Here is a 72,089-nt window from a genome sequence, read left to right as displayed (position 1 = left end):
AGGAAAAACTGTCGTGTATACGGGGTTCACTACTTTCCATGGTGTCAGGCATCTGTTGGGAGTTTTGGGACATATCCTCCAGGGACAAGGGGGGCTACCATAAATCGGAAACTTCCCTGCTCTAAATTTTCAGTAGCTCTCACTGCCTGACTTAAGAACCAGTTTCTCAATCTTTCAAAGCCCTCCTGTCTTTGCAACTCTAGCCAACCTGCGTATTTTGTGCTTCCAATCAGGCTCCTTGCAGCCCTCTGAAAGCCCGTCAGTCTCTCTGCCCTTGGCACAAGTGTCCTCCAAAGCATCCTCTCCCCACTGCAGTGGGGACCCTTCTCATCTTCCCCGGTTCAGGGCCAGTGATAACTCATTCTTCAATGAAAATTTCTTAATCCCCTTAACCAAAAGTAATCTCTTTTTTCAAAACCCGGAATGCCCCAGGGCTCTCTCTAGAGCTTCTTGCACCAATCTATCCATATCATAGATGTTCTTATGCTTGTCTATAAAGGGATAAGAATACTTCACTTTATGGTAAGGGACTTAGCTCCGTGGAAGATCCAGTGCTGAGCATTCTATATGCTCAGCAAATGTTTATTAGCCTGAAAGCACTCGTGGGACATAGGCATCAGCAAAGTCCATGACTTAAGTGCTTACTTAGGAAACCATGAATTCATTTGTCATTTATCAAGCATTTTCTCAGTGCTTTTAAGCCCTATGGGTATAGAAAGAATTTTAGACAGAGATCCAACTCCTCATGATCTCATAGCCTAATCAGGCCACCAAAATATAATGCGATAAATACATAATAGGAAATCAGAAGATAAATACACATGAGTATAGAGACTTTATTATTGCTGACTCTAATGAAACTCCTTAAAAGATTCTATTTTAGTCTTTGTTAAATCCCAACATTTAGATATATACACCCAGCCATGGCAGCTTAGCAAAGGGAGCAAAGAAATTTTGCTTCCAAATGTCTACTAAGCACTACGCAATGCGTAGACGTTATCTCATTGTCGGAGATCTTGGGGGATATTATTAGTACCTTCATTTTAGAGATGAGGAAACTTAGTTTAAGATTTGTCGTGCGGCTTGGGTAAGGTCGTACAGTTAGAAGTTCTCAGCCAGCTTTTAAGCCTGGGACTCCAGGGCTTAAAAGGGACCTAAAGGCCCGTGAGTGGCCTAGACTCCGCGTAGGCTCCTGTTGTAGGGACCGGATCTACTGAACGGGAGCTGTGACAATTTGCCTCTTGCCCAGGAGAACTAGACATCAAAACAACCCGGGATGCTTGGCCTGGAGACCATAAGACCTAGAGGAACTGTTCTCCCGGGAAAGGTAAGACATGCCAGGTGACAACTCAGGAAAGAGCGGTCCCTTTGGGACCCAAGCACAGGGTGCCTCTCGGAAGTCCAGCCTCTGAAAGCAGTGCTCAGGGCCTTCAGGAAGGAGTCAAAGCCTGTTCCCGGTCTCCATTTTGACCCACAGACCTCAGCTTGCCCCTGACTACTGGAGCCAGAGAATTAAGGGCTACTGAAAGCACAGGGTGAGGCTGTGCAGAGTCACCTTGAGAGGAGCACAGGGCCGTGATTTTGCAGGATTTAGGACGAGACTGAGAAGCTAAACATTATCAAGACTTTGTGGACAGATGATGAAGATCGCTTTCATGGACATCTAATGTAACAACTCCTGAAACAGATTTTTTTTTTTTAAACCATAAGATAGAAATAAATTATACGGTGTGAAAATGCTTCCACATTTGTGTCCAGAAAGCGAGGAGATATAGAGCAGACTTTACATTTTTCCTGTCTTTACCGAAAGTCCTCTAAATTCCATGAAAGAGGGGACCCAGTTGGTGCCGTCAGTTAAGCGTCCAACTCTCTTGATTTCAGCTCAGGTCATGGTCTGAGGGTCGTGGTGGAGCCCCACAGCAGGCTCCGTGCTCCACGCGGAATCTGTTTGAGATTCTTTCTCTCTCCCTCTGCCCCACTTCTCTCTCAAATAAATAAATTAACAAATTCAAATAAGTTCCAGTAAAAGTATGCTTGCCATACTTTTTGTCTCCTCTTGGCACCTGCAGACAAAAAGGCAATCAGAGAAACCAGGATGTTTCCAGAATGTTCTCCATTCTTTTTTTTTTTTCTCCTTTTTTTTTTTTAAGATTTTATTTATTTTTTATTTGACAGAGATCACAAGTAGGCAGAGAGGCAGGCAGAGAGAGAGGAAGGGAAGCAGGCTCCCCACTGAGCAGAGAGCCCAATGCGGGGCTCCATCCCAGGACCCCAGGATCATGACCTGAGCCGAAGGCAGAGGCTTTAACCCACTAAGCCACCCAAGCACCCCAAGGTTCTCCATTCTTTTGGCCAGAGTCTTCTCATCTCTCTTCCCTCTTCCCCATCATAATTCCTTTTCTAAGCACTCCTTGCCCAGTGTCTCCATACTGTAGACATGCCATGGATATTTGACTTCTATGTACCAACACCTCTGGAAGATCCTGAGAAAGAAAGATCGCAAGTGAGAAATATCATGCCTTCCTGTCACTGAGGACTCATGTACAGCATGATGGGTTTTTGCAACCAACCTTCAACTCTGCGAATGGAAAGTTGGTAGAACATGTCAGTTCTTCCTTCCTTCTTGGTAAATTCCAGTTACAAGCTGGGATTATAATTTCTGTAGCTTTTACGAAGTCTTTCAGAAATACGGGTGCTGAAACACAGCACTGGAGATATTTTCTACTGTTACTGGAAAGCAGTATCTCTCTTGCTCCACTTTCAAGATGCATTTGCCCCTGGTCCTTCAGAACTGATTCGCTGTACTGTGCTGGGCAACGGTCTGCAGAAGCTCAGGGCTCCAGCAATGACACGGAAGGCAGAAAATTTTCATTCTCCTGGCAAGTTCTCCATTTACCACGGAGGTAACCTGGAGAAAATGGCTTGAGACTTTCTGCTCAGTTTCTTTCTCTGGATTCAAGTTGGAGAAAACAATGCTAATTACATTTCTAACAGCCGTGATTGCATTTGAAAGTCAAGCTCTTTTGGTATGTCAAGGAAGTTTTTGTCTTAATTAAGGAATGTGCCACACACTAGTCGTACATAAGATTTGGATCCATAATAATTTGGGTGGGAGTGGCCCAGAGATGTTAATATATTTTAAAATGCTTCCCAGGTGACTCTGGTCTGCAGCCGGGGCTGAGAACTGCTCACAGAGGAGAAAGGACATGGACTGTGGAGTTGGACAGATTTTGGTTCAAACCCTAGGTCTGCAATTGCTGGTTGTGTGACTTAAGGTGGATTTCTTAATGATTTTAAGCCTTGGTTTTCTCCTTTGTCAAGGAAAATGAAGTAAAGCTTAATGGGTTTGTATTAAAGATTAAATAAGATAACTAACATATATCAAATATGAAATTGCCTGGCACAGAATGAAATCTTATAAATATCTGTGCTCTTTCTCCTTTTAATATGTAATCATTTGTAACAGATGCAAGTGATAATCCTTTACAGAAAAGGGGACAAACCCCCTTGACCTGTCGAGAATGGAAATAAGTGCACATTGGTGTTGATCTGGGTAGATAAAGGGAGGATGGGGTCAAATCTCATTTTACACTGTGATGGATGATCATATAACATTTGCAGATCACAGCTCTCAGAATATTCTGTTGTTGTTGCTGCTGCTTTCAATTAAATCTTGCAGTACCATACTACAGAATTTTTTTTTCCAGAATTTATATTTTAAACATTTAACAAACTTTTTCCGAGGTATTTTTAGATGTCAAGAATTACTTGGATTTTCTGTTCCATTTACTTTTTTTATTTGCTTGTTCACCATGGTGGCTATCAGTAGGACATTCTCAACATTAAAGAACAAAACAGTTCTTGAAAATACCTAGTCGAACAAGATAAATTTATTCAGTTATAAATCGGGTAACACGGAACACAGCCCAGCCGACTGTTTTGAATGACCTTATCCTTGGAAGTCAGCTGAGCTGAGGGGGGAAACAGATCTTTTACCTCTTGGTGCCCAAGACTGAGCCTGCTAGCTCAGGGAATGACTCATGTTGCATGGTTCTCCCGCCCCCTTCTTATAGGATATGGATATTAGGTACTATGATGAAAACAAAAACAAACAAACAAAAAAAATGTAGCTGCAAGGGAACCTGGATGGTTCTGTCCAATCAGCAGAGCAATGTTCAGCTCATAAGAAATAAATCCCCAATTCATATTTTTCTTGAAAGAAAAGAAGTTAACATTTTCTTATAAAAGCTATGCACATATATAGTTTACATACGATATATGTATAGTATATATTTTATGTCCCACAGGGTGGTCTAAGTGCTTGGGCTCGGGAGGACTGACGTCTCTCCGGTCTCAGCTCCCCAGTTATTAGCTGTGCAGCTGGGTGCTAAGGCTCAGGTCCCGAATCCTTGGAAGGAGAATGATAATAGGGCAAGTCTACATCAGAGATCGGCCGTGAGGGCGAGGTGCTGGTGCTAGACAAAAGCACTCCACGTGAGCTACCAAGATTAAAAGTGGTTGTGGTTGGCGGGGCGGGGCGGGGGGGGTTGCGGATTACTTAGTTGGAACTCACGGTCTGCGAAGCGCTTAGAACAGCGTCCGGGGTGATGTTGGTCAATTTCCACCATTATCCTCGGCGGCCCCGCCCTCCTCTGCTTCATCACTGTCGTAGCTGGATTTCATTACCTGTAATGAAACTTGGGTCCGAGTTACTTTTGGGATGTTTTCTTCTTTTCCCTCTAATTGCCAATGCATTTTTCCTAATATGTAAGATGCTGTTCAGCGGAAACAAATGTTTTTGTGATTTGTCCCTCATAACGGACCCCCTGGGCCTGCGTGCACACAGGCAGGCTAAAGCATGTTGTTTGGGAGACTCCTGCCCTGTGAATAACCCTGGGAACCTAATTGTTTAAAATATATCATCTGGCCTCCAGGTCAGAACTTGCCCTTCTGTTCTGGACGCCAAGAGCTACAAATCTTGTCCCACATCCCCCTCCTGCTGCAGGCTCCCTGGAATGGAATCCGGGATAGGAGGCAGACATAGCCCAGGCTCCTTGAAAATCGAGAAACAGGATCGCATGAAAATGCAGCTCGCCCTAAATTGCACGAAGGCAAACGAATGTTTAATTTCAAACCCTGTTATTTGCCCTATGAATATGCCCCTTATCCAGATGGTGAGTTGGAAGTCTCACCTGAGGGAAGGGCGCTTTGGCCACGCCTCTCAGTTGGGATTCCCGCCCGCCTGTCTCCCTGGGGCTGCCCCAGCTGATGAAGGGGATGTTGTAAGTACCCAATTTGAGGTAACTTTGCCTTGTTCTCACTTATTGCCTACTATTCCCTTCATCTATATGTAGATTCCTTTCCTCTTCGGTTTCTATCAGGTTTCCAAAAAAAAAGACTAATTATGAGATCAGAAAAATAAGCTGTGAAGTAACTCTGAAAAATTTTCTGTTCCTTGGGCCAAATACATGTTTAATTAATGCATTTCATGTCATGAATGAGGAAACTAAGGCTCAGTGAGTTTGGGTAACTTTTCAAAGTCCTGCAACTGGTAGGTGCTAGAGACGTGTTTGGCACCCAGATCCACCCAAGACCAATGCTCACGGTACCAGCCACAGAAGTCGCTGCGCTGCCCTCTCATTGTCGCGTTTCCATTAGGTGATCGTGGCTCATCCTTTCCAAACTACGTGTCACAGAATTCAGGCATTATTCCTAGACGAGCTTCAGAAGAAAAGCGTTTCTGGTAAAATAAGAAACACTTCATCCTATGGTCCTGTTTTTGTTTTTTGTTTTTGAGAACCTCAATGTACCATATATCAAAGTTTCTGGAAAATTCTGCAACCAAGAAACCTGCCAGACTGGTTAACCCAGAGGTTCCCAAACTTACTTGCCTCTGGAACACACTTTTTTTTTAAAGTGACAATCCTATGAGTTTCCTTTGGAACATTGTTCCCCGGAACCCCGATTTGGGAGGCTGTTCACTGAATTTTAATTGAAGAATTACTTCCTTAGCTTTGGTGTAAAGTAAAAGAAACTGAGTCACAAACAACTGGTTACTTTGTGAATGAATATTCCTGGGGAATTTGTCCCCTACACAACTCAGGGCAACCTATGTAATCGCAAACAATTTCTGTGAGAATTTTGTGCCACGACAAAATCAGCGCCTCCTGAGGAAATTGTCTGCTTCCTTTCTTCTAATAATGAGAATTATGTGACTTACTGTGTCTTCTCTTTTGCTTTGGCTTTCCGGAAGCTCGGAGACAAATGGGAAACAATAGCTGGTTCAGGTTCCTGCGTTTTACATATTTATGTTTTCTTTGATCTGATCTTGATTTTCCTCTTTATTTTCCTTGGTCCCGATTCTGCATTTGAATTTTATTGGTATTACTGTGTGTGTTCTTGTGACATGAAATGCTTTGAGGAACGGGGTGGAGTATAAGCAAACACAAACTGAGACTGTCTTGAAAAAATATGTCACATGGCCTCCTTCTCAACATGGTCATTTCTGTAACACCTGATCAAGGAATCAAGTTAATTCATTTAAATTGATACTATAAAATTAACATTTTACTACATACTTGAAATCCTGTCTTATGAATAGCCAATAAAAGGAGGGAAGTAAATCTTCATGGGGGCATATATTCCTAGAGATGAAACATGAATACCTTTCCTTTTATTTGACTATATTCTAATATAAATTGAACTTTTATTAGAACTAATTCTACTTCTCTAGATGGCTGAGCTAACTCAACATCCATACCCCCAAATTAGGTAATGAGATTAATCACAACTATAGGGGAGGGAAGCTTTTTCCTTCTTCCCTTCTAGGCCCTTTGGCTGGTCTAATAATTAAGCTGATGTGGGAAATTAACAGGAGAAAAACATTTAATTTCCTGTGTATGGGGGCCTCAAAGATATGAGGCTCAAAAAAGTGAACAAAGCAGGCAACTTTTATACCTTTTAGACAAAGAAACCACACATTCATGAAGAATTGACAAAACAATGGGGTTTGGTCTTGGGTGGCAAATTAATGAAGCAACAAGGTTTATTTATACAACCTTCTTGGCTTTGAATTCCCTATCTCTGGCCCTACAGATGCCTTCTATCCTCCTGGTGTAGGGAGGATACCTTAACATGCAGGGTTTATTTCCTGCTTTCGGGGAAACGGAGGATGGTCAGATTGTCCTTCTTGTTCCAGCTGTTTCTCAAGTGACTTTAGTTTAAAACCATGACATATTTCTGGGGGTGGGGGGAAGGTTGTGCTTCCATTCACAACCTTGCAGAAAAATAACATCAAGAAAGGCAGGGATGCCTGGGTGGCTCAGTCAGTTAAGAGGCTGCCTTCAGCTCTGTCCTGGGATTGAGTCCCACATCAGGCTCCTTGCTCCATGGGGCGCCTGCTTCTCCCTCTCCCTCTGCCTGCTACTCTGCCTACCTGTACTCTCTCTATCTCTCTGACAAATAAATAAATAAAATATTAAAAAAAAAAAAGAAAGGCAGATGTGCCCTATGATATTTATCTATTTGAGGAAACTTAATTTATTAACCATGGTTGACTAACCATTATTTCCTGAACAAGGAATAGAATTTGCTATAATTATCAACACAGAGGAGCAGTAAGTCATTCATGAAGTTGATTACTTGTACCACTCATTTAAAAGGGCAACTGGGCAAGCCCTAGACCTAAGCAAATGTTAACTAAGGGCACATAGGGAAATTCAGTAGGCGATACAAAGAAATATGATACAGATGTTGCCTCCTAAACTGTCAAGGTGAGAATGCTCAGTCGTTGAGTAGGGGCCCAGAGAGAGAGTTTGGAGTGTATTGTTTGCGGCCACTGTTTTCAAACAAACTCCTGTAAAGCTCCTTTCAGACATCATTAAATGTACTGACAACTTTTCATTTCTCTGTATACCTTCTCTTCAATTTTTAAGGCACTAAATTTCAAGCTTTAATCCAAGGCATGGTGAGATACTTGGGTAAATTTCATGTGTGAAGATACATTTTAAAATATTAATATTTGCTTCTTTCTTTCTGTTCTTTCGGGTAGCAAGAAGATGTCCTCCCCATGGTTCTCAGAAAAGGATTGCTGCAATATGAACTCAAAGAAACAGAGTTCAATTTTAGCTTTTGAGTTTCAACATAGATCTTGTAAACTCATGGCAGAGAAAATGGCTTGAGAAAAAAGGGTTTTCAGGAATGCCCTTTTTAACCTTATTAGAGTTAGACAGCATAAGACAGAAAGTGCAAAGGCTTAAATATAGAAATTTATTTCTCTTTCTTGTTTAAAAAAAAAAAAAAAAAAGCCTGGTCATGTAGATCTGACATTGTCACCCGACACTCAGATTCCATCTGTATTTTAGTTCCCTCCTAGTACTGGTTTACAGGTTTATCATTACCTCCTGGTACAAAATGGGTGCTAGAGCTCCAACCATTATATTCACATCCAAGGCAATATGAACTAGGGAAAGGAAAAAGAATTCCTTCCTACAGAGTCAGATCACTTAAACAGGTACCACAGAAATCCCACAGAACACTCATGTTGCGTTTCATTTGCCAGAACTTAGTCACATGGCTATGCTTAGCTGCAAAGGACCCCCCAAAATGTAATTTTTTTTGTAGGACATATGCACTACAAATAAAATCAGCACTCTGTTACTAAAGGAGAAAGAGAGAGTGGATATAGGTCACAAATAACAGTTTCTGCTACAACCCTGAAGAAGTCAAAGTATAAAGTTGATACCATAAATACCAATTGAGAGTAGTCCTTGATCATGCAATAGCAAATTTTCTCACTCAGGTTGAGATAACCATCCTTTGGAATGGGTGATGAGGGGAGGAACAGAAAGGAAGTGAGGAGAAAAATGATGTTGTGGGTCCCAAGCTGGTTCTATGCCCGAAGATTCATGACTGAATCCTCTAGAGAAAACTCAGATAGATTGGGGGATGGAAGAGCAGAAGTTTTGTGCCTTGCGGCCAGGTGAAAATTCAGGGGGTGACAAAGCCTCATAGAATTGTCCCAGGCTTATGTGGTGAGTCGTTGGTAACAGAAATGGCGGCCTGATATGTGTAGGCAGGGAGAGCCTGAGACAACCGTAATAGATCGCCTATGACCTAGGCTAGTCTGGGAGAACATCCAAAATCAATGTCCGCAAGCCCTTCCCACTCCACCATGAGGAGCTCAAACGTAGCTGACAAAGGTCAGCAGGACTGAAGACACTTTGAGATGGAGATAAGTGGGAGGCAGGGTGACCTTCTTGGACCTGCTACCAGAGATCAGATGGAAAACCCAGAAGTCCTAGAAATTTCTGGGGGGAGGTGATACACATCTCCACAGATGCCAGCAGGGACATACACCTCCCGGTCCTCCAGCTCTGTGGCTCTGTGAGAGCTCCTGGAATTTAGCCATAATCCAGGGAATGGGGTGGGGAGGGTGGTGAAAATCCTGAATTGAGAGAAAAAAAAAAAAATCTGAATGAAAAAGCCCTGATTTGACTGGATTTTCTCTAAAATGGAGCTATGCTACCAGACAGGGTGGGGGCTTGAGATTAAAATTCAATTCAGTTCTAGAAAAAAAATTCTGTGCCACTGAGTGTATGGCCTGTGGACATTCCTTGGCCACACATGCTTTCTCGGTTTGTCATATCTCGCTCTCGAGTCATTCAGCTCGGAATTTTGGCACCTTCTTTCTTCAGTGGTATGTGAAAAGTAGTGAGAAATGAACATTTTGCTCTTTTGACTAAAGTTATTTTGAGTGAGCAGAATTTCACTGTCGCTTTGCCGTGATAATATTATACCTCATGTCTCTGAATCACAAACCCCTTTTCCACTCCCCACTGACAAGCGTCTACACCGAACATGTATTTCCCAAACTTTTGCTGCATCTGAGGTGACCACTTGGTCCTGTTCCCCCCCAGGGCTTTTCCAGTTTTAGCAATGGCATATGCCCCCAGGGAGCAACTGTTCTCAGCAAACCAGGACCCTTGGTCACCTTTACTGAGTCAGGCTCACCTGGAGGTCTTGGTTAGCTTGGATTCCCAAGCTCGGCTGTCAGAGAGTCAAGTTCAGCTGGGATGGGAATGGAAGCCCGAGATTTTGCATTTGTTAAGAAGCTCTTGGGAGATTTGATGCTGCAGGTCTGAGGACCCTGTTGTATGGGCCCAAGAAACAGGTCAGATTTTTCCCAGTCTTTCTTTTTTTATATATAGATTTTATTCATTTATTTGTCAGAGAGAGAGAGAGAACAAGCAAGGCGAGCAGCAGGCAGAGGGAGAAGCAGGCTCCCCGCTGGGCAAGTAGCTGGAAGTAGGGATCCACCCCACGACCCCAGGATAGCGACCTGAGCTCAACCGGCTGAACCACCCAGGCGTCCAGTCTTTCATCAGTCTTAACATAATAAAGCAATGATGTTGATCTATGTATTTAGTCAATGACACACTTGTGGCAAAAACTTTGACGAAGATCTTAAGTCTCTCCCCTTTTCTAGGAATTCCCTTGCCAGGCCAGCCCTGTGGGGCTGAACTAGAGCCCATCCCCCTAGGGGTTTAGCCTAGAACCTGTCCCTCCAGCCCCTCTCAAAGTTCTATAAGCACCTAACTTTTTATATTGAATCCCTCCTGCTAAAACCAGCAAAAGAGTGTTCTGTTACCTGCAACTGAATCCTGACTGATAAATCATGGGACCGTGGAACACAGTTTGAGAAGTGGTAAGGAAAAGGGGAGAGGAGTTTGTGCACATTTCAGGGAGCGGGGGAGAAGGAAGAGCAGAGATTTCCCATGGGCGCCAAAGCCTGTCTGGACAGAGATGTCCACACACACCTCGGCCATTTACGAGCAAAACACAAACACAGCTATAGAAAACCGTATCACTCACTATGCTCCTGAACAATTACTACAGTCAGCAAAGAAATGACATCATCCCTCCTATCATTCAGAACAATATGCTTGCTCTAACTCTGTGTACAAGAAAAGCAAACTCTGTTTGTCTAACAGATGGAAATGAACAGACCTGAAGGTCACGGTGACCGTTCTTCTAACCAGCCTCGCCCAGCACACGGTCTTACCATAGAAGATCACAAGTCTGAACACAACTAGACACAGTAAAATCACCAGAGCCCAGGGAAGATTTCCAGAGACCCAGACCCAGCCATGCTAAGAGCAAGCTCAGTCTAGAAGAAAGGAGTCCCCAAATTCTCAAATATCTCCCAGGAGATCAAGCCAGTCCTTCTGTTTTTTATTTAAGCCTTAAAAAAATTCATTCATTATGTAAGGCAAAAGGAAAAGAGATGACAAGCATACTCTCAACTACAAGGCCACTAATTTGCTGAGTCAAGCATGGTGGGGGGCAAAGTAAATTATGAAATTTCAATGTGGAAAGTCCTTTTTATTTTTTCAAAATCTTTATTTAAATTTTAGTTAACATACAGTACAAAATTGGTTTCAGGTGTAGAATTCAGTGGTTTATCAGGTACATACAACGCCCAGTGCTCATCACAAGCGCCTTCCTTAATACCCATCACCCCTCCAGCCCATTCCCCCCACCTCCCTCAATCGACCCTCAGTTTATTTTCTATCATTAAGAGTCTCTTAGGGTTTGTTTCTCCCTTTCCACCCCTCCCATATGCTCATCTGTTTTGTTTCCTAAATTCCTCATACGAGTGAAATCATATGATACTTCTCTCTCTCTGACTTATTTCGCTTAGCATAATATTCTCTAGTTCCTTCCATGTCATTGCAAATGGCAAGATTTCATCCTTTTGATGGCTGAGTAATATTCCATTGTATATATATACCACATCTTCTTTATCCATTCATCAGTCGATGGACATTTAGGCTCTTTCCATCGTCTGGCTATTGCTGATAATGTTGCTATAAACATTGGGGAGCATGTACTCCTTCCAATCTATATTTTTGTATCCTTTGGGTAAATACCTTGGAGCGTGATTCCTGGATCATAGGATAGTTCTCTTTTTAACTTTTTGAGGACCCTCCATACTGTTTTCCAGAGTGGCTGCACCAGTTTGCATTCCCACCAGCAGTGCAAGAGGGTCCCCCTTTCTTCCATGCTCTCCATCTCAATGTAGACAGTCCTTAATGTTAACTCAAACATACCAATTAAATCCTTGAAATTGGGTGATGCATGTGTAAGGACTCAGTGCTAGAGATTGAAGTTAATGCTTCCTTCTTCTGATAAAACAGCAATCCTGCCAAGACTTGGCGAGCGGGTCTGCGTGCACTGATAGCCCATCACTGCACGCACTCACAGCAGTGGCATTGACAAACACAGTGGCATTGAAAGTACCGCACTCTTTTCTCTGTTTTATATTCCAGCTTTATTGAGATATAATTGATGCACAATGTTGTGTAAATTTAAGGTGTGCAGTATGGTGATCTGATACACGTGTGTATTGCAAAGTGATTACCTTAATAAGGTTTGTTAACACCTTCATCCATTTGTGTGTGTGTGTAGTGAGAACATTTAAGATCTACTCTTTGAGCAAATTTCAAGTATATAATACAATATTGGTAACTCCAGTCCACGTGCTGTGTGTTAGATCCTGGAGGTAGAGCACATTGCATTAGCCTGATTCTCATATGCTTTTGTAGATGCCTTACACTGCCATCTTTGACTCATTTTAAAGGTACTTCTCTGACTTGCGGAAGACACTTCGCAAGACACTTTGTGTAAACGTGATAACTATTCTGTAAGGTCCCATTCTAACAAGACAAAGAATCAACATAATTTTTTTTTTTTTTTGCCTCTCTCAAAATTTGGCTTCTTATCCCAATGGAAACTCTTTACCCACTGGGTTATTTAAAAGGTATAAAATCCGGGGCACCTGGGTGGCTCAGTGGGTTAAAGCCTCTGCCTTCAGCTCAGGTCATGATCCCAGGATCCTGGGATCGAGCCTTGCGTCAGGCTCTCTGCTCGGCAGGGAGCTTGCTTCCTCCTCTCTCTCTGCCTGCCTCTCTGCCTACTTGTGATCTCTGTCTGTCAGTTAAATAAGTAAAATCTTTAAAAAAAAAGGTATAAAATCATTATATGTTGCAGTTTTTACACCTTTTTTTTTCCTCTCCTGTTACATATGTAATGTTATTTCATCCATTTTTGGGAAGGCACTTTATATTCCATTCTTCAAGTTACGGCGTAGAACAAAAGGATAGAATCATTCTTCACCCCACTTTTAATAAGATTACAACCAGGCCGACAATCAGTAAGGAAATAGTTGAACAATACTATACACCAACCAGACCTATCAGACATGAATGGATCCTGAAAATACTGTGCTAAGAGAATGTTAGCCACAAAATACACACACTGAATGATCCCATTTATAGAAACTGTTCAGAATAGGCTCATCCATAGAGATAGAAAGTATAGTCGTGGTTTCTAGAAGCTGTGGGGAGGAAACATGACTCTGTCTGGTTGGGAGGGGAGAGGAAAGGTAGACATTCCCGTCTGGGACCCTAGTATCAGATAACTCTGTGCCCTTAGAGATGAGTTTTACACAAAGTATTTCCTTGTAATTCTCTGAGTAAAACCAACATTAATCGCCATTCATGTGTCGCTGGACTTTTGCTAAGATTTATGACATATGAAGCCCAAGCCAGTGAAGTTGGGAGGGGCAGCAGTGGGGCCCAAGAGGAGGCATGAGGAATGGGAAAGGACGGGAGGAAAGCTAGTCTCTTCACCCACATTGCAGCGCTGCGCCAAGCATCAGAGGGCACTGTGTCTATGCGACCTCTCTGCATTCGCAGCACACCGCATAAGGGAGAGGGGTGATTACTTTTTAATGAGCCAGAAGAATAGGTCACTAAATTATTAGTGTCTGAGTGACTGTTCAGTTCTCACGCATAGGATCACGCCTAAATTCTCCATAAACAATTTTGGTCTTTGAAAGATTGGTGTGTCATAAATACAAACTAATAATATAGTCATTGGGTGGCCTAAGTTATCCTATTACTGTTACTACATGAGATGTGAACAAAAATCTAAAGTTCAAAATAAAATTTTCTCAGTGCACTGGCAGAATTTGAGACAGAACGGAGACAAGGGGATAAAAGCACTGTGTTAACTGGAAAATGCTAAACAAATGCCAGTTATTATTATCATTTGAACCAAATAAGTTGTATTCATCTTGCTTTTTTTCTTAGAAGTACATGTCGAAAAATATCAACCAGTTTCCAGCTCAGTGCCATGACAATATTTGTGGGTGCCATCTGCTGGTGTGGGAAGTTCCTGAAAAATTGATGAGATTAAGATGAACCAAATGATAAACAGCGCAGCACCTGGTATTTTAAGTACATATATTCCTCACATATTAATGTTAATATAGGTAAAGTCTCTGACATGCATTTCTTGTATTAAAATATTCTATGTAAAGTATTGTGATGCTGAAATATTTTGATGTTTCATAAGCTGTAACGCTCATTCCAACACTCTGTTTTGAGCTCTTTGGGTCTGCCAGGCGCTGGGACAAGAATTAGGGATGCAAGGATGTGTAACTGCCCCTGCTTGCAATTGGTCAGCGTCCTGCGTTTACTGGGGGAGAGGACAGACCCATAAACAGCTAAATGTGAGGCCCTGGGGTGAGGAAAGACCTCCATGGGGGGAAACCGAGGAGGGGATCTCTCCGATCCAGGAGGCGGTGGTCTTTTCCACAAAATATTGAAATCTCCCACCTTTTCAGGGGAGGAGGAGAGAAGGAAGAATTACAGAAGACAAATCAAACTTGAGAAAGTGAAACTATCAGGCAAATAGGGGTAGGAATTAAAAAACCAAAAAAACCTTCCTCCAATCACAGGAACAGATGTCAGGTGGTCTCCATCAACAGTGAGCTCAGCTCATTCTATGTTTTAAAGATTTTATTTATTTATCTGAGAGAGAGAGGAGGGAAAAGAGAGAGACAGAGATACTTAAGCAGATTCTGCACTGAGCACAGAGGCTGACGTGGGCATCAATCTCATGACCCTGAGATCACGACCTGAGCCAAATCCAAGAGCCAGAGGTTTAACTGATGGCACCACCTAAGCACCCCGAGGAACTGAATCTTAAACTTTATTTAATTTTAAATTAATTTGAGGCACCATGTGCAGCTAGTGGTTTCCGCATTGGACAGCGCAGATTTTGCCCCCTGTGATGCACAGCGGATCATGGAAGGGCTGGACTGCAGCTGAGAGCAACAGGCAAATGATGGGCAGAAAGTCAAAGCCAGAGAGGTGTGGCTTCCCTCCCTGGCTCTTTCATTTCCTTGATACTAACCTTGGGCAAGTGACTCAGTCTCCAGAAGCCACCTGTAGGATGCCAATGATAATAGTACCTGCCTCCTAGTTCCTGGCAGAACCAAACAAAGTGATGCAACCCTTCCACAAATGTCTGATGCATGGTAGTACCCAATAAATGTTCATTATAATTATCACCTAAAATATTTCCAAAACTTTATCATGGGGGTGGGGGCAGGGCAAGATGGCTCCCAACACTTCTTAGAGCTGTAATTCCATGGATGTGTTTGCTGAACACTTTCTTTCCTTCTGCGTTATTCTTTGTCTCTTTGTCTAGTGATTTCAGTCTTTCTGTCTTCTTACAGTGTGGACTGTTTGTTTTATTTTGATTTTTACTTGACTGACTGAATTACCATACTGTTAGAGCCATACTATTATGGAAAACAGACTAAGGATCATATGCTATGGAAGTTTGCAATTATGTCAAAATAATGGTTGATGGATCTGCCATAGTGATATAAGTTTTCTTCCTAATTACTATTTTATTCCCGGGGTGATTTTTCTGACACCGCTATGACAGACCTTGAAGTTTTTACCCATAACACACTGCATAGTAAGTTTATGTCTGACTAACTTTTCCTTATTATATTCTTTTAAAAATATTATTTATTTATTTGAGAGAAAGAGAGAGAGAGCATGGGGGTGGTGGGGACAAGCAGACTCAGAGCTGAGCGTGGAGCTGGGTGCAGGGCTTGATCCCATGACGCTGAGATCCTGACTGAGCAGATACCAAGTGTTGGATACTTAATCGAGTGAGTCAGCCAGGCACCCCTCCTTATTATATTCTTAAAGATAAGAAAGATTTATAAATGTTCACAAATGTTTTATAATAGCTCTGATACCTGGTGAGGCTTGATTTATTACAAAATCTATTATTTTGTGCCAAAACCAGCACTGTCTCCCAGTCTCTTCTTTTTCCATGGTTTAAGATAGCCGACTAACATCTGGGTAACTTATTTTTTACACAAATAACATAGATATGCCTACATATTGTCAGGAGCTTAGAGAGCAGTATTCCAGTTGAAATGGACAGGAGTTTCACCAGATAAGAGTGTCCTGGCAGTGCTGTCAAAGGAGCATCTTGGTCCAAGTCAGAAACAGTGCCAATGAGGCACCCTAGGAGAGGAAAATTCTATCACGAGGATAAAAAATATGTATTACTTTTTTCATTGCTCAACTACGTTGTTAAATATGGTACATTTCTTAGATAACTTATAAGGGAGCCTTTTGAGGAAAGAGTAAACATAAAAGGAATGTTAAGTCCTAAAGGGAACCTAAGCCAACAATAACAGGTTTAGCCAGCAGGCAGCTATGAGCCTAGATAGGTTGCTGTTAGTATAACGTGATGACCTGAGTACAGGCACATCAGACCTCTCACTTAAGCCATCCAAAGTCGTGGATTGCTCTGAATATTTCTTTTGGATATGCTTTTAACACTAGCGGGAGCTCTTGACATTAAGGGAAAAAAATCACAAGACCCACCGGTGTTCTGCAAACTTCTCTCTCTCATGTTAGATCCAGTCCTCACGTCTGGGAGACTTAACCTTAGGGACATCATATGCCAAGACCTAGATCAATCTTTTTTTAAGTGCCTGCTTAGCCTTTGCATAAGCCACTAGAACATGGGAGTAAACAATTTGCTACAATCTTCCTCTCTAACCTCTGAACAAGAGTTAAGCCAGTGACGGGAAGTTAGTCTCTGGTTGTTGGTTATTGTGGTCTTTCAATTTTGGGTTATTTCCACACCTGTTATGTATATGACATTGTCACTGGAAGTAAATCACCCAAAAAAAGCACATGAGAAGATGCAGAGAAGAAGCAAACAGTTGTTTTCCTACACTTTCAAGGACATGGAAAGGGAAATGTAAGAAAAACAGTAAAGCTCGTTAACTGTTTATCTGTGACATTTGACAGTGGTATTTCTGCTTTCCAGAACAGTCTCTGTCTAGTTGCCTGTCCCCTCAGTTTGAGTTGCTGTGACACCCTGCATTCTATCTAGCACTTTATTAGACTCCTGGCCAAAAGCCTGGACAGAAGAGAGCAATTTCTTCCTGACTTTGGTCTTCCAGACCATGGTGCCTGAATGTCAGTGAGAGGGTGGCCTGGGATATTCTTGGGAAGCAGAGAGGAGACTCTCACTGTGAGAGATTTCTTAATCTTCAAGGGCTTTAAACTTCCACTTTCTCACACTGTCTGGTCACCGTGACACTCCTCCATCATTCTGTTTCTGATCAAAGGAATGAGAGAGCCAGGAGGAAGGGCACCATGAGTTACAGGAGCTGTAAGCTGTCCTGGGGCCCTCAGGATCCATCCCCTTCCTTGCATATTGAGGGGAAGTCTCCGAGAGCTGGAGTAACTTGATTCAAGTTTTCTTCTGATTCTTTCCAGGACACCAGGCTACACTCATGAAAATGCATCGAATTAAATTCATAGCTCCCATTAGGTGGACAGCGGGCAGTGAAGGGACTTACCAAATGTCAGGCATCACGCTAAGGGTTTTATGGACGTTCTCTCACATCATCCTCATATCAAATCTATGAAATATTATTATTCTAATTTCTCAGATTCATAAACTAAAGCTTTCAGAGTATAAGTCACAGGCTAGTGACTGGCTGAGCCAGGATTCAAACCCAGATATGTCCTACTGCAAAGGCCATTTATTCGAACTGCGATGCTATGCTATGCTGTCTGTGTAAAATATAATTTGTTGCCAGACACGGGAAGTACTCAGAGACCCCAGGAGACGGTGAGATCCCAGAAAACATCCAGGGCGGGGATCACCCCTTAAGAGTAATAATAATGGTGATAGCTACCAAGAACTGAGTGCCTACTAAAGGCCAGGCCCTTTGTATTTGTTATTTAGTTTGAATTATCACAACCACCCTGTGGGGTGGGGATAATTACATACCCATTTCTCAGATGACGAAACTCAAAATTGGAGAAATTAAATAACTTCCCAAGTCACAGAGTGGCAGGTGGTAAAATGGGACTGATAGGTAAACCTAAGTGATTTGAAACGTCATGCTCTTACTCAGTGTAAGATGAGCATCTGGCCACGAACCTATTTAATAGATACTGAATGCATGAATAAATGAGTGAGGAAAATAATGAATGAATGAGGACTGCAGTGGAATATGTACCTGTTATGTAATGCCCAAGTATGCCTTGGTAAGAATCTCTTAAAAAGACATGAGTAACAAATACACAATGCTTTGTTTTGCTCCAAAAGGTAGAGCTGGGACAAATCCGTGGAAACTGCAGACTTCCTGTGGCTTCCTGTGTAGGAATCTGGCTTCAAAATATTTGTTGCCTGGATGACCTTCAATCCTATGAGTCAAAGATTCTGTGGGAGTCAGTGTCTTTACAGAGACATAATAATCAAGAAACTTCCAACATAGAGCTGCCTTGTAAACTGTGATCGCCCCAACTTTCAAGGGGTCCCATGAGACCACCTGCTAGAAATGCTGTGAAGAAATTATTAAATTGATTAGTGCAGAAGACTGTCTACGCAAGTGGCTACACTCTCTCCCCTTGACCCATCCCCTTTGCAAGACAATGTTGAAGGCCCTCTCATTAAGAGATGGCATCCCCCAACCCTTGAATCTGGGCTGGCCTTGTGGCTCACGTTACCAAAGAAAATGCAACAGAGGCGATATTATTCCAGTTCTGAGTCTAGGTCTCAAAAGGCCTTGCAGAGTTTTGCTCTCCTTCTAGAAACTCTGAGAAGCCTATGAACAAACACAAGCTTGACAGACCTGCTGGAGAAATGGCACAGCCAATAGCCAGCCAACGTCTGGAAGCATAACCACCTCGCCCACCCGTAGCAGATCACAGATGCCTGAAGCAGGTTAGCTGAGACAAGAAGACCCACCCAGTTAAACCTGTAAATTCATGGGCAAGAGTAAATGTTTGCTGTGTAATTCTCAGAAACACCTCCTGAGACGGAAAGAGATAGGGAGTGCCTGATGTCCTGATCAGAATAGGTCGTGTCACCCTCAACTGCCTATATTCCAGAAGATCTGCCGGAATGGTCTTCAGTGGACTTAGTAGCCAACATCAGTTAGACATCTCACTACTTACCAGGTAGTAGCTGTAGTGCTTAATGTAAATTAATTCTTAGGTCTCACAGCAGCCAGTGAGAAATACATTCTTATCATTGAACTGATTTGACGGATAGATACAGAAGCCATTACAGAGAACTGAAGACATTTACCCAGGGTACAGAGTTAGTGAAGGTCTAGCACAGGTTTCTAACCCAGGAAGGCTAAAGCTACAGCCCTTTCCATCAGCCACCCTATGCTGCCTCGTGCTATCCAATATAAAGGGGAAGTTTGTCAGCAGGGACTATACCTACCTTCACAAAACCTGATGGTTGTCAGTAGCCCCCCAATGCCTTTCATTAGGCTCTCTACAGAGCGCCAGATGTCACCCCTCATTCATTTTTCAGCCTTCTCCCACCTCAAAGTAGTTCTTCTTACTTCCTGTTTCTAAGGAATTTCACTGTTATATTTGAAGCTTCGAACGGTGATCGAGAGAAATGTTGAAAAAGGCTCATTACCAAGAGTATGGGAGCAATTAGAAAAAAAAAAAAACAAAACAAACACTCCTTTCCCGAAAGAGAATCAATTTTCCATTGTGAGAGTTTCCATCGTACCCAGAAATACAAGTGTGCATAAATTAGGTTTAGAAAAATGTATGAGATTGGCTTATGCAAAAGGCTTCAGCAGGGAATCAAATGCTAAATGAAATGATAAAAGCAGATCTAGTAATCATGCCTAATGTTCAAGATGTGCCCAGTTTTTTCCTCCCTGATATAGTTTCTCTGCGCTCATGATAGTTACAAAATGTCTCAAATGACTATTTTTCTTGTGAATACAAAGGACTTCCAACACTTCAATCATAGTTAAACTGGTCCAGCAGGAAAAAAGCCAAGGAATGTCTCCATTCCAACGTTTGCTGCAGTTTGGTAATATAGCTCTCTGCTGTAAGATTTCTTAAATGAGAATTCCAGGTGCCAACCTGGATGAAACATGACCGAGACATACACACTTTTCTAGAAATTTCCTCTACCTTATTTAATCTCTCCCTTAGAGCAGGCAGTAAGTGTCACTCATTTCCCTACTAGCATTTTTTTTCTGAAACTTCTTGGGGCCCTGGTACAACACACCCTACCCCTGTGTATATCCACCAGATATACACAATACGATGTAATCATTCTTGACTTGACATGGGACAGTGGGAATCCTCTATGACCCTTCACCTCCATCCCACTCTTAGGGACTTGACTGCTGCTTTGAGGCAGAGTTGTATAAATACTTGGCTATCTGCTTATAGACCTTCCTTTTATTTCATCCATTTGTCTAATTATTTTTGAACATTCCTATAATCTCACCTCCTTCTTGCCTGTAGCTTTTTAAGGCTGTGATAGGAACCCCTCACTTCTCCCAACTCTTCAAATTAACCAACAGGCTCTCAAACCCAAGATGCCAGTCTTGCTGGGGGAGGTTTTCATGGAACACTTTCTTTTCTTTTATAATGAACTTTATATTTCAGAACAGTTTTAGGGTCACAGCAAGATTGAGTGGGAAGTACAGAGAGCTCCCATATACCCTTGGTTCTCACAAGCGCACAGTCTCCTCCACTATCAACATCCCCCCCAAAGTGCTGCATTTGTTACAACTGACAAACCTGCATTGGCAGAACATTATCAACCAGAGTCCAACTTTTTTTTAAAAAGATTTTATTAATTTATTTGAGAGAGAGAGAGAGCCAGCATGAGAAGGGGGGAGGGGCAGAGGGAGAGGGAGAAGCAGCCTCCCACTGAGCAGGAAGCCCTATATAGGGCTCAATCCCAGGACTCTGAGATCATGACCTGAGCCAAAGGCAGATGCTTAACTTACTGAGCCACCCAGGCGCCCCACCTGGAGTCCATACTTTATGGTAGGGCTCAGTCTTGGTGTTGTATATTCCATGGGTTTTGACAGATGTAAAATGGCTTGTGTCCACCGTTATAGTTTCATACAGAATGGTTTTACTGCTCTAAAAATCCTCTGTGTTCTGCCTGTTCATCCCACTTTCCCTTCAATCCCTGGCAACCACTGAATTTTTTTTACAAATATCCATAGTTTTGCCTTTTCCTAAGTATCACATAATTGGACTCATCCTATAATACTTAGCTTTTTCAAGTGGGTTTCTTTAATTAGTAATATGCTTTTAAGGTTTCTTCATGTCTTTTTATGTCTTGATAGTTCATTTCTATTTAGTGATGAATGATAAATGTTTCATTGCCTGGAGGTGCCATAGTTTATTTATTCATTCGCCCACTGTCTCAGCTTATGGTGCTATGACAAAATACCATAGATTGAGTGACTTAAGCAACAAACATTTATCCCTCACAGCTCTGGAGGCTGAGAAGTCTAAAACCAAGGTGTCAGCAGATCTGGTTCTTTGTACTTTGTGATAGCTTGCTTCTTGGCTTGCTGGTGCCCACCTTCTGGCTATGTCCTCACATGATGGAAAAAGTAAGCTCTGTTGTCTCTTTCTCTTATAAGGATACTCATCCCATTATCGGGACTCAACCCTCATATCTCATCAAAACCCAACTACCTTCCAAAGACCCCCACCTCTATCATATTGGTGGTTAGGACTTTAACATACTGATTTGGGAGTATAAACATTCAGTCCATAACACCAACTGAAGGATACCTTGGTTGCTTCCAGGTCTTGACAATTATGAATAACGTTGCTGTAAACATCAGTGTGCAAGTTTCTTCATGGACACAGGTTTTCAGTTCATTTGGGTAGATACCAAGGAGTATGATCACCGGATTATATGATAGTGTGGTAAGAGGATGTTTAGTTTTATAACTGTACCATTTTGCATTGCCACCAGCAAGGAATCAGTGTCCCCATCATTCCATGTCCTTGCTAGAGTCTGATGTTGTCAACGTGAGACAGCTAGGGACCACAGGAACAAGCCGCAAGTGGAAAACAACGTGCACCTGGGGTACTCTCTGTTGGCTGTTATTCTTAAACCACTTCTCTTACAGAGCGGAACCAGGGCACGGTCCCGTATACAACGGAGACTTAAAACAGAGGACCCAGGCTCCAAAACCCACCAATAAGCTGGCTGAGTTGCCTGCCAATCTTGACCAATCGGGCTGAGGCCCTTCCAGCCAATCAGGATAAGGTATTTTTCCTGTTCCTCTTACTAGTATTTTGGGCCCTGGTGGGAACCTGAGCTGCAACCTTCTCTGCATAGGCAGGATCTCTCCTCAAGTCGGTAGGATTCAGCCTAACTACTCTTTGTTAGTGCTGACTCCCTTCCTCTTGAGCTGTGGCCCTAACAAAGCCTTGCCTTTGCCTTTGATTTTGGGGTCCAGACTTATGTCTATCCTTGCCCAGCCTAAAAACCCAACTTTGGTAACAAGTGTTGTGGATTTTGGCCTTTCTACTAGGTGTATGGTGGTAAATTGTTGTTTTTACCATTGTGTGTGTGTGTGTGTGTGTGTGTGTGTGTGTGTGTGTGTGTTTTAAGATTTACTTATTTATTTGAGAGAGAGAGAGAGAGAGAGAAAGTGAAAGAGAGCATGAGAGCAGAGAAGTTCAGAGGGAGAAGCAGACTCCACGCAGAGCTGGGAGCCCCATGAGGGACTCCATCCCGTGACTCTGGGATCATGACCCCAGCCAAAAGCAGTTGCTTAACCAACTGAACCACCCAGGCCATTGTGTTTTAGTTTCATTTTTGTCCTTTGCTGTTGAATGTATACTACACTGTGAAATTTTTCTTCAGACAAAAAATTTTTTTTTTTTTACAAAAGTAATATATACTCAGTAAAGTCCTCTTTGTACATCAGTCTCTGACTTACACTCAATCCAACCAGTCACAAGGGACATAATTTAATAGTTTCTTGTACCTCCTTGGAAATATATATCTTTTTGTCTCTCCTCTCCATCTCTGACACCCTTCCTCCCACCCCAAATGCTGATCTCCCCTAGCTCAAGTGTGGACCTGCCAAATGTGTCTTTGTTTTTAACCATCTGAAATTTATTTAGGAAAACGTTCTATAACTTTCATATTTGTCTTGTAACTATACAGTAAGCCCTGAGAACAGCTTTTATAATCTCAGGTGTCTCTAGTTGTTGAACCACCCCTATTATTCTCTTAGTGTCATTTTTGCTATAATGGATTTGTTAATCAAATTAAAATGTAAGATTTAGGGGGCGCCTGGGTGGCTCAGTGGGTTAAAATGTAAGATTCATTTTATCTGGAGCTTTTACTAAAATGAAAATATTCTATTCATGAAGTTCCTGTTTAAATAATCTTTCTCTCTTTTTAATAAAATACTACCCTTAAGGTTATAATCCATTCAATTTGAGAAAAAGTAGAGTCATTTAAGTAAAAGATGTGTCTTAAGATTAAAACAAAAGTGACTGTCTGGGGCACCTGGATGGCTCAGTCAGTCAAGCGTCTGCCTTCAGCTCAGGTCATGATTCCAGGGTCCTCAGAATGAGCTTCACACTGGGCTCCCTGTACGGGGTGGGGTCTGCTTCTCTCTCTTGCTCTGTGTGTGTGTGCTCTCTCTCAAGTAAATAAATAAAATCTTAAAAAAAAAATTGAGTGATTATCCAAAACTGTATTTACAAAGAGAAATACAGCATTGTATTTGTTGGCATACAGCATTGAGTTTTGGTTATACAGTATTATAACTGTGGCTTTATTTGTCCATTAACAACTTCATTTGGAGGCTGAATCCACCTGAAGTGTGGATTCCACTTTCGGATACAGCAGTGTGAGAAAAGATCCAGCCCATGGGAGAAGATAATGAACTAAACTTCCCGAGGGAAAGAAATTTTTTATCATTAATGGAGAAGGAAGCACTGTGGGAAAAGCATTTCCTCTTTCCAGGGACTCCCCACTTCCCACTCCCCCCCCCCTTTGCTCTTTGCCTGCAGGGGCCAAGGGCCAAAAACTGGGAGGGCTTATCCTGGCTTGAAGATGTCTGGAACATCTTCAGTTAAGAGGTAAGAGACAAGTAAGGAACTTGGGTATACATACTGCCCAGCTCCGTTTTCCCTCAAATACACACCTCCATGCTTCCACACGTACATACATAAATGTTGTAAGTTTTGTTAAAGTTAAACAAAAGTTAACTAATTCTACAAAGTTTATTATTAATGAAAACAAAGGTCAGCAGCTTTCCCTCCCACCGTTCCCCCCTGCTTGTGGAAATCAACTCTCCTCATTGTAATTAACAGCCTCAAAATCTACCTGAGTTATTCTGTTTCCCTGGTCTCCACTGTAGTATTTTCCTCCTTTCAGGAGGAATGCATTCTGATGGTGAGGTTCTTTTTTTTTTTTTTTTTTAAGATTTTATTTATTTATTTGACAAACAGAGATAGCAAGTAGGCAGAGAGACAGGCAGAGAGAGGAGGAAGCAGGCTCCCTGCTGAGCAGAGAGCCCGATGTGGGGCTTGATGTGGGGCTCGATCCCAGGACCCTGAGATCATTACCCGAGCCCAAGGCAGAGGCTTTAACCCACCGAGCCACCCAGGCGCCCCTGATGGTGAGGTTCTTGAAGTGAACTCTTTTGGGGACTCTTTAAAAAAATAAATAAATAACATAAGATTTCAAATATAGAATTAGAGCTGTGGAAAGGCCCCTCAGGCTTAAGCTTCATTAATGTCAGGGCCAGCCTCTGCCTCTGCCTTCAAGTGAAAACACCCAAGATCTACTGAGTCTCCCAACCCATAGGCCATATTCGGTACATCAGATCTTTTTATAGTTTTGCATTCACCTTGTTCCCTAAAGCCCACCTCCTCTACACAATTCTTCTATGGAGCTGCAAAAATAGTAGTATTTCTTTAATTCCACTTTCTCTAACATTTAATTTTTATTTTGCTTCATTTGTCACCCTATGACACATACTTCTCCCATTTGTTTTTAAGACAATAAAAAAAATACATATAGTCATTACCAGTCCATGATGCACAATTAGGGGTGAAGTTGGTTCTGCATATCAAAGGAAATGCATTTAGCTATTATCTGTATCACTAATTCTGAGGCCGAAGCCCTTTCCTAAATGCGATAAGCTTTAGAGGAAAATAACCATTTCTAATATTTGACTTTATACCGCTGCTTTGTAGGGAAAAAAAAGATAAGATCTTAAATATTAAAGGTGACCGGATGGTAGGCATTGAAACCACTAAAACCAAAACCAATCACAGTAACTCAGTATAACTGTAAGTACTCACAGGGCTGAAGCTGTTTCTCTTCAGCATTAGGAATCTTTTTATTTGAAAATGACAATACCAGAGCTCCAAAGACACAATCTCATGCGTCAAACTGTGATTAAAACATGTGTCTCTTTCCTGCAGTGTCATGTTGCTACTGGAATTTTTATTTCCCAGTAATACTGGAGGTAGTCATTAGAAGGTGTATTACTTCTGGCCAACCCTAATGGATTCAACCACAGCAAAAGGTTAGCGGCCACGGCCATGCTAGAGACGCCACAGCAATTAGCTTTTAGAGCAGGGGGCGACTAGGCCATGCGCTTCAAAGGCTGTCCTCCACTTTGTGTTCATAGATTCCCCCAAATTAAGTCAATAAGCCGTCACATGCTCAACTGTCACTTGGAGGGACTGCAGTCTTGGGCAGAGCTTTCAGGGGTTAGGCAAACAAGAGTTTGGGGGCTCCTCTCTCCCTCTGTTACCTTTTTTGCTCCCATTCACCCAGCCTCCTCCAGCTGGGGTCTCCCTACTGCTGTTTGCTCCCTCCACTCCTAAGGCCTGGGCATCAGGTCAGTGATTACCAGGAGGTCTACCCACACGACCTGTGTGGGGTCAAGGCAAGGGTACAAAGGAGGATACCATATTATATGTCTGCATGCTTAAAAGCCATAAATCAAGCTTAATACTGTTCAATAAAACATGTTCTGCCTCCCTAACTTTATCATAAAATTTAAAAAAATTTTAATGTATAAAACTGTATTTAATTTATTTAAAGAGTGTCGGCAAATTACCAAGTTCAAGAAATGTAATTATTATTGTGTGCATCTGCTTAGCCTGGTGATGGGCTGGAAATGTTTGGATAAGTAACAAAATAAAAACTTAGTGCAATTTACACATGATATGTTTACTCTATAAACTTTATTTTCTTCTCATTTTAGCAAAATCACTTAGTTTTGCTATAATGACAATTTTCATAAAATCAGTGTTCTATTAACAACGACGCTAAATTACATAACTTTCCTAGGTTGTTATAGCTCTTGGAATGTTTGAACTTAATTTTAATTCTGCGAAGGCAATAGCAACTGACACGTTGATCAATTTCTTAAAGCAATACTTATTTTAGAAGATGAAGATTTGGAGTTTCTGGTCTGGCATGTAAATAACTGAGAAGCCATCTCTCCATCCAAATAAGTTAAAAGCTGAATAAACTGAAAATAAATAACTCTTCTTAGATCTTTCAGAGAATTGAGATCATAAAGCCAAATGCTGCTCCCCAAATTGGAGAGACAGGAAGATACAGAGATTCACAACTTACCAGAGCAGAAATCTTCCAGGAGGAACCAGGAAGGGACAGGAAAACCCAAACTATAATGGATGATTTGCGGGAGACTCAGTGTGGACAAGTCTGGGAGTTAAAAACCCCATGGGGACCCAGTCTTCAGGGAACCCCCACACTTGTGAATTTTACTTCCTGAAGCTCCCCCAGGTTCTGACAGTGACTAGTGGAAAAATATCTCTTCATGTTTCTGGCAGGGGAAAGAGGAAAGAAACCGTATTGAAATATGCCTGACCATTCTATTCTTCTTAATAAGGCCTGACTTCCAGGGAAATTATTTTGCCAAAGCCTAACGTATTGGGATTTTATTGGAGCCTGTCTGACTTGGGGGAAGAAAAATACCCAGCTCCACTCAGGCCACTCTGGTGATATTGTCCCACCTGAGAGGAGTATAAGTTGATAAGCACTTGTAAAGGTCACAGGCTCCCTAAAAGACAGAGACCTGATCATAGATCTATACAGTGCTTCCCCACTCCACCCCTTTATTTTTTTTTTTTTTAATTTTTTTATTTTTTTTAAAGATTTTTATTTATTTATTTGAGAGAGAGACAGTGAGAGATAGCATGAGTGAGGAGAAGGTCAGAGAGAGAAACAGACTCCCCGCGGAGCCGGGAGCCCGATGCGGGACTCGATCCCGGAACTCCAGGATCATGACCTGAGCCGAAGGCAGTCGTCCAACCAACTGAGCCACCCAGGCGTCCCCCCTTTATTTTTTTTTTAAAGATTTTATTTATTTATTTGACAGCGGGAGAGAGAGTGAGAGAACGCATAAGCAGGGGGAGCAGCAGAGGGAGAGGGAGAAGCAGGCTCCCCAATGCAGGACTTGATCTTAGCACCCTGGGCTCATGACCTGAGCTGAAGGCAGACGCTTAACCCACTGAGCCACTAGGTGACCCCTACCCGCACTTTAATACCGCATCACTAAAGCCTAATTTACTGCAGTCCTTTTTCCTAGTACATCATGTCTGGCTTTCAACAGAAAGTTACAGGGCATACCTATAATGTAAAAAGACAATCTGAAGAAACAGAGCAAACCCCAGAACCGGACCCAGATACCCATAAACGTTGGAATTATCAGACCAGGAATTTGAAATAACTACGATTAATATGCTAAGGGCTCTAAAGGAAAAAGTAGACAACATGTAAAAACAGATGGGTGATGTAAGCAGATACATGCGTATCTTAGAGATACTCTGGTTGGGTTCCTGACCACTGCAATAAAGCAGATACCGCAATAAAGCAAGTCAGATGAATGTTTTGGTTTCTTGGTGAACATAGAAGTTATGTTTACACTATGCTGTGGTCTAGTAAGTGTGCAATAGCATTATGGCTAAAGAAACAATGCAATACCTTAATTAAAAAATGCTAACCATGGTCTGAGCTTTCGGTGAGTCATAATCACTGATCACAGATCACCATTACAGATATAATAGTAACAAAAAAATCTTGAAATAATTAGAGAATTACCAAACTACGGCACAGAGACATGAAGTGAGCAAATGCTGTTGCAAAAATGGTACCAATAGACATCCCCAGCACGCGGACAGGTGCTGGGGTGTGGGGCAAGTCACCCTGCCCAGTGCTGGAAGCCTGGGCAGGGCGTGGGTGTGGGATAGTGCAGTGACTTGTGATTCAGGGCCCACAGTCCTCCTCCCCCAGACATTCTGTCACCCTCCTGGTCCAGCTTTGTTCATTATGAACAGGATAGAGAGTCCAGAAATATGCCCATATACATGGAGCAACTCAACCTTGACAAAGGAGCAAAGACAATACATGGAGCGAAGAGCATCTTTTCAACCAAAAGTGCTAGAACGACTGGACAGTCACATGCGAAACAATGAATCTGGCCACAGATCTTACACAACATCTTCAAAGAAATCAGCTCAGAATGGATCATAGACCTAACTGTAAAACACAGGAGAAAATAGGGGAAAGTCTGGAAGTCCTTGGGTTCGGTGATGACTTTTCAGGTACAACTCCAAAGGCACGATCCATGAGAGCAATAGCCAGTGAGCTGGACATCATTGAAATTCAACACTTCTGCTCTGTGAAAGACGATGCCAAGGGAATTGGAAGATAAGCCACAGACAAGGAGAAAATATTTGCAAAGGATATATCTGATAAAGGATTGTTCTCCAAAATACACAAAGGACTCTTAAAACCTAACCAGAAGAAAACAACCAACCCAATTAAAAAATAGGCCAAAGACCTTCACAGAAACCTCATCAAAGAAGATACATAGACGGTAAATTGTGCAGGAAAAGATATTTGCATCAAGTATCATCAGAGAAGTGCAAGTTCAACCAACAGTGTGATTCCACTCTGCTCCTATTAGAATAGCCAAACTCTGGACGGCAGACAACACCAAATTCTGTTGCTGTGGAGCAACAGGAACTGTCAGACTTCGCTAGTGGTGATGCAAAATGTTACAGCCACTTTGGAAGAGAGTTTGGCCGTTTCTTATAAAACTAAACATGCTCTTACCCTGTGATCCCGCAATTGGGCTTCTTGGTATTTGCCCAAAAGAGCTGAAAACTTAACATCAGCACAAAAAACTGCATATGGGTGTTTAGCACTTTTACTCACCATTGCCAAAGCTTGGCATCAAGCAAGACCTCCTTGCGGAGGTGAATGGATGGTACAGCCAGACAAAGGGATTTTATTCAGCACTAATAAGAAATGAGCTGTCAAGCCATGAGAAGACATTGAAGACTATTACTAGGTGAAAGAGGCCAGTCTGAAAAGCCTACATATTATACAATTCCAACTATATGATATTCTAGAAAAGACAATACTATGGAGAGAGGGAAAAGATCCGTGGTCGTTGCGTCTTAGGAAGAAAGGAGGGATGAATAAGTGAAGCCCACGAGATGATGTGTGTGGCATGGTTGGTTCTAGGCCCTAGGCTGACTTCTAAAGTGGTTCTATTTCTACCAGGGTTTTGCGTCAGTAAAACTGTGGGACCTGCCAGGCTGGAATCCCATTGCCACCTGCGCCTCAAGTTGGTGGCCGGACCCCCAACACTAACAAAAGGGATTTTCCCCCCACTTTCCCACTAAGGACACTTGGAGAATTGCCTTTACAGAGCAAATCTGCCCCCTTTTAAGAATTCTTGTGTGTCCCGAGATCCGAAATGCAGTGGGTTCTCTTAAAGGAAGTTTTGTTGAGGGGAGCGCCCAGAGCTTCAAGAAAGCCCTCTAGGCGGAAGCCCGCTGCACCGGGAGAGCGAGACGCGCGGCACAGCCGTGTGCTGCGGGTACCAGAACCACCGCAAGGTGGAGGAGACCCACCCCCCCGGCCGCACAGCGGGACCCGCAGCCCGACCCCGGTCCCCGGGGCGCCGCCCGGGCCGTAGCGTAGGCTGGGCGGGGCGGAGGGCCAGGGCTGCCGCCGCCGCCGCCGCGAGCCCAGACCTGCCCGCCCGACCTGGCGGCGCAGTCTCGCGGGATCGCCCGGCCCTCGCTCCCCCGGCCGCTCCGGAGGCAGCTGGAGTTCCGGACGCTTCCCGGAGCCGCCGTCTCAGCTCGCGGCGGCCGGACGCTCGACCGGGCGAGGAGCGGAGGGAGGTGAGGCCCCTCGAGCCGGCTGGGCGGGCGGCTCCTGCCGGGCGGGCCTCGGGGGAGCGCGGCGGGCGGGGAGCCACAGGTGCGGGGCGGGCGGCGGCGGCGGGACAGGCCGCGCAGGCCGGAGTTGCCGCAGAAGTCGGGGCGAGCTCCCGGGGGACGCTGCCGGGGCCCCGCGCCGCCCAGCCGGCCCGGGACGCTCGCTGCTGCGCGGCTCCAGGCCCCGGGCAGGTGCGGGGCTGTGGGGCGAGGGCCCGCGCCAGGCGCTGCGAGCCCGGCACCGGGCGGGGGCGGGGCCAGGGGTGCTGGGGTGGGGGGTGCGGCTGGTCGCGACTCGGGGCTCACGGCCTTTCCTCCCGCGGACGTCCGTCACCCTCCCGGTCCAGCTTTGTTCCTCTGCCCTCGCGGTGCGGCCACTCCTCGCCTCAGCCGGTGAGAACTGATTTCGCTCCTCCGGGAGGAATCCTAGACGTCTCCCCCTAGTTGGCCTTTTGAAAACCGGGAAAGCCTATCTCCCGGAGACGGCCCCACAGACCCGCCCTATGGAGTCCTTCAAGACTTTAGGAACTCATTAGGCCTGAAAGAATTTCCCTGGGACTCCGTTTTCTTGTGCGTAATCAGATATCCAACAAGGGCCTTTAGCGTTCACGATTCTATTAATACTTTTTAACGTATTATCAAACCCAACGTGACTTTTTTTTCCCTCCACCTCACTCATACTTTGCCCCCCCACAAAAGGTTCTATCATGGGTTCCCTAGAGATGAGACTTCCTCGGCCAATTCTGTATTCTGTGCCAGAGCAGGTGAAGAGTATCTCGAAAGGACGGAATTTTCCGTCGTTTTTCCAGCGTTAGTTACCCAGGGTGAAAATCTTAACCTCTGCACTTTGATGTCCGCCTTTGAGTTTATGACAGATGTCGCACATGCCCTCTCTTGGTTGTTTTTACAGTAATTGACCCAGAACTCCTTTCAGGAAAAGAGCTTCCTTCAAAATGGCAACATGGCAAAATAATGAAAGAGCAATTTGAACATTTTCTTTCTGGATGACAATCTGAGGATGAAAAGAGCGATTAATCCCAGCCATGTGGTAAAACCAGGACTCTGAAGAAAATGGAAATGTTGGCATTTTTGTGGATATGTGTCTTTCCACCCTTCATAAAAGGGCACAGTCTTTTCACCTGTGAACCAATTACTGTCCCCAGATGTATGAAAATGGCCTACAACATGACATTTTTCCCTAATTTGATGAGGCATTATGACCAGAGTACAGCTGCTGTGAAAATGGAGGTGAGTATTTCTTCATACATTTATAGAGAAGTAGTTGATGTTCTGCTCTGGAATAAACTATAAATATGACTTTTTTTTTTTTTTTCTTTTAACACAGTAATGGATTCCTTTAGGTTGTGAACAACTTCATATATTGAATACATCCTTTTGAAAATTAATTTCCCCTGCTAACTTCTGTTTTGTGTAGTTTTGTGGCCCTTGTTAGTGCATTTGCTCAAGGGAGGGTTTATTTTATATGAGGTATAGTGATGATTTTGAAATGTCGTGCACCTGGCAAATGTTTTGCCTCCCTTAATCAATTATGGTAGTTCCTCTGGAAATGTGAATTCTGAATTTTTCCTATTTCATTGAACATATATCCTATATTGTGCTTGAACTACACCCCTGTATTTTCATAAGTAGTTGTAAATGTTCACCTGGCCCAGTTTTTCTGAAATAAATCAATTACTGGAAGATGTGAGGGCTGAATTGTTTGGCTAAAAAGTGGCTTTTTTTTTTTTTTTTTAAAGCGTGTCACTTAAGTACTCTTTGTAAGATACCTGTTAAAAGAAACCACAGGTCTAGGGAGGAGTAGAGTGACACTAAAGATTGCCTTAGGTACCTCAGTTACCTGCCTCCGGTTTGGAGATATGCAGATTTCCAGGATGCGTGGGAAGAAAGAGTTACCTGTAGAGACGGGAACCTGCCCTCCCGTACAGATCTCTTAGGTTGATAAGTCTCAAGAAGGGAAGAAGACAAATTTTTTTGTAGTCTTTCTCCAGAAGAAGCTTCCAGGGATGGTAAAGGCTTTTTCCCCTCAGAACATTGCTAAGAGATGAAACTCCTACGACTTTAATATAGACACTAATTTAAAAAGTGATTAGATTTATGCATTCACTGTTGTTTAGTTTAATAGTTTTTCGACTACCTCATTCGTAGATTCAGGTCTAAAATAGCAGAGCTTTTAAATACTAAGTAAACGTACTTGAAAAAGATACTACAGATTACATTTTTGGTAATCTTTCAGTGGTTTTTCAAACCAATGCAAAATATCATTTTGAACACTGAGCAAATGATGCAGTGATACTTTCATTCATTAATCAGGACCATTTTGATAGCTTAATCTGATCAAAATAAAGTATGTAATAGGAGTGCCTTCAAGGAATAATTGCTTCATTCATGTTTTCTCTGATAGTTTTATAACTCATGTCTTATCAAGTTCTTAAAAAATATTTTTATTCTTAAATCCGATTTCCTTTCTGCATAATAGCTACATACATTTGAACGGTAACACTTGCCTTATAAAGTCACATCATTTGGAGTTCATTATCCTAGAGTACCATTGTAGAGAGAGGGGAGAGATGCATCCCTGCTATTAAATCCTGTAATTTCAAGATGATAGGAACTACTTTTTGTTCCATTGTCTTTTTTTTCCCACGTATCTTTTTAAAACCAGTTGTTTCTGATTAAAAGAAAAAGGTTTTTTTATTTATCCAGCTGCTTTTCTTTCCCAAGTGGTTTCGTGTCTGGACATTATCAAGAAGGTATTTTTGTTCTCACCACCTTTATTTGATTGCTAATGTTAGCAACCTCATTATATAATCTTCCCCATATGCTAACCTTTTTCATAGACTTTACTGTTAAGTTTTTTTCTATCAATCATACTTCAGTAAGTTTAAGGATATAAGAGAAGGAAGTCATCAAACAGTTGTTTAATATAATATTAACCTGCAAAAGAAGAAAGGGAAACAGAAAGGCTAAGTAATATCAACCTTTGTCAGACTATAAATCCTTGTGTATTCTTTTTTTTTTTTTTTTTGGCCATGATATTGTGCTTTTACTGTTGCCCCATCTTTACTTGTCCTTAGCCAGTGACGTTCTCTTTTAGTTCCTGAAACGAATGCCCCAAATCCTGTAATTTGAGAGTTGTGACACTAAATAACAGGTAGAGCTTCCTAATATCTTTTGCGCCACTGACCCCATCTAGAATAAGAGAATGTTTTAAAATTGAATTAAGATGAGGTGCATGACAAAGGAAACCAATTATATTGAAATATACCTCTCTTTATAGCCCTTAACCCGTGAGCCCTCCATCATGTAGGAACCGAAGCTCAGAGAAGTTACGATTTGTCCAAGGTCTGAGCACGAGGTTCTGACAAACTCTTCTCTGTCCACACGGACCATAATGTCATCTCTAAGTGGTTTTGTTTGTCTGTTTGTTTTTAGCCTTTGATCTTATTCGATAAAAAAGAAAATATTTCCTAAGACTCAGAATATGATGGGTTAATTTCAGTTTTTGGTGCTTCTTTGCAAATTTCATTTCTATAAAAATTAAACTGGGAATTTTTTTTTTTTTAACCTCTCTTCAGGCCTACCTCTCTTTCTTCTTCTCATCTGTGCCTTGAATAATAAGTCTTCTCACAGTTTTCACCAGTTGCTCCTCTCTGGTTGTGTCAAAGTGATTTTATGAAAACAAATCCTCACGGTCCACTCTGGGGGTAACATTCTTCACCATTTCCCTAGAAAGAGGGGACCTTCATAGGGGACCCTGCCTTCCTGGCCAGCTTCCTTCCCATCTTGTCCCTTCAGACGTTACACACTTTGCTCCATATTGCTCTCTCTCACTTCTGTGCCTTTTATACATTGTATCCATTGTGTCCTAGACTCTGTACCTGTCCTTCACCTGCTCAGTTTATGCAGGTCTCTGTGCTCAGGGAAGCCTTCTTTCACCTTTCTCCCAAGCATATGTAATCTCACTTTCTATACTCGGATAGTGCCTAAATATATAACGGTTCTTATATTTATTATGCAGTATCGCAGTTTTACATGTAGCTCTCATTAGATTGCAAGTGTGTGGAGAGAGAGGATGATGTTTATTCACCTTCTCCCAATGCCTAGTACAGTGCCTCGGAGCATGGTAGATGCCTAGTAAAAGCTGAATAAAGAAGCCAGTGGTGTTTCCCGTTCTAATCAGCAAAGAGAATTTTACCTCCAAATCGTCACTTTCCACCTCTGTCATCTGCAGTGTTCAAGTGAAAGAAACTCTGATACTTTTAGGTGGTTCGCAAATCACCCACTTGGGTTCTACCTGAGCCTGGGTCTAATGAAGGGTATTAGCTGACATCCTCTGTGCTTTTTCCCATATTAACACGATACTTGTTTCTTAGAATTCAAAGAATCTTATTTTGGGGGCCTCTGGGTGGCTCAGTTGGTTAAGCATCCGACTCTTGGTTTCAACTCAGGTTATGATCTCAGGGCCCTGAAATCTAGCCGCACACAGGGCTTCCTGCTCAGCAGGGAGTCTACTTGTCTCCCTCTCTCTCTGCCCCTCCCCCTGCTCACACGCACACGCTCTCTTGCGTGTGCTTGCTTTCTCTTTCTCAAATAAATCTTAAAAAGAATATTTTTCTCTTTAACCATTAGTATTTATATGGAGTGAAAGAATTCATCTTTTCTTTTTCTTTTTTAAAGATTGTATTTTATTTATTTGTCAGAACACAAGCAGGCAGAGGCAGAGAGAGAAGCAGGCTCCTCACTGAGCAAGGAGCCCGATGTGGGATTTGATCCCGGGAGCCTGGGATCATGACCTGAGCCGAAGGCAGCAGCCCAACCAACTGAACCACCAGGCATCCCAAGAATTCGCTTTTTGATTGGCGTTTTGTATTATAAACCACATGTCTCAGTTTTTTTACAAACATCGTGCTATAGTCTAGTCAAATACTAAATCATAACTGTAAGCCTGGCTGTTACTAAAACATACACACACACACACACACAAAACACAAAAAACGTTTTATAACGTCTCTAAAGAAATGATGAGGCTTTATACTTCCAACCCCAGTGTCTTCGGTTCCTGCTGGTCCCTACTGAGTTCCCAGTGTTCACTATGAATTAACGTTAGAATAAGGGGCTGAAGAATCATCAGCCGATTATGGCAAGCAACTCGTTGTCCTTTCTCAACTACCAAGAATTCCATATGTCAACGGATCTATCCCAGTCCTCTTTTACACCTTAGTTTTCATTTTGTCTGAGGGCTATCCTGTTTCATAGCCATAGAATTCATAGCACCTGTTGTCAAAGCTTCTCTGTGATTACAGGAGATGGGTTAGAACAGTGGTTCTCAGGGTTCAGTTCATAGACCAGCAGCTTGTGGGCTTGTTAGAAATAATTGTTCATGGACCCCATTCCAACCTACTGAATCATGATCTGTGAAGTCAGGGCTCAGGAGGCTGTGTTTTAACAAGCTGTCTGAGTGTTTCTCGTGAACATTGATGTTTGAGACCCATTGGTTTAGAGCAAGGAATGCAAACTTTCTGTAAAGGACCAAATAATAAGAATTTTTGGCTCTGCGAACCATATAGGCTCTGTCACAGCTATTCAACTCTGCACCTGTAGCAAAACAGCCATAAACAGTTTGTAAACAAATGAGTGTAGATGTGTTTTCAATAAAACTGTATTTACAGAAACAGGCAGTGCACCATTTTTTGGCCCACAGGCTAGTTTGTGGGACCTGGTTTAAGGTATTTGAAAGTGTTCCTAAGGATATTACACACCGAGTATGTATTAAGTAAACATGATCGTTCGTTCTTGTTAATATGTTACTTGAGCTTTATGTTACTTACTTTCCACATAAATTTTTCTTGGGCCAAATTTATCACAGACCACTGACTGGGATATTCTGGTTCTTCGGTTTTGTTTCAGAGATTGCTTGAAATGAGGGACTTCAGTTTTTTCTTTTAATGTCTGAAGCTGAAGTCATTTGTATTTCAAAGAGTTAATTTACAATTCTGAATAGTAACTTGGCTTGGTAATGAAAAGGATGTTGTACAGCCCAACTCTCCCAAGTAGAAAAACAAGTGGCTGCTGGTTTTCCATTGTGTTCTTTCTCGTTTGGTATCTAGAGCATTGTTTCCCAAATTGTGAGGCTGATGTCCCTTGAGAGACTGATTTCGTCCAGAAAGAGCTGAGATTGATCTAGGGAAAATGGAAACAGGAATATTGTATTTTTCTTTTTGAATTGCCTTCGTTGAGGTGTAGGCAAAAGCAAAGTCATGTATTGTGTTTGGAACAGCATGCGGTCATTGTACTTTCAAATAGTCTAAAGGGAAGTAAGCCAAAAAACCCCCTTTTCTTTCCACCTGTTAATACGCAGCACTGAAACTTCTCTCTATCCAATTAAAAATAAAGGAATGGAGGAAGACTGTGTAAACAAACTTCTAAGGAAAAAAGCCATTTCTGCTGGACAGTGATTTTTAAGTGTTTTCACTTTCCTGCTTTTAAAGGAGTCTAGTGGACCCCTTCATTTCCTCCTTATTCTCTAGCCTTATATCCCCATATGGAAGGAAAGAAAATGTTTAGTGTCACTAACTCTTGTTTTTCAGGAAAGACTTCCTGAAAATAGCTGTAACTATTCTGAAAGTAAGTTGTTGAGTCATTCAAAATGAAACAGATACTGAAATGTGTTCCAAGTCAGAGTGTGTATGGTGGCTATCTTTGTGTTTTAAATGTACAACTCATAAACTTACCTTCCTTTGTGATACTATGTAACAATAGTGATGCAGGACAGTTGTTAGGGTTCAGAGCCAAGGGCCAAAAAAGAATTCTGGAGACGTTTTTGATGGAAAAAGATTGTTTTATTAAAGCATGAGGACAGGATCCGCGGGCAGGAGTAGCCCATTTTATACTTCCAAGTTGGGAGGGGTTTAGGGAGAGCCTAAGCCTCCCAGGTATTTTGGAAACAAGGTTTCCAGCATCCTGAGGGGGCTAGCTATTGTTAGGAAAAGGTCACTTATTACCCTTTAGTAAAAACTCAGGACACTCTTCAGAGGGTCATACACTTTGGAGGATGATTGCCAAAATGTATCTTGTTGGGGAGGGGGTGTGCAGAGAGAGAAGGAAGTTTCCAAAGAAATTTTTATATGTTACAGTAGACTTAACCGGATCCTGGGGGTCAAGACTGCCTTTTGCCCTTAGCAAAGTGTTAATATCGAGGCAGTGGAGTTCCTAAAGGAATGTCGCTCTGCTTGTTTCAGGACTTGTCAGCGGGCTGTAAGTACTAAGGAAATTTAATTTTTCTTTTACCTTTGTTTCCCACATCAGTAGTAAGAAAGTACCATGACTGTATCATCATCTTCAGAATCAGGGTTAGACGCGTATATGAGCAGAGAACAGTACTTCTCCGGGGAGGCTCTGCTGATAGGCGCAAGGTCCCTATAGGGCTATCCCTTGATATTCCACAGTCTGGGATGTGACTAGTTATGCCTTCAGGAGAGCCTGTCTGTCCACAAAGTGTCATGGTTCTTCCAGACTGTGAGAAGACTGTTGTGTTGTGGTTATTTCCTTTCCTTGAGAATGCGACATGTAGGTAGCGAAGGCTTATGGCTCTGGTTTGTGTATTTGTCGTGTAGACTTTCATTACTATTTACCGAAGGTATACCTGAATGTGTAGTTTCCCTGGAATTAGAATTTTTCCAACTCACGAGTTTTAAATTAAAGAGTTGACTCTTCCCTGAACGAATTCTTTTGTAGTGTCAACCAGTTATTGCGTATATTTGACAAATTGCCAAAATAAAGTCTTTTGAAGAAATAATTTAAAATTTATAATGCTCCCTGCTAAGAACCATTTAAAAAAAAAATAACAAGTATTCCATCGTGGAAATAATGCAAATTCCTGCTTTTTCTTCTCTTGTATTCCAGGCCCTGCTCTGTATTATTTAAAGAAACTCACTTGCCTGATATTGGTCTCATTCATGAAAATAAGTGACAAAGTTTCCATCCCTTTCTTGTATAGTTATCTGTTAACACTCTCGTAGAATTTATTTGTGATCTCTGTAGCCACATTAACAGTATTTGCTCTCTGAGGAATAAACATATAAGGACCCACTTTACGTGCACCTGGGTGGCTCAGTCGGTTGAGAGTCTGCCTTCGGCACAGGTCATGATCCTGGGGTCCTGGGATCAAGCCCCACATCAGGCTCCCTGCACCGTGGGCAGCCTGCTTCTCCCTCTCCGCCACTTGTGCTCTCTCTCATGCACGTGCTGTCACTCTCTCTCTCTCAAATAAATATAATCTTTTAAAAAAATAAATAAGGACCCCTTTAGATCTTAAGTGACTATCTAGCTAAGACCTATCACTTTTGTTTTTTTCTCAAACATTTTTTAGACTTCTTCACTTTCCCTCAGTTTTCATTACCATCACTAGAAGTTGATTTTGTTTTGGTGCTTTTTAAAATAAGGAATAAAGCTCTTAGCACTTCTTGAGAATTACTGAGTATGTCCCCGTGAGTAGAAAGCACATATCCTGAGCGGAGAATCAGATGTGTCGCGGCACTTGGTCTTGTTCAGGAGAAAGTGGCTTGCTCCCTTACTTCCACGTGTGATCCATGTTTCAGCAAAGCGACAAACACTTATATATCCTCAGTCTTTTAGTTTAGTACTAAGGGAGTCAGGGCATGGCTAAGAAACTGGCACAGGACCACTCTGCTTAGGGGTAGCTTTACATATTTTTTAAAAATCAAAATATCTCTCTTCTTCTGATCACTCTCTAGTGGAATTCTAACCCAGACTTTCCCTGCAGGATCCTACAGTGCCACCGACTCCAGGCTTACATTATGATTCCTTCCATTGTCAAGTCATAGCATGTGTGTTTTAAGGAAAAAGATGGTAATATGGCAGAAGCCGGCATTCCGAGAGTGTAGCAGTTTACTCAGCTGCTCTCCCGTCTTAATATCTGCTCAGGCCACTTGAAGATGGAATGCTATTGGGTAGGCCTGACGTCATGAGGGTGAGTTAGGTAATACCCAGTTCGTGAGAGGTGGCTTCAGGTGGTCCTGTGTAGATGTCCCTTAGTTGTGTCTAGTCTTGACACTATCAGGAACTATTAGCAAACCAAGGTGGAAGGTCCTTTTATTTATTTAGGGTTCATCTCATTGGAATATATCTGTGCCCTTAGCAGCTTTCTGTCCTAAATACAGTGGGCCAGAGTGATGTTGTATGAAGCAGAATATGGGTAGGGTCTCTGATGATGACATTGAGTCACAGAGCTGAAAATCTGATGTTACTTTAAAGCAGTGCTTCTCAAACCTTGGTGTGCATGAGAACCATCTGAAGGGCCTGTTAGAACACAGATCACTGCCCCCACCAGAGAACTCCTGAACCGGTAGGCTGGGGTGGGATGGAGAATTTGCATTGCTCACAAGTTCCCTCAGGACGCTGCTGCTGCTTGCTCAGGGGCCACTCTGAGAACCACTGCTTGAAGTCAAGTTAGGAAACTTGTATTGCGTCCTTTCTAGGTGAAAGTGGACGGCTTTTGGAAGCAAAAATCATTGGCCAGATTAACACTGGCCTGCATGTAAGGGGCCAAAGCTGCCATCAATTTGCTCCAATATAGATATCATCTGGGAAAGCATCTTAGCCATTTGATTGAGGTTGCTTGAGACAATCTATTAATGTCATATTTGGTTGTGCTGGAGAGTTCAAAGTGGACAGGTGCTAAGAATTACACCCCAAAATATGTTTTCAGTGGTGTTATTTGTCTCTGAAATTGCTCCCTCCCCTGCCCCCAGCTTGTAATATTGCTCTTGATTTTCTACCTTGGTAGCGGGAGATTTCTCAAGTTTTAATTGGCCCCTTCTACCATAATAATGTTTATCCCGGAAGCCCGTATGGGGATTGTACTGTTGCAAAATATAGCTGAAGTATGCAGGCATGGACTTGGAAATTCCAGGGGGTTGGGTTTAGGGTCCCACCAAGCCCTATCATGAGCCCATTTATCCCCTGACCTCCAGAAGCCCAGTTTTTGAAACTAGCACATTGAATCTAGAATGAATACACCCGTATCCGTGTATCTTAGCCTTGTCTAAAATTCTGTTCTTTCCTCCTTAATTCAGCACACTCAGAAACCGATGTAAGTGAACAGTGTCTTACAAGTAATTTATACTCCCTTTTTCCAGATGTGATTTTGACTTGACCAACCCACGGCATGCTGGGGTAGAACTCTACTTACAGGTTGAGACTTGTAGAGTGGTTGGGATGGTATAAGGCTATTTACTTTCTTCTTACAAAGCAAATCTTTCAGATGAGGAGCACCTGCCCCAACAAAGGGTGACGGTCTGCTTTGAGGTCTTCAGGTTCAGAGAGCTCTGTGTGAGTACTCTGAACCTTGTCTTGTATTCCCACTTCACATCTGGGGGTCCCACTGCTTCCAGATCACAATATCCCTCCATATCTTATGTGAAAGGGAAGCAAATTTAGCCAAAGTATAATTTGACAACCTGCAGTGTCAAACTGTGCATTTGATTTTCAACTTCTTAAACCTTAAACCCTTTTAATCCTTGTATTTCATTCCACTCCTTGAACCAAGAATTGAGGGATGCCAATTTGTCACTCTTTTTTTTTTATTAAGATTTTATTTATTTATTTGACAGACAGAGATCACAAGTAGGCAGAGAAGCAGGCAGAGAGAGAGGAGGAAGCAGGCTCCCCCCTGAGCAGAGAGCCCGATGTGGGGCTCGATCCCAGGACCCTGGGATCACGACCTGAGCCGAAGGCAGAGGCTTTAACCCACTGAGCCACCTGGGGCCCCTCTTTTTTTTTTTTTTTTTTTTAAGATTTTATTTATTTATTTGACAGAGATCACAAGTAGGCAGAGAGGCAGGCAGAGAGAGAGGAGGAAGCAGGCTCCCCGCTGAGCAGAGAGCCTGATGTGGGGCTCGATCCCAGGACCCTGGGATCACGACCTGAGCCAACCAGGCGCCCCTGTCACTCTTTTCCTAAGCCAAACAGCGCCCCTAGAAGCACTCATCTCAGCCCACAGTCCTTAAATACCTCGTGCTTTTTCCATTCAATTTTTGGCTTCTCTGGCAGCAGCCGCTCAGCCTTACCTTTACTGGCACATCATTCTAAGACATTCTGGGAATCTAAGTGATTACAAGGAAAATGCAATGAGCTGGTTTCCTACTATATACCATGGGTTGGCAAATTTCCATCTCCAAATGCTGGCAAGAGTGTTCATTGCTCTTGGCCCCTATGAGGCCCAAACACTGGTTCTAGGATTCCTGTTTCCCTGAGGCCACTTCCAACCCCTTCTTTGTATCATTGCTGTACCAGTCAGTCTTCCTGGTTGCAAACAATAGGAACCAACTTTGACTAACTTAAGCAGAAAATGGAGGGATATTGGATAGCTTCTTGAATCACTGGGGAGCCTGGAGAACCAGGTTCAGAATAGAGAGAGGAGCAAAGGGAAACAGGACACAGCTAAAATCATGCCATAGGATCAGTATATCACCAGTGCAAAGGCCATTGGATGCTTCTAGACCATTGTCCCTGGACACTTATTTTGGCACTGTGGGCCTCATTGATGCCTTAAATGATCGGACTGGATCTGTTCTTTGGCACAGCCCTCTCCCCAAGAATCACCATCCTTGGAGCACGCACATGTCCACACTTAGAGGACATGCCTACGTGTTTATTGTCAGGTTGTACCCCTGCATCGGTCCTTAAGCTTCTGTAGCATCTCACCTACTTTGGGATTCCCAAAATAGGGCTGCTGGGCACATGGAAATGATTAGCGTTCACTCCAGAGCTCAGTGCAAGGCATGATTACTTATCAAGGAGGAGATTTCATTGTAGGACCTACAGTTGTTTTGAAATTTATATACAGATGTGCTACTCGAGTCTTTGTTACCTGCTTCGTAAACTTTTTGAGTCATGAACTGTCCTTAGCGATTGTCCGGCAGTTTATCACTCTGGTTTTAGTGACGGGTGGTCTGAGACTCCAACACGGAAAACCATCAGCCCGGGCCACCTGGGTGGTTCAGTGGGTTAAAGCCTCTGCCTTCGACTCAGGTCATGATCCCAGGGTCCGGGGATAGAGCTCCGCATCGGGCTCTCTGCTCAGCTGGGAGCCTGCTTCCTCCTCTCTCTCTGCCTACTTGGAATCTCTGTAAAATAAATAAATAAATAAATAAATAAAATCTTAAAAAAAAAAAGGAAAAGAAAACCATCTGCCAAAGGTGCCAGTAGTAGTTGGTTAGTGGAGTGGCTGGAGCTGCAGTTAGAATGCTGGCAGTTTTTCCAACAAAGGGTTACGTAAAATACTTGGCATATTTATCGTAGATTGCCTCTGGTTGCATTTGAGAAGGGAGGAATCAGTTACCTCCTTAATTGCCTTCTTCTTCCTCATCACTGCTAGTACTAATAGTAACTACCACAGGATTTCTGCCAGGGACTAACCATTTCCTTAAAGGAAGCTACCTTTTATTTCTCTGCATGTTAAAACTATAGTCAGCTGGACTTATTTTTTAAAGATTTTATTTATATATTTGTCAGAGAGAGAGAGAGAGTGAGAGCACAAGCAGGGGGAGCTGCAGGCAGAGGGAGAAGCAGGCTCCCCACAGAGCCGGGAGCCCGATGCCGGACTCCACCCCAGGGCTCTGGGACCGTGACCTGAGCCAAAGGCAGACGCCTAAACGACTGAGCCATCCAGGCATTCCAGCTGGACTATTTTAGTTACTGTTGAATAGTAGAATTTCAAACGCATTGATATTTTATGTTGTGGTTGGTTACTGAATAAGTTTCTGAGCCTTCTTTGAGAATGAAATTTGAAAAGGAGACATTCATGAGTGACACTATGAAGGTTACTTGCTGAGAGATTTGAAGGAGGTCTGTCACTAAGCGGGAAGAAAGGGTGTGGACCAGACTAGGGAGTTTGAATCTTTGCTCAGTGCATGTATTTACATTGCACTTGTCCTGCTAAATAGAAATACTAGTTTAGGGGCGCCTGGGTGGCTCAGTGGGTTACGCCTCTGCCTTTGGCTCAGGTCATGATCCCAGGGTCCTGGGATTGAGCCCCGCATTGGGCTCTCTGCTCGTCAGGGAGCCTGCTTTCCTTCCTCTCTCTGCCTGCCTCTCTGCCTACTTGTGATCTCTGTCTGTCAAATAAATAAATAAAATAAAATCTTTAAGAAATACTAGTTTAATAATATGATGGAATTCAGAGTGTAAGATTCTAGACATAAGAAATGTCACAATGGGCCAAGTTAGTAGTTTTTCCATCTTAGGGTTTGGTTTCTGAGAAGTGCAGGACATTTCGTGGAAAACCATAAACGATTCCTGTTAAGTTTTTTAGTTCAAATGATCGGGAAATACGCTCGTTCTTGTTTGTTCTGCCTTCACCCGACTGAGATGAGCTCAACAACGGGCTGACTACCCATTATTTGAAGTGCTTTTATTTGTTCTCTAATTATTTGTTTAAAAAAACTACCTGCGTGAGGAGGTACATGCGTCATCTGAAATGTGATAAACAGTTTGAGGTTTTATACTCTTTGATTATGTGTCCTGTGAACATTTATTTTTCAAACTGGAGACTTTTGTTTCATGTAGAAGTTTACCAGCCTTTTTTTTTTTTTTTTAAGATTTTATTTATTTATTTGACAGAGACAGAGAGATCACAAGTAGGCAGAGAGGCAGGCAGGGAGAGAGGAGGAAGCAGGCTCCCTGCTGAGCAGAGAGCCCGATGCAGGGCTTGATCCCAGGACCCTGGCACCATGACCTGAGCTGAGCAGAGGCTTAACCCACTGAGCCACCCAGGTGCCCCCCAGCCTTCTTTTGATATCTGTTTTCCCCTTCATCTTATTGGCCTTCTTGCCCATCTTGTGGTTTGTGGAAGGGTAGTTTTTGGGGAGAGCTGGGTGGTAGCGTAGTGTCAGGGTTAAAGAGGACATACTCTGGAGTCATATGGACCCAGGTTCACATCCTGGTTGCCTCTTACTACTTAGGACACTAGATGAAAGTTGCTCATAGAGCGCCTCGGTTTCCATATCTGCAAGGTGGAGCTAAGAATATCTCTTGCATGGGACTGTCGTACAAGAATTGGCATATGGAAAACCGCAGGGCCTGGTTTATGGCAAGTGCAACTCTGACTTATTATCAGTAGCTATAGTGTTGGTAAAAGTAGCATTAGGAGGAAGGGCACTGAAATTCTAATTCAGGTTAGATTTGGGAATTTCAGAACGACTTCAATAAGCAGTTGGATTCTGTTTTCTCACTTTTAACCTGAGGTCTGGATTAGGTCAGTGGTTTTCAGACTGTGATCTCTGGCAGTGCTTTGAGGTCACTGACAGGGAAGGGGAGCAGTGAGAGGGCTCTCAGAGGGAGGGCTTCCTTTTCAGCCGGAGCAGCTGTGCTTTTATTTATTTAATATAGCAGGCTTCTTTGTAATCTCTTATTTAAAGAAAAATCTTCCTTGGCAAAATACACACACACACATTTAGAAAATAATAGAATTAAAAGTCCATTCAAGTCCCTTCCAAGTCTAAAATTCTTCATGTCCATTAGTTTGCAGAAGGTGAAAGCAGTCCACACTGGATGTGACCCGAAGACATGTTTTATTTTTCCTGTACAGCATTTTAAATATTTATATTAAAGTACCAAAAATTTGGAGATTTTATATAAAAATCTAGATTCTGTTTTCATCTGAAAAGTTGATAAATCTGACAAGTCTGTGCCCCCATTTTTAAATAGCAGTAGGCTGGGGGTTGAATGGCAGCTGCCCCCAGCTTCTACTGCTATCTTCTACCCTCTGAATTTACCTGCCTGGCCTGTGAAGGTATTGAAGGTTCAACATCTGATTTATTGTCTGCTCATTGCATGAACCTCAACATTATTGGATTAACCAGTACTGGCATTCTAGAATTATTAAGCAAAAGATGGGACTTGCCATATTGGCCCTGTAAAGAAATTATTTTAATATAGCAAAAGGACAGGTGTCACTTTCATTTTGCCTGCCCTTAAACTGGACAGTAAATAGATCTTAAATGCTGACCATCAACTTACCCTAGCTATTACAGAATGACTTCTGAGTTAGAATTACACACAGTGTATTTTCATTCTTTCCACTATAGAGTCTGATTAACAGACACTCAAAAATGTTAGGAACGAGGCTTATTTGGACAGTAAGTAAGGAAATAAATGTTACTCGTTGTTTATGCTTCTCCTTCTACTTCAGCTCCTGAACGGATAATCGCACGGTCTGGGCATTCTCCCCCTTGGGGTAGAGAAAACTGAGAGAAGTACTCTGCTGTTTGTTCTTTAACAAGCTCCTGTGAGGCAGCAAAGCATTGGTCTCAGCATCGTCTGTATCAGGGCAATGCGGTCTGCCACCCGTTGGAGGGCCCGTCTTTGCCCACTTTGCCGCATCAGCATGGGGTGAACTCTCCACAGCTCCAACGTCCTTTGCGGCTTTGCTCTGTAATTGTTGGGTGTGATTCCGTATGTGCTCTTTAAGTCAGACTTGTTAATTGTAGTGTTGTAATCACATCTCATTTTTACTTATTAATTTTTTCTGCATTTGCCCTTTCATTTAGTAGGAAATATGCATTGAAAATTCTCATTAAGGTCATGGAATTCTCCATTTCTCCTTGCAGTTTCGTTGCTTTTTTTATGTTTTATGCTATTTTATTAGGTATATACAGTGCTCAGCAATGCATTTTAAAGTAGATCTGTTGTAATTTATCCAGATTCTGACCTCATTCTTTTTTCTTTCATTACTTTTATTCCCTCAGTTGCTTGGTACTGTGTCACATTTTTATTTTGTTTTTTAAATCTCAGTTCCAGGGGTGCCTGGGTGGCTCTGTGGGTTAAAACCTCTACCTTAGGCTCAGGTCATGATCCCAGGGTCCTTGGATCCAGCCCCTCATCGGGCTTTCTGCTCAGTGGGGAGCCTGCTTACTCCTCTCTCTCTCTGCCTGCCTTTCTGCTTACTTGTGATCTCTCTGTCAAATCAATAAATAAAATCTTTAAAAAAAATAATAAATCTCAGTTCCAGTGTAGTTATCCTATAGTGCTGTATTGGTCTCAGGTGTACAATACAGTGATTGCACAATGCAGTACATTACTCAGCGCTCATAAAGATCAGTGCACTCTTTAATCCTCATCACCCGTTTCACCCAGCCCCAGCCCACCTCCCTTCTAATAAACATCTGTTTGTTTTCTATAGTTAAGAGTCTGTTTCTTGGGGGGAAGGGTTGTTTTTTCTTTCCTTTGTTCCTTTGTTTCTTTGTTCCTTTGTTTCTTAAATTCCACATATGAGTGAAATCATAGGTATTTGTCTTTCATTGACTGGCTTATTTCGTTTAGCATAATACTCTCTAGCTCCACCCATGTTGTTGCAAATGGCCAGATTTCGTTTATATTTTATGGCTGAATAATATTCTATTATATGTCTACCATATCTTCTTTATCCATTCATCTATCGATGGATACTTAGGCTGTTTCCATAATTTGGCTATTGTAAATAATGTTGCAGTAAACAGAGGGGTGCCTATATCCCTTCAAATTCATGTTTTTGTATTCTCTGGATAAATACCCAGTGGTGCAATTACTGGATCATAGTGTAGTTCCATTCTTTATTTTTTTTAGGAACCGCCACAATGTCTTCCACCGTGACTGAACCAGTTTGCATTCCTACCAACAGTGCAATAGGGTTCCATTTTCTCCACATCATCACCAGCACTTGTTCTTTCCTGAGTTTTTGATTTTAGCCATTCTGACAGGTATAAATTGATATCTCATTGTGGTTTTGATTTGCATTTCCCTGATGATGAGTGATGTTGAGCATCTTTTCATGTGTCTGTTGGCCATCTGTGTGTCTTCTTTGGAGAAATGTCTGTTCATGTCTTCTGCCCATTTCTTACTTGGATTATTTGTTTTTTTGGTGTTGAGTTGTATCTGTTCTTTATATATTTTGGATATTAACCCTTTATTGGATACATCATTTGTAAATACATTCTCCCACTCAGTAGGTTATCTTTTAGTTTTGTTGATTATTTTCTTTACTGTGTAGAAGCTTTTTATTTTGATGTAGTCCCAATAGTTTATCTTTGCTTTTATTCCTTTTACCTTGGGAGACATATCTAGAAAGATGCTGTTATGGCTGATGTCAGAGAAATTACTGCCTGTGCTCTCTGCTAGGATTTTTATGGTTTCAATTCTCACATTTATTTTTTTCATCCATTTTAACTTTATTTTTGTGTTTGGTATAAAAAAAGTTGTTCAATTTCATTCTTTTGCGTGTAGCTGTCCAGTTTTGCTAACACCATTTGTTGAAGAGACTGTCTTTTCCCCATTGTGTATTCTTGCCTCCTTGGTAAAGATTAGTTGAGCATATAATTATGGGTTTATTTCTGGACTTCCTTTTCTGTTCCATTGATCTGTGTGTCTATTTTTTTGCCAGTACCATACTGTTTTGTTGGAGTTTTTTTAAATTTTAAACTTGTATGCATGTAGTACCATACTGCTTTGATTAATTACTACAGCTTTGTAATATATCTTGAAGCCTGGAATTCTGATACCTTCCGTTTTGTTTCTGTTTTTCAAGATTGCTTTGGCTATTCAAGGTCTTTTGTGGTTCCATACAAATTTTAGAATTGTTTGTTTTAAGAATGTGAAAAGTATTGTTTGATAGCGATTGCATTGAATATGTAGATTGCTTTAGGTAGTATAGACATTTTAACAATATTTGTTCTTCCAGTCCACAAACATGGAATATCTTTCCATTTGTCTCTGTCACCTTCAATTTCTTTCTTTTTTTTTTTTAAATAAATTCTTGCAAATAGAATTATTTTTTAGTGTTTTTTTTTTTTTTTTAAGATTTTGTTTATTTATTTGACAGAGATCACAAGTAGGTTGAGAGGCAGGCAGAGAGAGAGAGGAGGAAGCAGGCTCCCTGCTGAGCAGAGAGCTTGATGTGGGGCTCGATCCCAGGACCCGGGGATCATGACCTGAGCAGAAGGCAGAGGCTTTAACCCACTGAGCCACCCAGGCGCCCCTTCAATTTCTTTCATCAGTGTTTTACGGTTTTCAGAGTACAGGTCTTTCATCTCTTTAGCTAAGTTTATTCCTAGATATTTTATTATTTTTGGTGAAATTACAAATGGGATTATTTTCTTAATTTCTCTTTCTGCTGCTTCATTATTATTGTATAGAAGCTCAATGAATTTCTCTACACTGATTTTATGTCATGAGACCTTGCTAAATTCATTTATCAGTTCTAGTAGTTTTTTGGTGGAGTCTTTAGGGTTTCTTATACATAATGTCATATCATCTATAAATAGTGAAAATTTTACTTCTTCCTTACCAGGCTGAATTTCTTTTTGTTGTCTGAGTACTGTGGCTAGGATTTCTGGTACTATGTTTAATAAAAGTGCTGAGAGTGAACATCCTTGTCTTGTTCGTGACCTTAGGGAAAAAGTTCTGTTTTTCCCCATTGAGAATGATATTAGCTGTGAGTTTTTGATATAAGATCTTTATGTGTTGATGTATGTTCCCTCTAAACCTACTTTCTTGAAGGTTTGTATCATGAATGGATGTTGTATTTTGTCAAATGCTTTTTCTCCATCTATTGAATTGATCATATGATTTTTATCATTTCTCTTATTGATGTGATACATCATGTTGGTTGATTTGTAAATACTGAACCACCATTGCATCTAGGAATAAATCCTACTTGATTGGTGAATGATCTTTCTAATGTATTGTTGGATTCGATTCACTAATATTTTGTTGAGAATTTTTGTGTCTATGTTCATCAAAAATATTGGTCTGTAGTTCTTTTTTCTTTTCTTTTTTTTTCTTTTTTTCTTTTTTTTTTTTGGTGCTGTCTTTAGTATCAGGGATGTTGGCCTCATAGAATGAATTTGGAAGTTTTCCTTTATCTTCTATTCTTTTAGAAAAGTTTGAGAAGAATAGGCATTAACTCTTCTTTAAATGTTGTTAGAATTCACCTATGAAGCTGTGTGGTCCTGGACTTCTGTTTGTTGGGAGTTTTTTGATTACCCATTCAATTTCATTGCTCATGATTGGTCTATTCAAATTTTCTGTTTCTTCCTGATGTAATGTTGGGAGGTTATGTGTTTCTAGAAATTTATCCATTTCTTCTAGGTTGTACAATTTTTTAACATGTAATTTTTCATATTCTCGTACAATCCTTTGTATTTCTATGATATTGGTTGTTATTTCTTCTCTTTCATTTCTGATTTGGTTATTGAGTCCTCTCTCTCTCTCACTTTTTTGTTTGTTTGTTTTCCATTGATCTTTTCAAAGAACCAGCTCCTGGTTTCATTGATCTATTCTATTTCTGTGTCACGACCCGAGCCAAAGGCAGAGGCTTTAACCCACTGAGCCACCCAGGTGCCACTGTGGTTATTTTTATAGTTCTTCTCTGTTCCTTTCTTCTTTTGCTCTCCTCTTATGGTTTATTGGCTTTCTTTAGTGATATACTTGGATTACGTTTCTTTATTTTTTGTATGTCTATTGCTGTTTTTTGGTTGTGGTTACCATCAAGTTTGTATATAACATCTTCTGTATATCTCAGTCTATATTAAGTTGATGGTCACCTAAGTTTGCATCTTCTTTACTCTCTCCCCTGCTGTGTTTTACATATATGGAGTCATACTTTATAGTCTTTTAATTTGTGAGTCCCTTGACCGATTTTTACAGATATACTTAAATTTTACTGCTTTTGTGTTCCCTACTTTCTCTTATTCTTACTTATCATCTTTCCTTTCCATTCAGAAGAGTCCCTTTACCATTCGTTGTTGGGTTGTTGTAGTAGTCATGAACTCCCTTAACTTTTGTTGTCTGGGAAACTCTTTATCTCTTCTTCTATTCTGGATGATAACCTTGATGGATAGATTATTCTTGGCTGCAGATTTTTTTTTCCTTCCAGCAATTTGAATATGTCATGCCACTTTCTTCTGCCTGCAAAGTTTCTGCTAAAAAGTCTGCTGATAACCTTATGGGTCTTCACTTTGTTTTTGTTTTGTTTTATTTTTAAAGATTTTCTTTATTTATTTGAGAGAGAGAGAGTGAGAGAAAGCATGAGAGGGGAGAAGGTCAGAGGGAGAAGCAGACTCCCCATGGAGCTAAGAGCCCAACACGGGACTCGATCCTGGGACTCTGGGATCATGACCTGAGCCGAAGGCAGTCGCTTAACCAACTGAGCCACCCAGGTGCCCTTGGGTCTTCCCTTTGTATGTAACTGTCTTCTTTTTTCTTGATGCTTTAAATTTTTTTCTCTTTATTACTGTTTTTTGCCAATTTGATTACTATGTGTGTTGGTTTGGCTTCCTAGGGTTGATCTTGTTGGGGGATTTCTGTGCCTCCTGGATATGGTTATTTATTTCCTTCTGCAGGTTAGGGAAATTTTCAACTGTTATTTATTCAAATAAACTTTGCCTTTTCTTCTTCCTCTGAGAATGTTATGCTTGATGAAGTTGCTGAGTTTCCTGTTTTCATTTTGCATAATTTTTTTTTTCTCTCACCTGCCCAACTTGATTACTTTCCATTACTCTGTCCTCCAGGTCACTAATTCATCTTTTTGCTTCCTTTAGCTTGCTATCTGTTCTATGTACTGTATTTTTAATTGGGCTCCATGCCCAGCCAGAAGCCCAATGCATGACTTGAACTCATGGTCCCGAGCTGGAAACCTCAGCTGAAATCAAATGTTGGTAACTGACTGAGTCACTCAGGCAACTCTCCCTCTAGTGTATTTTTAATTTCATTTATTGTGTTCTTCATCTTTCATTGGCTCTTTTTATCTTTTTTTTTAAAGAGTCTCATTAATGTCCACCACTCTTTACTTAAGTCCAGTGAGTATCTTTATGATCATTACTTTAATTTTTCTATCAGACACATTACTTATCTCTGTTGTGCTTAGGTCTCTTGTGGTTTTCTCCTCCTCTTTTATTTGGTATATAATCCTCTATCTCCTCATTTTGGCTAACTCTCTGTGTCTAAGTGTTATGAAAGTCAGCTACATCTCCGCTCTTGAAAGTAATGGCCTATGAATAAAAGGTCCTGTAGTGCCCTGCAGTGCATTGTGCCCTGTTCCCCAGAATCTGGTGCTTCAGGGTTGTCGCCTATATGTATCACACGTGCCCTACTGCCGTGTCTTGGCCACTTTTGCCTTTAGTCCAGTCTTCTGCAATGGCTTTCTTTGCCTGTTGTGGGCAGTGCTTGGTCCCCGTGTTGTTAGTGGGCCAGTCTGGGGCCACCTTGGGCTTGAGTTTAGTCAGACCAGGCATTTGCCTGAGATGGTATAGCACCAAACTGAAGGGTGCTTTCCCTGTGTTGTCCCCTGAGAAACTATTATTGGTTGGTGGACCTGCAATCTGACCAAGCTGTCTGCCTGCAACCCACTGCTGGTACTGTCCGACTGGGATGTGTGGTTAGCCTTCCCTCACCCAAGGGCAGGAGTCCCTTTGGAGTGGTGCTGGCCTGTGTCATACCTGCTTGCACACTACCTGGCTTGTGGCTCCGGTTTGAATAGGGGCCAACCAATAGCTGTTGGAAGGGGCAGGGCCCACAGTGTCCACAAGGTTTGTGCTGCCAGTACAGGGTGTGGCTGGTGCAGCCACTGGTATGGGCCTGCAGTTTTCACAAGGCATGCTGGTCTTCGGTGGGACCAACCACCACTGGAGGATTGAGGCTTCACAAAGCCCAGGAGTTGGGAGCCAAGGTGTTGGCAAGGTATGCCAGTGTTCTGGGGAGGAAACCCTCAGTGCTGGGACTGAAGCAAGCTTGGCTAGATGGGGTGGATCCCCTAAGAGGGCAGGTGGTGGTATGAAGAAGTTAGGTGGTAAGTGTCAGCTCTGGGCTAGTTCTGAAAGGTGGCCATATGTTTGTGCTACGGTTGGGAAAGGGAAATGGTGCCTGCCAGCTCCTTTGTTCCTGGGTGAGTCTCCCAGGGATCTCTATCCCTTAGGGACATACTCTGAAATTAGTAAATAAACCCCCTGTATGCCCCAGGCTACTATGTCTATGCTGTATCCCCACGGATTATTTATAGTGCTGTCTTTAAGTGTGGGGACTCAGCTGGCTCTTCCAGAAATCATCCTGTTGATTTTTAAAATCTGAGACTTTAAGTTCCACTGATTATTGTGAGAACTCACAAAATTCAGCCCCTCTAGTTTTCAAAGCCAAATGTTACAGCACTTCATCTTCCCCATTCAGCCTCCCCTGTGCGATAGTCTTTCTCTCCCCTCTCCACATCCATGGCTCCCTCCTTTCCAAGGACTGCCAGGGTTCATTTGGCTCTGACCGCATCTCCATCCTTCCTAACCTCTTGAGTGTGGCCTCTTCTCTACCTTTAGTTGTGGAGTTGGTTTCACCAGTCTTTGGGTTGTTCTGTGTTTTTTTACACTGATATGAACATTACCTAGTCGTATCTGTGGGCCAAGGTGAGCTTTCCGCCATCTTACCAGATGCTCCACCTCAATTCCTTTTTTTTTTTTTTAAGATTTTATTTATTTATTTGATAGACAGAGATCACAAGTAGGCAGAGAGGCAGGCACAGAGAGAGGAGGAAGCAGGCTCCCCGCTGAGCAGAGAGCCCGATGCGGGGCTCCATCCCAGGACCCTGAGACCATGACCTGAGCTGAAAGCAGAGGCTTTAACCCACTGAGTCACCCAGGTGCCCCTCAATTCCTTTTATCTTTCAGAAATGTCTCAATGTTTATAGTTCATTGATAAGATCTTTTCCTAGTTTTTTTGTAGAGCTATAGATTTTTTTTTTATCCTTAGACCTTTTTTCCCATTTCAATGACATCTGGAGAAGAAGAGGATGAAAATATGAAGTTTAGTGCCTTCCTCTGGAATCAGAATTTTCATCTTCTCTTACTCTATATATTCTCACTGGGAAATTTGATTCACATATTTCAGTTACCATTTTTATAATGACGGCTTCCATCTCTGGAACCATAAGTTCCAGAGACTTTACCTAAAGTCTCTCACTTGCAGAGCCCTATTTATTTAACTGTCTGCTAGTAGATATCCACACTCACATGTCCTATGGGCACTTCAAACCGCCCATCAACAGGTGAATCGATAAACAAATTATGGTGTAACCACACGATGGAATATTACTTAGCAATTAAAAAGAAGGAACTGTTGAGGCATGGAACAACATGGATGAATTTCAAAATAATGATGCCAAGTGAAAGAAGCCAGACAAAAAAGAATATATGCTGTATGATTCCGTTTATGTAAAACCTAGAAAATACCACTCTGTAATGACAGAAAGCGTATCAGTGCTTGCCAGGGGAGGTTTTTTGGCTTGTGGTAGAGAGTGACAGGGGAGATACGGGGGAGGGATTACAAAGAGGCAAGAGAATACTTTTCATGATAATGGATATATTTATTTCATTGATTCTGGTAATGGTTTCAAAACCCATCAAAGTTTATACATGTTCAGTTTATTGTATGCCAATTATACCTAAATAAAGCTGGAAGAAAACCCTCACTATAAAAGGCTTTTAATGGAAAAAAAGGCAGTTCCTGCCCACTCTTCTCTATCCCCATCCCTATCCTCCTCCCCAAAGACAGACACTTTGAACTCTTTCAGGGCTCTTCCGATACACAGGCCATGTTCTAATATGCTTAGTCTGTTACTTATTGATTCGTCCATTTAGAACTTCTGGCAGTCTCTGTTTATTCTTTCCTATTATGGTAGTTGATAATTGATTTGTCTTACTCTACCATTTTTACTTCTCTTCCCAGTGTTCTAACATAATTCTTGGTTAAATCAATCACCAGTGCTAGCATTACTAGGAACATTAAATACATTACTGAGTTGAGTAGTTTGCTTTGACTGAATGTATTTCTTTAATACCTTCCCTCTTGGTTAATACAATAACTGCATTTCCCCTTATTTGCTTGTTTTTTATGTACCTATAGCTAATTTTTCTTGATGACCCAATAGACTTTTAGACATCTAACAGCAATTTTTCCAGATGCTTAAAATACCATATAATCTATCAGTTCCAGTCCCCCACTGCCATTCCCTTGAAACATTCCTCCTTCAGCTATCTGTCCTTGTATATATGCCCTGATTGCTTTCTGGACTAGATACATGGTGGTAAGGACTAGAAAGAAACACAAAGCAGAATAATGGAACAGAGAATGGAAAGACAATTTTTTACATAGGGTGGGCAGGGAATGTTTCTCTGAAGTGACAGTTATGCAGAGACCCAAATGAATGAGGACACAAGCCATGTGACTATGTGGAGGAAGAATGTTCTGGGTAAAGGGAACAGCAAATACAAAGATTCTGAAGCAGAAATATACATGGAATTATGAGAAGCAAAATGCCAATTTAGTGGCATTGGAGTGAATAAGAGAAAGCATGAAGAGAGAATAAGAGAAATGAGGAAAAGGTGGTAGGAAAGTGGCCAGGGGCCAGGAAATTTAAGGCCTCATAGGACTTGATAAGAACCCTAGAATTTATTCTAATGGAGTCTTTTTTAACAAGGACAAGCTTACATTTTAAAAAAAAGCTTACATTTTACATTGGTTGGAAGGTGGACTGAATGGAAATGGACTGTCAGATTTGCAAGAATGTTAAGTAGTGAGACCATTAGGAAGCTATTCAGTAGTCTAGGTGAAAGATTTAGTGGCTTAGACATAGTAACTTAGTAATAGTGAGAAATGGTCAGATTTGAAATATATCTTATAGGGGAACCAATAGGATTTGCTGCTGGATCAGATATGGGGTGAGAGACAGAGAGGAGTAAAAGATGAATCTTTGGATTCTTGGTCAGAGCAACTTGGTGAATGGTGGCACCACCTGAGATGGGGAAGACTGAGGGATTGTTTGGGAGATAGGATGCTATGGGATTGAGTTGTGTTTTGAACATACTGGGTTTGAGATGCATGTTGACAGCTTATTGGAATTCTCCAGGGGCAGGTGGTCATCAAGTAGAGGGTTCACAGGAGAGATGGGGCTGGAGATAACTTCAGGAATCTTCGTGTACAGTTGGTATTTAATACCATGGTTCTGGATGAGTTTCTCCTGGGAGTGAGTATAGATAAAGTAGAAATGTGAGGATGGAACTCTCGAGTACTCCAGTGTGTAGAATTGGGAAATAGAAGAGAATCAAAAAAAGAACAGCAATGAGATAGGTAGAAATCCAGGAGAATTCATATTCTATAAGCCAATTGAAAAAAAAAGTTTCATGAGGAGGGCAGGATCCACTGTGTAAAATGTTATTAAGAATTTAGTAGGATGAGGACTTAGAACTGACTTACTGGATTTGACAATGTGGAGTTTATTGGTGGCTCTGACAAGCAGTTTCACTGAAGTATGAGGACGATTGAAGGAAGGCTCAAGAGGGAGTGGGAAGAGCAGAATTTAAGAAAGTAAAGACAACTGTTTTGAGGAGTTTTTCTCTAAAGGGGAACAGAAAAATGGAATAATGGCTGGATGGGGATTGGGATGTAAAGTCAAGAAAAGATATTATTGTTTTGTTTTGTTTTGTTTTGTTTATAGTGGGAGATAATAGAACAAGTTTGATGGGATAATCACTGTAGCATAGGGTTTGGAATTGGGGGGTTGGAAGAGAGGAGAATATGAGAGAGATCTCTGTGAAATAAAATTGACTGGAGGCACCTGGGTGGCACAGTTGGTTAAGCATCCAACTCTTGATTTCAGCTCAGGTCATGATCCCAGAGCCATGAGATTGAGCCCCACGTTTGGCTCCGTGCTCAGCATGGAGTCTGCTTCAGACTCTCTCTCTCCCTCTGCCTTTCCCCCTCCTCACGCTCTCTCAAATAAATAAATAAATCTTAGAAAAGAAAGGAAAATTGACTGAAGTTTAAGCCCAGAAATGTTTTAGTAATAAGATTGCAGTGTCATACCAGGTTTTCAGTTTGTAAACTAGTACCTTTCTGTTCTGAAAAATGTTCTTATATTCTTTATTTGATTATCATCCATACCCCATTTTCCCTCTAATTTCTGGAACTCCTTTAGTCATGTGTTGGACACTTGGACTGATCCTCTGATTGGGAGGATTTTCTAACTGTCCATCTCTTCCCTCAGCTTTATCTTCTAAACCTTCTATAGAGTGTTTTTTTTTTTTTTTTTTAATTTGAGCCATCTTACTATTTCAATTTTCCATAGCACCTGTCCCTTTTAAATGAATGCAATTTAAAATATTAAGGTTTTTATTTGTTCTGTGATTTGTTTTCTTTTGTTCCCTGCATAATCTGTTTCCTCCAAATATTCAATTATCTGTTTGCTTGTTTTGGTCTCTCATCCTACTAAATTCGTAATAACATTTTACACAGTGGATCCTGCCCTCCTCATGAAACATTTTTTTCTCTCTTTGATGTGGGAGGCTTTCTTCAGACGTCTGATGATCCTTGGCTGCCCATTTTTATTTGTGTGGGGCACTAAAAAGCTCTGTGTGCAAGAATGGGGCTTGTTACTGGTGGGCTTCATAGTAGGGTTAGCTCAAAGTCACCTGTCTTTTTCACTGTCAGTGTGTAGAGCTCTTCAAGACTGTTGAGTTTTTTCAAAGAATGGGGATGGTAGGTATATGCCTGAACAGAAGAGGAACAGGAAGATGAGGGCTTCATATTTCTGTAGGGACTGTTATAGCCCCCCTCTTTTCATTTTGTGCATTATCTCTGCCCTGTGCTTGATGCCCCAAGTGCAGAACATTTCCAGCCCCGTTTCTCCCAGAAACAATGCTGGTAGAATGCAGTAGTCATCTGGACTGGAGTAGGGGTGAGGATAGACTTTTGTGCTACTTAGTACCTCAATGAACTGAGACTATTAGATTATTTAGAGCGCATGAGCTCATTGTCATCTGAATTCCTCCACTCCTGCTTCAGAGTACACCTCATGTCCCATTAAGTCACTTTCCACTCCTCTAATGGCTTTCCATCTTGGAACGGCTGGGGCTTTCTTTTTGTTGTTTTTATCATTGGAAAAGTCATTTATGCTAATGTAGTCTCTTCTGTTATAATTGGTTAGTGGCTTTTTTTTTTCTTTATTATAAGAGGAAAGGGGGTAAACATATGTGGTTAATGTGCCAGGTTTATCCAGAACCCATGTGCATTTTCTGAAGTAGAATCATCACAATAATGTTTATTGAGTGCCTAATACATGCCAGACTCTGTTTGAAGAGCTTTACATTTATTAACTCCATACTCATAACAATTTTATGCAACAGGTACTATTATCATTGCCATTTTACAGATGAAGAAACTATGGCACAGGAAAGTTAACTTGACAAAGTTACACAGCCAGGAAGTGGGGGACTAACATTCCAGCTCAGCTGTCAGACTCTAGAGATACTTCCTGCTTTTATTTTTTATTTATTTATTTTTTAAGATTTTATTTATTTATTTGACAGATTACAAGCAGGCAGAGAGGCAGGCAGAGAGAGAGGAGGAAGCAGGCTCCCTGCCAAGCAGAGCGCCCGATGTGGGGCTCGATCCCAGGACCCTGGGATCATGACCTGAGCCAAAGGCAGAGGCTTTAACGCACCGAGCCACCCAGGCGCCCCTACTTCCTGCTTTTAAAACTTTCCAATAGTATTCATTCCCTGATTTCCAAAATCCAGACAACTTAGCATGCCATTCCTGTTCTCCAGGATCAGGCCCAGCATACCTTGCCAATCTCAGCTCTCTCCACTTGGCCCTTAACACCACCTCTTTGACCTTATATTCAAGCCACACTTAGCTTGGCCTGCATGGATAAGCTTTCAGTGATCCTCATGCCTTTTTCATGCTGTTCCTCTGCCTCAAACATTCCTTCATTCTCTAGAATGCTCAGTACAATGTTAGGGTATTCCGTTATATACTTGTAAATTGAATATTTGCATAATTTATTTTACCTAGCAATCAACTCATGCTTTTGATTTGATTTAGCATGTCTTCTTTAAAAATGTGTAATTGAATAAAATAATAATATTCTATTACATATGAAGGATTCATAAGTCTAACAGACTAACTGAAATTACCTCCTTAAAATTTGATTATATTGAGGGGCACCTGGCTGGCTCAGTCAGTAGAGCAAATTACTCTTGATCTCAGGATCATGAGTTCAAACCCCATGTTGGGCATAGAGATTAGTTTAAAAATAATAAATTAATAAAAGTGAAAAAAATGTTGACTGTATTGACAATGAGATATTCTTTTAGAGTATAAGTGAGAAGGTATATGCTTTAAATAGTAAATAAGTTCCATTCATTTGTTATTAAAATGTTTTCTAACCTTATCTTGCTGTTTTTCTTAATAGCCTTTTCTTCCTCTGGCAAATTTGGAATGTTCACCAAACATCGAAACTTTCCTTTGCAAAGCTTTTGTACCAGCCTGCACGGAACAAATTAATGTGGTTCCACCTTGTCGTAACTTTTGTGAAAAAGTATATTCTGATTGCAAAAAATTAATTGATACTTTTGGTATGCGATGGCCTGAGGAACTTGAATGTGACAGGTAAATTATGTTTTCAACTGAAAGCTACCAGTGATCTTTTAATGTGGGTATTAGTTTTCCAGAATGTTTGTGACAGGCTTTCATTATTTAATTCAACAAATGTTTATTGCACACTTAACATTTGCCAGCCACTGTGGTGCAGTGTTTTGGACACAATGGTGAGCAAAAACAGATTCCCAGTGGGAATTTACCGTGGGGTGGGAGGAACAGATAGTAATAAAATAATTATAATAATAAATGTAAAATTATAACCATGCTAGAGACAACAAAGGAGAAGTACAAAGTTCTCTGAGAAGATGTAAGGGTGCCTTTGACCCAAACTGGGGGGGAAATGAACTTATTATCAATTCACTGCCCTTTTGCACATTGACCTTGACTCATTACTTTTGTCTCCTATGCTCTAGACATTGGGGGATTGTAATTTGAAACAGTCTACTGATATAATGAGACTTCACATGATAAAGCTGGGAAGATGCTGTATCTATCTTTTTGTGTCTTTATCTGTAGACTAGAGTATAGAAGGTTTGTGGAAGTCAAATATTTCCGGTGGATAATGGTTTCCAGGAACAATTGATAACATATAATAAAGTTGAGGATACCCATACCTTACATTCTAGGCAATACCCTTCTACAGGAGCTTTTACACAAATAAGGAATCACACATGAGAATACTGATTGCCACATTATTCCTAAATTTTTTTAAAAAAGGGGAAATGTGAAACTCTATTGTAGAAGAATGACTAGTAAATTGTGATGTACTTATACACTAGAATACTGTGATACAGTAGATAAAATTAATGTAGTTGATCCGTATCTATACACATGGATAAATCTAAAAATTATAGTGTTATGTAAAAAAAGGATGCTACAGGATAACATATAGTATGATGTCATTTATATAAAATTCAAAACCTGTAAAACAATATTATATAACATTATGGTTAGAAAAATCACATAGTAAAAATTTTTTCAAATGCAGAAGGAGAATAAAAACTGAATTTGTGGTAATGAGTATTTTGGGGGAGAGAAAAAAGAGAATAGGAGCAGAAAGGGGTCCCAACTGATCTCTACTGTTATATTGTTTTATTTTAAAAGATATAAAGCAAAACTGACATAAGTTTTTAAAACTAGTGGTAGATACTTAGTGCTCTTTTTATAGGCATAAATTTTATTATTTGCTACTCATATCTATATCTAAAGCATATTTTAAATGTTTCTTGTTGGGGTGTTTGGCTGGCTCAGTTAGTAGATCATGAGACTCTTGATCTTGGGGTTTTAAGTTCAGGTCCCACATTGGATGTGTAGAGATTACTTAAAAATAAAATCTTATAAATAAATAAATAAGTAGTTTTCTTCTTAGAAACTCCCACTAATTTATTTTTACTTTTTTTTTTAAAGATTTTATTTATTATTTATTTGACAGGCAGAAATCACAAGTAGGCAGAGAGAGAGAGAGAGAGGTGGAAGCAGGCTCCCTGCTGAGCAGAGAGCCCAATGCGGGGCTCGATCCCAGGACCTTGAGATCATGACCTGAGCCGAAGGCAGAGGCTTTAACCCACTGAGCCACCCAGGCGCCCCTTATTTTTACTTTTTTAAAGATTTTATTTGAGAGAGAGAGTACAAGTGGGAGGGATAGAGGAAGAGGGAGAGGGACAAGCAGACTACCACATGAGCAGAGAGCCCAATGTGGGTCTCAGTCCCAGGACCCCAAGATCATGACCTGAGCCAAAATCAAACATTTAACCAACTGAGCCACCCAGGTGCCCCAAAACTCCCACTAATTTTTAAACCATATAGATCCTCCAAATTAACACTGGTGTGTAGAAACTCAACTGAGTAATAAAATTTTTCACAAAATAGAAAATGTATCTGTGTACATCATTCCAGTCTACCATAAACAAGGGAGACAAGGAGTACAGACTTCCAAATATTTATTCCAAAATAAATGTGTCATTGGGATATAATGTACAGCATGGGGAATATAGCCAATAACATTGTATTAATTTTGTGACAGATGGTGATTAGATTTACTATGGTGACCTTTTCTCAATGTATATAAATGTCAAATCACTATGTTGTGCACCTAAAACTCATATAATATTGTATGTCAACTCTACCTCAATTAAAAAGACCCAGCCAAACTGAAACAGGATAGTGATTAATTAAGCTGGTCCCCAGTCTACTTCTTGGTGATCTTCTTGCCTTTAAGAATGTAGAGATCACCTGAACTCAATCCAGGGAGGGGAAGGGTGTCATTTCAGCCAATTTTAACTGTCAAAACCTTGTCATATGGTTGAGCTACTTTGCTTGTGGGCATTAGAATACAAGTGAACTTCCCCAAGACTTACATTTCTAATGCTATAAACAGACAAGCCAATACTTTTTTGTCTGGAGACCACTAATTAAGAAAAATTCTTTTTCTTTCTTTCTTTTTTTTTTTTTAGGATAAATTCTTTCTTAAATATTTAGTCTTGGAAGCAGAAATTATTTAAATATTATTAATTGGAGCACCTGGCTGGCTCAGGCAGTGGAGCATGATCCTAAGTTCAAGCCCCACCTAGGGTATAAAGTTTACTTTAAAAATTTACAAAATAAAAATTATTCATTGATCATTTTCTGAGTAAGGAAATGTTCATATTCACTTGCCTTGTATTAAATATATGTTAGCATATTGGGGCCTCACTAACAACTACTAGTGTTCAGTTAATTTCAAAGCTCTAACCTTTAATCTATCCAGGTTGTATGTCTTCCCATCAATTATGAATGCATAATGTAGTACTTTATAGCTGGAAAGCATAGCATTAAAGCAGTGAATCAGTAAAAATGTTGCCTTCAATTTTTATAATCTCTACAGATTGCAGTACTGTGATGAGACCGTTCCTGTAACTTTTGATCCACATACACAGTTTCTTGGTCCTCAGAAGAAAACAGAGGAAGTTCAAAGAGACATTGGATTTTGGTGTCCCAGGCATCTGAAGACTTCTGGGGGACAAGGCTATAAGTTTCTGGGAATTGACCAGTGCGCACCTCCATGCCCTAACATGTATTTTAAAAGTGATGAGCTAGAGTTTGCAAAAAGTTTTATTGGGATAGTTTCAATATTTTGTCTCTGTGCAACTCTGTTCACATTCCTTACTTTCTTAATTGATGTTAAAAGATTCAGATACCCAGAAAGACCAATTATATATTACTCTGTCTGCTACAGCATCGTGTCCCTGATGTACTTCATCGGATTCTTGTTAGGCGACCGCACAGCCTGCAACAAGGCAGATGAGAAGCTAGAACTCGGGGACACGGTAGTTCTGGGCTCTCAGAATAAGGCTTGCACTGTTCTGTTTATGTTTTTATATTTTTTCACAATGGCCGGCACGGTGTGGTGGGTGATTCTTACCATTACGTGGTTCCTAGCGGCAGGACGAAAATGGAGTTGTGAAGCCATTGAACAAAAAGCGGTGTGGTTTCATGCCGTGGCGTGGGGGATACCGGGTTTTCTGACTGTTATGCTTCTTGCTATGAACAAAGTCGAAGGAGACAACATTAGTGGCGTTTGCTTCGTCGGCCTTTATGACCTGGATGCGTCTCGCTACTTTGTGCTCCTGCCATTGTGCCTTTGTGTGTTTGTCGGGCTGTCTCTTCTTCTAGCTGGCATCATTTCCTTAAATCACGTTCGGCAAGTTATACAACATGATGGCCGGAACCAGGAGAAACTAAAGAAATTTATGATTCGAATTGGAGTCTTTAGTGGCCTCTATCTTGTGCCCCTCGTGACACTTCTGGGGTGTTACGTCTATGAGCAAGTGAACAGGATCACCTGGGAGATAACTTGGGTCTCCGACCACTGTCGTCAGTACCACATCCCGTGTCCTTATCAGGTAAAGAGCATTTGTATTAGTTTGCTATCCTTTTTAAAGATTTTATTTATTTGAGAGAGAGAGAGAGTATCTGAGCCTGTGGGGATGGGGAGATGGAGAGGGAGAAGCAGATTGAGCAGAGAACTTGACACGGGGCTCAATCCCAGAACCCTGAGATCATCACCTGAGCTGAAGGCAAATGCTTAACCAACTGAGCCACCCAGGGAACCCTGTATTAGTTCATTATTTAACTTTAACATAGAGGACATTCCCTGGACATACACTTGAGTTAGTCATAAACATAACATTAGATTTTCCATAAGAAAATCCAGTAGATAGAGGGAAAGATTGCTTGGGCATCAGCTGAAGCTGAGGTCAGGCCTCAAGAGTTCTTGCCTCAAGTTTAGACTTTGGTTACAATAGTTAAAGTGCCTCTGTTAGCTATTCTTTTAATAAAAATTAAATTTGGTTGCAAAGGCAAATAAATAATAATGAGGAACAGAAACACAAGAAGAGGTCTGTCAACTTCTGCTGAAGTGGGAGTTGTTTTGAATTCTTCAGTCAGTGGGGGGAACCTTATTTGGGTTTATTTAATTTGATCGTATCATCTTATAATGTTTTGTTTCATATATGCTTCTAAAAACAGAACTTATTTTACTGTATGGAATTGATACTTATTTCACCCTGACCAACCACATTTTTTAAAACATAAACAACAATGCGTAAAGACTCTAAAATACTATGTTGTTCCAATGAATTGAAATGTAATTTTTTGGTAGATTTTAGTAGAAGGCAAATAGATACTCAAAACCAGATATTTTGGTAATTATAAGAGGCTGCCATACTTATAGGGAAAAGATGCTGGGAAATCAAGTCAAGATTTAGGATATTCTTCCTAAATATATTGAAGTGTTTTCCTTTTCTAGCTATATATTTTGATACACAGATGAGTTCTTCATTCATTATATTGTGCAATGTCAAACATTTTATAATACAACAGACTCAAGATTTATACTTTCTGTTCAAGTTTTACATTGACATTACAGACTTCTTTCCACTTAAAATGTATCACTGAAATTTTTATTATTCACTTTTTTTTTTTTTGTAGGCAAAAACAGAAACTCGACCAGAATTGGCTTTATTTATGATAAAATATCTGATGACATTAATTGTTGGCATCTCTGCTGTCTTCTGGGTTGGAAGCAAAAAGACGTGCACGGAATGGGCTGGGTTTTTTAAACGAAATCGTAAGAGAGAGTAAGAAGCTACTGAATTATCTGATGTTGTTTTACATTAAATAGAATAAATACCAAGGAACTATCCAAGTCATTATTGTGCCAGAGTTTCATTATGTCAACTGTTATGTCAAATTTGGAAATCTTTTTCCTGGAGAAATACACTTTATTCTGTTTGGCATTCATTAGACAGTCTTTGACCTATACTATTCTATTGAAATATGAAAGAAAGATTTGTCAAGTGTGCATTTTCTTTACACAGCTTATATTTAATATTATTACTGCTATCACTGTATTCGGTAGTTTGGGTGCAGCATTTTAAATTTTAATTATTTTATCAGTGATAAAAGATTAAATGGGATCAAATATATGTAAGGAAAATTATAGAGTATGATTCAAATATATTGTATGATTATTTACTACCTTTAAGTTTTATTACGCATAGTGCTGCTTAAAATGTCACTTATTTGCCTTAAGATGGTAAAATTTTAAACTTATGTAGTATTTTGTAACAATATAGTAGATTTACAAGTAAATAGTTCATTTTGGTTAATTATATACATTATGTGCTCTATACAGCCGACAGTGTAGTATAGGTTTTTAAACTATTCCCCATTGGTTTGATTAATAAACTTTTTTGTGGTAAAAGTTCAGAACTATAGATCTTTTCTAAGTTTTTGAAGTCTGAAGAATTGCATTGTTTTTTTAAGATTTTACTTATTTATTTGACAGAGAGAGGGAGAGAGCACACAAGCAGGGGGAGAGGCAGAGGGAGACACAGGTTCCCCACTGAGCAGGGAGCCTGACTGAAGAATTGCATTTAACTGGACTTTTAATTTTTTGCAATTATTACATATCTACTCCATATTTATATACATCGCAGTTCAGTATAATTTGCTACCTTTAATGTTAGAAAGCAAACAATTAAATTTAACAACAACCATTCTACGTCCTTTCTTTTCTGGTTTACTTTTATATTTGATGTATTCACATGTGATAAACAGATTGTCCCCTACGTTATGCTACTTTGAGTTTCCTTGTCCTCCTCCTTTGGTTTAGCCTCTCTAATTTCTTACCGACCTACTTAGGCTGACAAAGGCAGCTAACACTGTATGCAAAAAAGATTTCACTTCATGGCAATCTACTTATAGCTCATAGTATCTGTAATCCCAGATTTCATAACTATAAGTCATTTAGAACTTTTAATCTGATCAACTAAAGATTTTAGTATAAGATATATGATATGCTTTTTGGCTTCTTTTTTTTTTTCTTTTTTTTTCCCCCTGCTTTTTGGCTTCTCGATAGCACTTAACATTTACCTAGTAAGCCCTCTCCTTGGTTTCTCTTACAGTCCAATCAGTGAAAGTCGGAGAGTTCTACAGGAGTCATGTGAGTTCTTCTTAAAGCACAATTCTAAAGTCAAACACAAAAAGAAGCACTACAAGCCCAGTTCGCATAAGCTGAAGGTCATTTCCAAATCCATGGGAACCAGCACAGGCGCTACCGCCAATCATGGCACTTCCTCAGTGGCGATCACTAACCACGATTACTTAGGACAAGAAACTTTGACAGAAATACCAACCTCCCCAGAAACATCAGTGAGAGAGGTGAGAGCAGACGGAGCGAGCACCCCCGGATCCAGAGAACACGACTGTGGGGAGCCGGCCTCCCCAGCAGCATCCAGCTCCAAACTCTGTGGGGAACAGGCCGACAGGAAGGGCCAGGCAGGCAACGGGACAGATAGGATCAGCGTATCTGAAAGTACACGGAGTGAAGGAAGGTGAGCTCAGATTTTGTTCTGTTAAATCGGGACTGCTTTGAATACTGCATTATGCATTTTTTATTAAAGCATAGCACATCGGGAAAGAAAATGTGCTAGGAGATGACATGTATCCATACATTTAATCCAAGGAAGTTTGGGTATAAGAAGTTTGGGTCCAGCCTGTGAATATGCTATTTGGTAGTTCAGTTCTTAGCTTAGAAAAGAGCCTTCATGAATGTTGTTCGCATAGGAGTGTGATGTTCGTTTCCATGGCCGTTGTTAAGTGTTGCATGTATATTTGGTAAATGTTTAGGAGCCTTTTGAGATACAGGCTATTAAGTTGTAATTGCTACTGTATCATAGTACTAAAAGGTATTTGTCATTTTATATGAAGATGATTATGTTTTTTACTTTCTGAACATGAAAGGATACTGACATTATCTTTAATGAATTTTTCTAAATGGTCATAGGTGATCCAGACACAGGTAAACATCGAATTAACCAGAATGCCGATAGCTAAGTACTTTTAGGTCTCAAGGTTGTCTCGCCTCCCTCGTCCCAAACTAAATCAGATGCACCTTCCTTTGTGTTCCCGTAACAGCTTTTGCTGTTTCTAATTAGATATGTGCCTTTAAAATGGGATTGGGAAGGAGACAAACCATAAGAGACTCTTATTCTCACAGAACAAACTGAGGGTTGCTGGGGGGAGGGGGTTAGGGAGAGGGGGGTGGGGTTATGGACATTGGGGAGGGTATGTGCTATGTTGAGTGCTATGAAGTGTGTAAACCTGGCGATCCACAGACCTGTACCCCTGGGGCTAATAATACATTATATGTTAATAAAAAAATTATTTTAAAAAAACCCTCCACTAGATTTGTAAACCCTCAAAGGCAGAGCTGAGGTCTGATTCATCATTGTGTTGGAATTAAAATGTCTCATCCTTGGTGGGAAATGAATAAAATATTTGCTAAAGCAAGGGCCAGAATTCTGTCTTATTAACTGTATTCCCGATGCTACAGTGTGCTCAGCCCACGCATGGGTGGTGCTTAATGCAATTTGTGAAGTTAGCAAAACTGTATTTGAAAAGAAAGTATTTGTACTTTGAGGTGTCAGGGTTCACATAAAGAGTTTTAGTTAATTATGCAAAAAACTCATGAAGAGTGGATGGCAGCTGTAAGGACATTTGGCATCACATCTGCGCTTTGGTCTGTAATATGTCACCTTTCGTCTTTTTACCTAGGCTCTCTCCAAAAAGTGACGTCCCCGAGCCTGGCCCAGTGCAGAACAGCAGCCCACAGGCCGCAGGTTCCTCAGAGCCGGGCAGCCCACGAGGCTCTGCGTCCCTGCTGGTTCACTCGGCTTCGGGGGGCAGGAAAGTGCAGGGCCCCGGCAGTCACTCGGATACATGAAGGGCGGGGTTGCCTGCCCGTTGCTGAGACGTGAGTTCGTGCTACACTGGCGGGGACGGCGTGCTGTCTTCGCGACATTACTGTCCCGTTCTTTTGCACTGAGAGCTACACCGTCGCTTGTTACACTGGAAACGGTAGATTCCGAGTATAATAGGATTCATTTCGCACAGAGGTTCGTGATGACCGTATACCCAGGAAACAGAAGTGTGCAGGTTAATAATATTTTTTTAAGTTGTGTGGGAGGAGGGAGTGAGAGGAATCTTCCTTTTGTATTTATGAAGATTCTACTCTTGTTAAAAGTATTTTAAAATGTACTATATGCTCTTTTCACTTTTATGGCCTAAAATCAAGATATTACTTTGCTAAAGTATTTAAAACTTATCTTTGTGTCTTTTTTTTATACATTTGAAAATAAGTTTCTATGTATTTGAACTTTTTTTTTTAGGAATCCTGGAAAAGCTATTCAAATATTTTTGTCATGTTATTCTGATATTTTATCACTACTTTGGTAGCTTTTACACTGAGTTTCTAAGAAAATTGAAAAATAGTATGTTTATAGTATGAAAAATATTTGACACACCAGAAGGTTTTATAATGGGAATTCACCTTCAAAAACCCACTTATTCCACTTTATCATCTTCCCTGTGTGAATTTTATAGTCTTATTGTTTTAGCAATTTCATACATCTATTATGCCACTAAAATGAGGTGCTTAATGTCCAATGTTGATTGTATTATGCTGCTCTCTGATCCTTCTACATTTTTAAATGATATGTCCTGAAGGATTAGATGAAATGTTATTACTCTTTTAGAAATTAAGCCAAGTGCAATTGATTTCCTTTTTAAAAAAAAAGTTTTATGACCACTCAAGATTGTATTTTTATGACCATTTATACTTGCTTGTACTTTTTTTTAGTTGCTTGTACTTTTAACTTTTTTTAACGTTTAGAATACTAAAGCTTGTACAGTACCTTCATCAGACATTATGTAGAATTCATTCCTGTACTGAAATAGGATTTTGCTAAACATTTAAAAGTGTGCTTAAAAAAAAATGTGTTAGCACTATTAGTGTCAATCAAATGGGGGAAAAAATGTCCTGATAAAATGTACTTTATATAACATACTTTAAAAGATTGAAGAATTTTCTTAATTTTATTTCCAACTAAGTGTTCTACCTTGAACAACATTTTCTGATGCTTTTGGTTTTTTCCTCTATTTAGTATTCTATTAAGCATAAAAAGATTATCATGTACTGTATGGAAAATGTAAATATTAACTTTTCCACATTTTTTAACTTTGCATACAAATTATATGATCTTTCCAGTAATAAAGTTTTCTCTGTGTAAGAGATTGTGGAGTATTGTGTTTATTTTTAGTGGTCCTGACCCAGGAAGTGGTAGAATTTTTCAGATCAGTGGCTCCATGACTAATTAGCCAAAAGCTTTAAACTGGAAAAGGAGAAGTTGGGACTCTCGTTTTTCATTTGTTACAGTTTTTCCCAGAGTATACATGATACAGCTGCATTTATCATACTTTTTAAAGCCAGTGGGAGACCTGAAGGATGAGGTAAAGCAGTGGGAAATAAAACAATACTAAATTAAAACATTTTAAAAAATAGGATAGTGAGGAATTGCCGGCTAAGACCTGGCAGAAGAAAGAAATTCACCCTGCCAGCCCCAACAACTGGGGCTTCTTTAGCCCAGGGAGCATTTAATGATTGGGAAAAGGTGGCTGAGTGGTTGTACGGTTATTGCCAGTGTCCAAGGGCTGGGGTTCAAGGGAAAGAGTGTCCACACACCACCCTGCACTTAGAGTTGTGACCTCAAAAGGATGTATCCCAGAAGGAAGTGTGAAGTGTAGGGACAGCAGCCTTGCTTCAAGTTATCTGCATGGTCTAGAAAAATCTCTTACTCTGGAGTTAGAATATGGTAGTTCTGGATTAGTCATAGGCAGAAGCAAATGGAAATCTTGTCTGGAGGAAGAAAATGTCATTCTCTGTACTCCACAAATACTTTTTCAAATATGATGTTCATCATATAGTCAAACAGAGACAAGCATGCAAAAACATGTGTATGAGTAAGAATCAGCACTAACATTGATGGGGAAAAGAGCCAGAGGTACTCCTCAGGGATGAGGCACGGATTTCTTAAACTCATGTAACTTAAAAATATCACAAAAAGAAAAATGAGATACCACTACGCCTATCAGAATGGTTACGAGCCAAAAAACAACTGACAATATCAATTTCTGGTACGGATGCTGAGCAACAGGAACTCATCCACGGCTAATGCGAACGCAAAACGGTATAGACACTCTCAAAAACAGGCAGTTGCTCAACGCAGCCGGACTTGGTCTTCCCATGCGATCCAGCAGTCACGCTCCGAAGTAGTTCCTGAACTGACTGATGTAAGTATTTCACCCTTGAGGTGCAGTAGAACTCCTCACTCAAGTCTGGCCATCGCCAGCCCATAGTCAGCGGCTTCCTTCCAAAGAACACAGTAGGGAATGGGATGGTGGGGAGAATAACTTTCACGCTAGAGAAACTTGACAAAACCCTACCTGAGGCAGGTGGCAGAGTCAGCATCAGTAGAGGGCATGTCGAGAGTAGGTGCGCTTCCTATGACCTGATGAGAATGGCCCTTGACCTCGGCGATCTTCCTCCCCCGAATCCATAACCTCAGTCTAGCTGTGAAAAAAGCAGACAAATCTCAATAGACATTTTACAAAATACCTGACCAGCACTCAAAGCTATCACGGTCACCAAAAGTAAAGTCAGAAACTGTCCCAGCCAAGAGATGCCTAGGGAAACATGGTGACCAAATGTAATATGCTATCCTAGAAGAGAAGTACAGTAGATAAAAACTAAGCAAATCTGAATAAAATATGGCTTTAATTTAGACATTCAATGCAGTGAAATGTTCTTCGTGAGTGTGTGTGTGAGAGAGAGAGAGAGAGAGAGAGAGAATTTCCTCCCTTCTTCCTTTTCTACTGGAATCCCTTTTAATAGTATTCTGGACATCCTAGGTGGATCTTCTAATTTTCTCACCTTTCCTCTCTGTTTGTCCATCTCCTTGAATTTTGGTTCTCTAAGAAAACTTCTGAAACTTATCTTCTAAATTTCTACTGAATTTTCATTTGGGCTCTCATATTTTTAATTTCACAGAACATTTTTATTCCTATTTTTTTCTTTAAGGATTTTATTTGACAGAGATCACAAGTAGGCAGAGAGGCAGGCAGAGAGGTGGGGGGAAGCAGGCTCCCTGCTGAGCAGAGAGCCCAATGAGGGGCTCGATCCCAAGACCCTGGGATCATGACCTGAGCCGAAGGCAGAGGCTTTAACCCACTGAGCCACCCAGGTGCCCCTATTCCTGTTATTTTAAATAGTATCTTCCTGTTTCATGGTTCTTTTTGGCATATTTCCAGATAACGTAAGTTGCTTTTTAAATATGTAGAAAACATGGATTTTTAATATTTATTTTGTAATGGGTGATTTTATGAAAGTCTCCTAGTCACTCTAATAATTTTATAGTTGATTTTTCCTGAACTTTCAATGTAGATGACCTTTTCATCTCAAGTAATGGCCATTTTATTTCTCATCTATTAGCTCAAATTGGGAACCTCTCATTGCTAATAGTGGTAGCAGAAGGCATCCTGGTCTTGTTTATTTTAATAAGAATGTCTCTCATATTTCATCATTAAGAACACTGGTATTTGATAGAAGATAGATCTTTTTTAACAAGTTAGTATTTTGACGATTTTTTCAAATTAGCAGTAGGCGTTAATTTTATTGAATGCCTATTTGCTGTATTGGTCGAGGTAGGCTAACCTCTGTAACAAACAGTCCTCAAATCTTAGCAGCTGATGGAACAGGAGCAAATGTTCCTGAGGTTCCAACTGATTCTTCAAGGACTCTCCACTTCCATCTTCTGATGCAGCCATCCACAGCCATCCCTTAGAGCTGCAGATTCTCTGCAGGATTCTCTGTACCCAGCCAGCAGATGGAGGAAGAGAGAGTAAATGATTGCACAGAAAAATGTCTTGGGTCAGAGTGGGAAGTGGCACACATCATTCCCAGCTACATTCCATTTACCAGAAGCCAGACACAGAATCACACCTAATTGCAGGGCAGGCTGGGAAATGCAGTCTAGCTCTGTGCCTGGGAGGGAGGAGGAAACGTCTTACTCAGTCATTGGTCAGCAATGTTGCAATCTACAAATCTAATGTAGTAAATTACATTTTCTAATACAATGCCATTCTTTCATTCTTTGAGTAACCCAAGTGGTCATGGTGTATCATCTACTATCCTGCTAGATTTGATTCGTTAGCAATTTATTTAAGATAAAAATGTCCATCCAGGGCGCCTGGGTGGCTAAGTAGGTTAAGCCTCTGCCTTCGGCTCAGGTCATGATCTCAGGGTCCTGGGATTGAGGCCCACATTGGGCTCTCTGCTCAGCAAGGAGCCTGCTTCCCCCTCTCTCTCTGCCTGCCTCTCTGCCTACTTGTGATCGCTCTTTCTGTCAAATAAATAAATAAAATCTTTTTTTTTTTTTTTAAAGATTTTATTTATTTATTTGACAGAGAGAGACCACAAGTAGGCAGAGAGGCAGGCAGAGAGAGAGGAGGAAGCAGGCAGCCAGCTGAGCAGAGAGCCCGATGCGGGGCTCGATCCCAGGATCCTGAGATCATGACCTGAGCCGAAGGCAGAGGCTTAACCCACTGAGCCACCCAGGTGCCCCTAAATAAATAAAATCTTAAAAAAAAATATCCATCCATACCTACTTGTATTCTAAGTGACTCCTCAACCAGGAACATAACCTTTGTAATCAGTAAGCCTAAATTTTTAAAAATATTCTATTTCTAATAGCCAACTTCAAAACTATC

At 41.1% G+C, this 72,089-nt stretch overlaps 1 protein-coding gene across 2 annotated transcripts; it reads left to right on the top strand.

Moving 5' to 3' along the window:
• Window positions 1-30,254: 30,254 nt before the first annotated feature.
• On the top strand, window positions 30,255-67,209 carry FZD6 (frizzled class receptor 6). 2 transcript variants are annotated; one of them, XM_032858549.1, is made up of 7 exons: window positions 30,255-30,413; window positions 31,384-31,697; window positions 58,756-58,952; window positions 61,807-62,824; window positions 63,912-64,060; window positions 65,390-65,818; window positions 67,041-67,209. In XM_032858549.1, the coding sequence occupies exons 2-7, from the start codon at window positions 31,521-31,523 to the stop codon at window positions 67,207-67,209; spliced, it is 2,139 nt and encodes a 712-aa protein (XP_032714440.1). In that variant the 5' UTR covers window positions 30,255-30,413; window positions 31,384-31,520. The 2 variants fall into 2 exon arrangements, with proteins under 2 accessions (XP_032714440.1, XP_032714439.1); XM_032858548.1 differs by having other exon boundaries at window positions 31,360-31,697.
• The last annotated feature ends 4,880 nt before the right edge of the window (window positions 67,210-72,089 follow it).

This window comes from Lontra canadensis, unplaced genomic scaffold (genome assembly GCF_010015895.1).
Source record: "Lontra canadensis isolate GAN:19392208 unplaced genomic scaffold, GSC_riverotter_1.0 scaffold15, whole genome shotgun sequence".
NCBI classification, from domain to species: domain Eukaryota; kingdom Metazoa; phylum Chordata; class Mammalia; order Carnivora; family Mustelidae; genus Lontra; species Lontra canadensis.
This window is presented reverse-complemented; position numbering and strand designations above follow the sequence as displayed.

Coding starts and splice junctions, on each gene's coding strand:
- FZD6 (XM_032858549.1), top strand. CDS start 31,521: ATGGAAATGTTGGCATTTTTGTGGATATGTGTCTTTCCACCCTTCATA. Junction 58,953..61,806: donor GAGGAACTTGAATGTGACAG/GTAAATTATGTT, acceptor TAATCTCTACAG/ATTGCAGTACTGTGATGAGA. Junction 65,819..67,040: donor AGTACACGGAGTGAAGGAAG/GTGAGCTCAGAT, acceptor CTTTTTACCTAG/GCTCTCTCCAAAAAGTGACG.